Genomic DNA, 72089 nt, shown 5'->3' with positions numbered 1-72089 from the left:
TGGTGACAAAGTTGATATGTTATGGAGCACGGTACAAAATAATTTGATTACATTAAAGTCCATTCAAAGTTGGTCAAATCATAAAAGAGTTTTCTGGACTGGCCATAGTTGAGGTATACATATGGGCTATAGGGAAAATGATTTTGACAGTATTTAAAGAAAGAAAAAAATACTTTTATGGCTCATAACACACAAAAATAATATAAATTTTTAACTAGAGAAATAATAATCATCTTACATTTTTCCTCTCAGCAACTTTGCTTGTGACTATTATCATAATATCAAAACTTAGCTGCACACAGCGGTGTATGAATTCATGACAGTACCAGGTGATTGGAGGATATAGAGAGTATGTTGTTCTCAGTGTTCAAAAATAAATACTAATGGTCTTTATATTAGAGATCAGTAGACATTTTATTACTGGTAACTGGTAAAACTGTCTAACACCTTCTTTTGTCCTCTATAGACAAGAAGTATAATATGGAGGCAGGAAAAAATATATATATATATGAAGAAACAACCCTGCCAAGTTGTAATGTACTAGAATGTCTTGCTCTGTTTCTCATTTTTTATGCCCTTATTGGCCAGGCTACAACAGTACACTCAACTGCATTTAATGACTTTCATTACTACCTCTTATTTTCTAGGTTAATGACATATTTAAAGTGCTAATGGCATAAAATTTTCAAATAGCTCACACACTGTTCATGAAAGAAGCAGTATATTTTACTTTATATGCATATAATTTTTTTTCCTAGTGAATTAACTGCAACGTTTTACTGCTTTGTAATTTCTCAATTTAATTGAAAGGAAAAAAGTAAAATAAAAAAGCACAGAGTGTCAATGTGAGGTAGTGGTTATAAAAGGGCATTTTCATACTCTCCCCCAATGACTGCAAGAGGTGTTAGACAACCTGGGAAAAGGAGTGTGGAAAATCATGAGTTTCAGTTGGCTTCCGGTTTGTTCTTTTGAAATCTGTGATACATATCCTACATTATGAGAATCCACTTGTTATTATAAACAAAGAGCCAGAAAACATGTAAATTTTAATTCTTAATCAGCATCAAGTTTTCTACCTTGAGTTTCACAGTTCACCTAAGTACAAATTACTGAAAAAAATTTCAATTATATTATATTCTAAAAATCTTCCAAATGACACCTTTACTGTTTTAATTTACTGCATTCAAATTAACAATAAATGACATTATTTCTTTTTATGTCCTTTTGAATCATGTATTCTTCTCCTTATTCTCTATCATGGTGCAAAAAACATTGATATATTTTGAGTTTTTGAGACAAGTTTTTTGGATTTTTTTTTTTTTTGGTGTGTGTGTGTGTGTGTGTGTGTGTGCAAGTAAGTAAAGGAAAGAACAATAATAACTATACGATTGAGTCATAGCAAGAACAAGGCTTTCCCCTTAACTTTGCCTTCTGAGAAAATTAAGCATTTTCTGTCAGTAGATTTATAGTTCAAGATAGAGTTCAGTTTTAGAAGCTCATTAACTTCTTGTTTCCTTAGCAGCAGTTGAGTGTTAAACTGATGTTGTACATGAGTTTCCTTTGAAGTGCTTGGGCTGGTTCTTTCTATGTGCCTTCAATTAAAGAAGTGTTCTCAGAGAATGGGGACAGGGAGACACAGAACAGGACAGGAAGAAAGGTTTGCCAGGTTGTAGTTTGTGCTGGAAACTAGTTTCAGCCTGGTTTCTCTGGAGCATGATTTGTACCATAAAGATAGTGCAGTGTTAAAGCTGGGAAATAGATCCTTGTATCCCATCACCCTGCCAGTTATTAGACTTGAACCTCTGAATCTTTCTGTCATTCCTCACTAAGGAGGGCAGGAAAGGAATTTTTTCAAAGACAGGAACAAGAGTGAGAGCTTGACAGTCAAAATGTACGGCAGCTGGGGGATGAATGCACTGTCCTGGGAAAAGCAATGTAGTTGGTGTCAATAGTCTCCACTCCAGACTTGCTAGCTTGAGAAATGTTTCTATGTAGACTTTTTCATTCACCATGGCCAATCTCCTTTGGGTCAAAGGTTTACCTTTGATGTCATAGACATATGAACCATCCTATAAAGACAATTTTTATTTCAATCTTCCCAAATTGCCTGTTTTTCCTAGTTTTTGTTATCTTTGAAAATTACCTATTCTGATGTAGAGAACAAACACCTAAAATCATACTCTTCTCTCTAGAATCCCCTTATTCTATCAGTTAAACATATCTACATTTTTGTTGTTTTTACTGTCTCTTCCCCACCCCTGCCCTACTATATTTAACATCTTCGAAGGTGATGATTTTGTTGATGTGTATATTTCACAATAATTAGAGTCAAATGTTTGGAACTCAATTAACCTTGGTCTAATTAACAAACACATCTATAGAGATCTCACAAAAATAGTAACTGTATTTCATTCTTTTTTTATATATAACAATGTACCTATATGATCAATCTTAAGGAAATAACTGCAGAATTTTACTGTTGCTGTACATTCTCTTTACCTTCCTTTTATCAGATTACGTATTGTCACAAAATAATACAATTATTCCTTTGATGTTTAACTCTTGATCTGTGCATCTTAACTCAGCATCCTTCACTAATCAGGTCATAATTTTCAATTTAAGACATTTTAAAGAATTGGAAAAACTAAACAGAAGAATTTATTAATGGTCTATTATATTATGCTATGAAAACAGAGAGCATAATTTTATATCCCTATGGAAAGTACATTGACAATACGTTTTTTTTTTTTTTTTTTTTTTTTGTATTTTGTCTCTAAATAAGAAACAATTCACAGGAGGATGTTTTCTTCTTAAAAATGCATTCTAATATTTATGCCAGGAAGTTATCCTTCATCTTAATGGTAGCATGTTTGATGCATTAACACATAGAACTTGGAGTTTTGATTTCCTGCTGATCTGCTGTTATGTCACTTAGTCTTCTCAGGAGATACCTGTCTTGAAAATATAAGGAAAAAAAGACAAATGAGAACTCCAGAGACAGATGCATGTTTGCTGTATTTTCAACCATAGACATGCACTGGATATATTGACCCTAAGCAAAGAGCATCAGGTGTACTTCCTTCAAGGAGGAGCTCAAATAAAAACAGCATAAAAGGAACTTTAAACATGTATGCTGTAATTACAAATTACAAACATCAAATTTCCTTTTGAAATATTTAGTTTTCAAATCTAAATATTTCATAATGTTAAAATAAATAAATAAATAAGGAAACTAAGTATCATGAACTGCAGGAAATTGAATTTTAAACAGAAACTGTCAGGCAGCCCTCATCTGTCTTTCCAATGAGGATATCAATCAAAGTTTCTTATTTCCTGCAGTACTGTTTTCCTTACTTCCAGGTATTGCAGTGGAAGAGAGCTGAATTGAGTTTTGTCTGATTTACTAGTGTTTTATTATTTAACCCTTCAAAAGTTTCTGTAGAAACAGAAAGAAATCACAATGTGTTTCCCATAATAAACAGGTTTTTTTTAATAGTTAAACTAAAAATACTGTAACACAAAAACTAAATCTCACTTATTAAATGAAAGATAATTTAAAACAGGCAGTATATTTAGAGAGATATATCTATATACCTATATCTATTCATCTATCTATAGCTATCTCTCTCTCTCTCTCTCTCTCTCTCTCTATATATATATATATATATATATATATATATATATATATATATATATATATACACATCTTGCTTTTTCTGAGGTTGGCTTTGAACTCCAGATCTTCCTGCCTTAGCTTCCCAAGCCACTGGTATTACAAGCATTTGCCACCATGCCTGGCCCATTAATAATTTTAATTATTACACTTTCAGTCATTTATTTTTTGGTATTCTAAATAAAATAACTTTGTCCATGTAACCATACAACTCAAATGCCAAAACATAGTATTTTTAATAAAATTTTCATTATAATTTGTTTAATTTTGCTAAGTCTATGAGCACTGTAGTTATTATTGCAACTCTCTCTCTCCTCTCTCTCTCTCTCTCTTAAAAAAAAATCCAACATAATTTTACTATTCCTATATACTAGAAAATTTTCATAATATAAATATCACATAAATCCATTTAAAATTATTGTAAACAAAGAAATAAGTAAACAAATAATTACATTTATTCACAAGTCTACACTAGAATATGAAAGATAAATGAGTTTAATATTGCACCTATCAATAGACTTATATACTTTCATATGATTTGTTTGCCATTTATTTGATTTGTGTGTGTGTGTGTGTGTGTGTGTGTGTGTGTGTGTGTCTGTGTGTCTGTGTGTCTGTGTATTTAAGTACATGTGCTCATGTGCCTCAGAGTTTGGTCTGTACATTTGTATTCTAAATATCTGATCAATATTATCTTTGAACTTTTTCATAAAGATGAAGACATTTTGATTTGAAAGTACCAGACAAGCACATATCTTAACATTTCAATGTTCAATCATTGCACTTATACTCCCATTTATGGTACTCCTGATTTGCTAATTTTCTCATTTTCTCTTAACCAAGAGAGCCTTGTTTCTATATTTTCATACTGCTTCCTTATTCTTCAACTTTTCTTCAGAGAGACAGCTCAATTTTCACCTTGATGAGTTACCTGTGAACATTTATTTGTTTTACTTTAACAGAACTCTAACAGACAAGAGTGCTCTCCCTCTGTGTCCTCACATAAATTATCCAGATGATTGTGTGGATGACAGTACAGTGCTCTGTACCATAAGAAAAAAATAAATTACTTAAATAGAAAGGAGAACATTGAAAATGAATACACACAAAAAAAATCTACAAAACTTTTTTTACTTATTACTAAATTCAAGGAAAAAATCTTTACTTTTGATTATTAAATGTCTGACTTCCTGCAGATCAAAAAAAAGTATGATTCTCAATATATCTATTATTATTGTGGAAAAGAAAAAGCAATTTAAATTTGGTGCCTCTGTTCTATTTTTAATGCTAAAATAATTATAATCATATCAGGTAGCAAAGAAAATAATAAACAAGTATATTTATATTCACTGTATAAACTTGTACATATATAATACAATGCATTGATGATATTGATTTATTAATTGTATATTTATTCTCTTCTTTTGGTGATTTTCTTTTTAAGTTTACTCAAGGTTTAACAAAGTAGAGGGTTAAATTTTGTTGATATGTGTCTTTTCTTTAATTAGAAACTATGTTAACTAGATTGTGTCATGAAGACAAAAGATGGATTTGAGCAAAATAACTGAAGAAATGATGAAGTTTTCTATATTCATTTTCATTCAATATATATTATTTAATGCCTACATTAAACAAGTATTGTTTCAGTTGTGAGGGGATAAATCAGTGAATAAAGCATACCTCTGTCCTTAGGAGGTTTAAGCCTCTTGTAGAAGAGTTGGTTGTCCATTTGAATCTATGTAATGTACCATTCCTTGAAGAGTGATGGACCAATAAGAATCCACTGCAAATGATATGTGAAGGATAACAAGGCTCCAAGAGTCAAATGAAGATAAAGATACAAGTGGATTTGTAAATACCAGGAGGTAAATCAGGAATTCAAAGTTTTCTTATATGAGTAGAGAACATGATAGACAACTGCACTGAATTGATTAGAAATGCAAAGGATAATATTATGTCAGATAACTGAAAATGACATCTCAGAAATGTTGAAATGTTAAAAATATATGGGAAAAAGTTTTATAGATAAACTGCAATTTAAATTTAAAAAATGCAGATGATCCTTGACTTACAATGACGTTATATCCTTTTAAGCACAGTTAACACTGAAAATACCACAGGTCAAAATACATTTAATAAACCTTATCTACAAAAGCATCATAGCATTAAAATTGTCACCTGTTCTAATTGTAATCAATGGCACTGCTACCATCCAGCATCCTAAGAGAGTATTGAATGTCATATATCTAGTCCCAGAAAAGTTTAAAATTCAAAATTCATAGTATGGTTTCTTCAGAATGTTTATCACTGTGGCACCATCATAAAATTGAAAGGTTGTAAATAAATGCAACCTTAATTGGGAACTTTGTGTACCAAATTGAAGTTGAGTGACTTTTTCAAATGTCAACAAATGAAACATTTTGAGAGTGGTTAGCAATTTTTTGTCTTACTTTTGTAATTAATTTAAAGATTATTCATGTTTTCTCTGTGCCCCAGATGAATGTGGAGCTACAGAACTTGTTTACCCAACTGGAATTTGGTGTTGCTTTGATCCCATCCCTTCTTACTATCCCCCTGTTTCCTCCCTTGTGGAATAGAAATGTTTACTTTGTATGGTTATATATTTGATATATATGACTTGTTTTTGATTTTTACAGGAGCTCATGCTGAGAATTTACCTTGAGTCTCAGGGGACTTTGGACATTAACTTTTGGGCAGTCTTGCAATTGTTAAGCCTATGGGGACTATTGAAAATGGACCTTTCCTTTTAAGATGGGCATGGACTTTTGGAGGCCAGGGGTACAATGTTATGATTCAGATATCAATTGTCCAGCAAAAGCTCCTGTGTGAGAAAATACAAGAAAGTTTCCATAGGAAATGGTTGGGTTATGAGAGTCCTAACCTTATCCCTGAGTTTATCACTTGATAGGGATTAACCTGATGGTAACTATAGGCAGGTAGAGTATGGCCAGAGGAGGTGAGTCCCTGGGGGCATGCTTTTGTGGTAGCTCTCTCTGCATACTGATAACCACATCTTGAGTTGCTTTTCTCCACCATACTCCTTTGCTATGATGTTTTTCCTCACCTCAGGCACTGAGAAATAGAGCCAACTTGCTATGAACTGAGACCTTTGAAACTGTGAAACCCAAATAAACTTGTCTTTCTTAAAAAAAATGAGTGATATGATGGAAGTCCTTTTCTAAAAATATAAAATTTTATATTAAGTTGGTAAATATTATTACTAAAGGCTATATTCTTTTGTGAAAAGCAGCAGAATTTTATGAGTAGCCTACATAATTTTCTGTTTATAAACAGTGTTAAATTGCAAAAGTAGCCAAAATACACACATACACAGACACACACACACACACACATACACACACACAGAAATTGTGAAAGATAAAGATAAAAAAATTGTTACCTATAACACCATTATCCAAAGGGAGGTCCTTTTAGTTACTGATGTTCTTTTGAAATGAATTTATACTCACTTAATTACTTATATATGTCATAATTGTTCATTTTAAAATGTATTTTATATTTATTTTATATTTTATTATAAAATCTGGGAGTACTCTGTAATGGTTATGAGAATTGGTTCAAAAAGAAAAGATAAGCTGCGTTTAACTTAGATCATCCATAAATGTCCAATATTTATTTAGTGTGCTTCTGAATAATTTCTTGTTACATCAGCATGAATGTTCTTTTTTAAAGCTTAAACTGATTTTTTTTCAGTTTACTTAGTCATATAATTTTTTAGTCTTTCTCAGGAAATAAAATATATGTTTAATATGACTGACACTGAGAAGTGCTTAATAAAATTGCTTCTCAATATATTTTCGAAGTAAGAAACCTGCATAAGATATAAAATTTGAGATTGATGTTAATTGTCCATATTTCAGTAATTTTCAAATCATGATCCTATTGTCAGTATTTTAGAAGAATATAAAAATTCTATTCAACATCAAGGCAGATAGGGCTTTCTTTTGTACCCAAACTATGAAAATACTTGTAAGAAAGATTATAAATATCTGCACATATGTTGATACCAAAAATATATTTTAATGTGATTTGATTCTAACAAGTGTTATGCTGGAAAGAAACTATCTTTTTAAAGAATTAATATAAGGTAAAAATAACATTAATTATTATAACTTATGTGTATTTATATTTCATTTGTATTCAATTAATACTTAATATCTCTGATGAACTTTAATTTTAGTCATCTTTTATTTTTCTTTTTAGGGGAAAATCTCCTTGCAATTGGTTTTAGTGTTTTTTTTTTTTTTTTCAATTTTTATTGTTGGTTGTTCAAAACATTACATAGTTCTTGATATATCATATTTCACACTTTGATTCAAGTGGGTTATGAACTCCCATTTTTACCCCGTATACAGATTGCAGAATCACATCGGTTACACATCCATTGATTTACCTATTTCCATACTAGTGTCTGTTGTATTCTGCTGCCTTTCTTATCCTCTACTATCCCCCTCCCCTCCCCTCCCCTCTTCTCTCTCTACCCCATCTACTGTAATTCATTTCTCCCCCTTGTTTTTTTTCCCTTTCCCCTCATTTCCCCTTGTATGTAATTTTGTAAAACCCTGAGGGTTTCCTTCCATTGGTTTTAGTGACTTTTTAAAAAAGTTTTCTTCCAGCTTATTTTTATATAGTTGACAAAAGAAAATTAGATATACTGAAAATGTAGTCTGATGAATTGATTAAGTTATATACTCAAAACACTTCAAGTATAAATTACAGTATTATTAATAATACTATGTTTAACATGCTAATATTTGGTTCTTAAAACTTAATTTTTGTAATTGTATTTATTTATTAATAATTCCTGTTTTATTTATATACATGTATCAACTGCAATTTAATAATTAGATACATGTATACATTGTGTAATGACAAAATCAGTATAGCTAACATTTCTGTTGCAAATGTTTTTTAATTTTTGATTGACATTTAATAATATGCACATTTATGAATTATATTATGATACTTCAATACATGTATTCAGTAGGTAACAATCATGTCCTGATGATTAATGCTTCTAACACCCTATCAGTACTTTTTGTTTGGAGCCTTCAATCTTTTCTCTTCTAGTTATTCATAAAATTTGTAATAGGCTATTTTGAATTATAGTCCCAGAAGTTATTCAGCTTTTGATTAAAGTTGGTACATTTTTACCAGCATCTTCTCACTTCCCCACTTCCTTGCCTTAGCCTGTGGGAACCACCTTTCTACTCTCTGCTTCTAAGAGTTCAGCATTTTTGGATTCACGAGTGAGGTCCTACAGCATTTGTCTTTCTGTATATGCCTTATTTATCATAACATCCTCCAGATTTATTCAGTTACTAATAAATTCCAGGATTTCTTTCTCTTTAAAGCTGAATAATTATTAATAGAAATATATACATAACATTATATATGGGTGAAAAATATATGTATTAGGCCTGAAATTGTAAAACTCCTAGAATAATACACAGGGAAAAGCTTCTTGGCATTGATTTAGCGATCATATGAAACAAAGTTAAAATAAATGAGTGAAACAAACAAAAACTGAAAAGCTTCTGCATAGCAAAAGAAACAATCAACAAGATAAAATCACAACCCACAGGACGGGAGAAACTCCTTTTGGAAGCTGTATTTCTGATAAGGAGTTAATATCAAAAGTGTACAAAGACCCCACAACTCTACAACAAGGAATAACACAATTATAAAATGGGTAAGGACTTGAACAAACACTTTTTTAAAAAAGATTTTCTTTTTAAATACCATGTGCTAATTTCTTCATGCGCTTTCACGTATCTACATTTTATTTCCCTCTGTCTTTATCTCCAACAAGATATAATAAGTAAATAGCTGGTACAGAATGCATACACAACCTTCTGTTGCTTTTCATGAAGAAGGGAAATTACCACTGTGTCCTTCCCAAATCATGCTTTGTTCAAAGACTTGTGTATCTGACTTTTTTACTGGCTCTTTCAAAAGAGAACCTTTGGGAGAATAAGTCATCAGCTCAGCGGGGTAGAGCACTTGCCTAGCACGTGTGAGGTCTTGTGTTCAGTTCCTGGCAATATATGCACACACAGAAAAATGGCATCTTTGTACTATTCTTAATAATGCCACAAAAGTTTAGCCTATAACTACCCAAGCCATATGGTTATTTCTTTCACTTATACACAATTGTTTGTCCTTATTCCTACCTGTGTTTTTAAAACAAAAAAGTCTAAAAAATTTTTTTTGATGAATGAAGTGCTTTCTGCTGTTTTGTTGTTGTTGTTGTTATTGTTTGTTGTTTGCTTCTTTTTTTTAACTTAAGAAATGGTGGATGTCTGGCTGGGATTATGGCTCAGTGGTAGAGCACTCACCTAGCCTGGGTTTGATCCTCAGCACCATATAAAAATAAATAAATAAAATAAATGTATTGTGTCCAACTTAAAAAAAATATTTATTTATTTTTAATCATTTTAATTGATTTTTAAAAAAATAAACAACATGGAATACATTACAATTCTTATTATACATATACAGCACAATTTTTCATATCTCTGGTTTCATATAAAGTATATTGACACTAATTTGTGTCTTCATACATGTACTTTGGATAATGATGTCTATCACATTCTATCATTCTTGCTAATCCCCTGCCCCCTCCCATCTTCTCCAACCCCTCTGCCCTATTTAGATGTCATCTATTCCTCCCATGCTCCCCATGCTCCTCTTCTTACCTCACTATGAAACAGCCTCCTTATATTGGAGAAAACATTCAGTATTTTTTTTTTTGGTGGGGAGGATTGGCTAACTTCACTTAGCAGTATCTTCAATAACTCCATCCATTTACCTGAAAATGCCATGATTTTATTTTCTTTTATTGCTGAGTAATATTCGATTGTGTATATATGCCACATTTTTAATCCATTCATCTATTGATGGGCACCTAGATTGGTTCCACAGTTTACCTATTGTGGATTGTGCTGCTACAAACATTGATGTGGCTGTGTCCTTGTAGTATATAGACCGAGGAGAGAGATAGTTGGGTCAAATGCTGGTTCCATTCCCAGTTTTCCAAGAAATCTCCATACTGCTTACTATATTGGCCGCACCATTTTGCAGATCCACCAGCAGCAGTGTATGAGTATACCTTTTTCCCCACATCCTTGCCAACACTTATTGTTGCTTTCTTCATAATAGCTGCCATTCTGACTCTAGTGAGATGATATCTTAGAATAGTTTTGATTTGCATTTCTCTAATTGTTACAGATGATGAACATTTTTCATATATTTGTTGATTGATTGTATATTCTCTTCTGAGAAGTGTCTGTTCAGGACTTGGGCCATTAATTGATTGGGTTATTTAGTTTTGTTTTTTTTTTTGTTGTTGTTGTTGTTTTTTTTGGTCCTTAGCTTTTTGAGTTCTTTATATATCCTAGAAATTAGTGCTTTATCTGATGTGTGAGGGGTAAAAATTTTCTCCCAAGGTGTAGGCTCTCTATTCACCTCACAGATTCTTTCTTTTGCTGAGAAGAAACTTTTTAGTTTGAATCCATCCTATTTATTGATTCTTGGTTTTAATTCTTGTGCGATAGGTGGCTTATTAGAGAAGTTGGGGCATACCCACATGATGAAGATTAGGGCCTACTTTTCCTTCTATTAGACACAGAATCTCTGGTTTAATTCCTAGGTCCTTGATTCACTTTGAGTTGAGTTTTGAGCATGGTGAGAGACAGAGATTTAATTTCATTTTGTTGCATATGGATTTCCACTTATCCCAGCACCATTTGTTGAAAAGCCTATATTTTCTCCAATGCATGTTTTGGGCACCTTTGTCTAATATAAGATAATTGCAATTCTGTGGGTTAGTTTTTGTGTCCTCTATTCTGTACCATTGGTCTACAAGCCTGTTTTGGTGCCAATACCATGCTGTTTTTGTTACTATTGCTCTATAGTATAGTTTAAGGTCTGGTATAATGATGTAACCTGCTTCACTCTTCCTGCTAAGAATTGCTTTAGCTATTTGGGTCTCTTATTTATTCAGATAAATTTCATGATTGCTTTTTCTATTTCTATAAGGAATGCCATTGAGATTTTGATTGGAATTGCTTAAAATCTGTATAGTGCTTTTGGTAGTATGGTAATTTTGATAATATTAATTCTGCCTATCCAAGAGCAAGGTAGATCTTTCCATCTTCTAAGGTCTTCTTTGATTTCTTTCTTAATGGTTCTGCAGTTTTCACTTCTTTCATTAAGTTGATTCCCAAGTTTTTTGTTTGTTTGTTTGTTTTGTTTTTTTAAGGCTATTGTAAATGGAGTAGTTTTTCTCATTTCCCTCTCAGAGGATTTGTCACTGATATACCAAAATGCCTTTGATTTATGGATGCTGATTTTTGTATCCTGCTACTTTGCTGAATTAATTTACTAGTTCTAGAAGTAGTGGTGGAGCTTTTTGGGTCTTCAAGGTGTAAAATCATATCCTCAGCAAATAGTGCTAATTTAAGTTTTTCTTTTCCTCTGTGTATACCTTTAATTTCTTTTGTCTAATTGCTCTGGCTACTGTTTCAAGAACTATGTTAAATAGAAGTGGTGAAAGAGGGCATCCCTGTCTTGTTCTAATTTTTAGAGGGAATGAATTCAATTTTTCTCCATTTAGAATGATGTTGGCCTGGGGCTTAGTATTGATAGCCTTTGTGATGCTGAGATAGATTCCTGTTATCCCTAATTTTTTCTAGTGTTTTAAATATGAAGGGCCCAGTGGTAGAGTACTCGCCTAGCCCTGGGTTCGATCTTCAGCACCACATAAAAAATAAATAAATAAAATAAAGGTATTGTGTCCAACTACAACTAAAAAGTAAATATTTAAAAAAAATGGTGGATGTATTGTGAACAGGAATATCACTGAATGTGTTTTCCATTGGTAGAGAGATGTTGCCACATTAGAAATTGCCAACTATGTCCTTTAAAGTTGAATGAGGTGACTGTTTTCAATTCTCTTTTGGTCTTTCATCACATTCATGTACTACAAAAACAATCATTGCTCTTTGAAATGTCAGTGTTTTTTAAATTGAAAAGACTATTTGAAACATTTAATTATTCCAAAAAGAAATGAAAGTACATTTAAAGTAAATACAGCTGTGATTGGAAGAACATTAAAGAAACTTAAGTTTGCTTCCTACATAAATATTTATATAAAAATTTTATAATATAGCTAAGATATAATTCCACTTTCTGATTTGCTTTGTTCACATTCATTCATAGACTTATTTAAATAAAATATCTCTAGTCACTGTTCTTCAAAACCAAAACTATGTCCAGTTTCATCTTAGGTCACTTTTAGTAATGATACTGGCTTCTACCAGACCCAGTTCCTTCAAACTACCTTATAGAGACAATGAAGAAATGCTAATAATTAAAAAGACGTGACAATCTAAGGGAGAGGACAAGAGGCACACTGAAGGAGACAGACTGTGAAGAAAGGAGATACCACAGTGTTAGAAAGTGAGACTAGGTCCACGGGTGTCATAGAGATGAGGGATTCTTTTTGTTGCTTCTGGTTTTAAGCTAGGAGCTATGGATTAAGAATCTGGAAACCTAGTTTCTGGACTTAGTAGTTTAATTTAGTAACATTTTTATATTTTATAATTTATCAAGATATTTTTACTCTATTTTTTTCATGTGGATACAGAAGAAATCAATCAGTGTTAACCTAATCTAATCTTCAAATGGATAAAACTTGATCACATATGTGAAAAAAATCAAATAATAAGAAATTTTAACCTATAATTATATGAATATATAATTTTTCTTTCTACCTTCACTATTCAGAGAAGACATTTGTATAATTATTTATAACATGACAGACACATTTACATTGATTAATCAAGAAGATGTTTATTATGTGGCCCCATTCATGTCTTTGATCTTGATTAGTTCTTATTTGCTAAATATCACTCCTTAAAATCATGGAGTTTTTCTTCTCCACCTTCTGAGAATTCATTGAAAAAGAGATAATTTGTTGTTCAGTTTTGCACTTTACTGATTATTAAATTTCCTAGCACTGAATAGATTCTGGCTGCTTGTTTTTTTCTCTGTGTGAAGTGTGAACAGCTTTTCTCTCAATAAGAGATAAGCAGATTCCATACGTGTCCAGAAGATGAACAGGATGAAACGCTATAAGCTAGAAATCAGATTATTCAGTGGTCAAACCTATGCTAAGCAAAATCGTCTCAACAAAGGAATCTACTATTACCTAAATCCCAGCATTGCCCAAAAGAAAGACCAATTTCCAACAAAAGTGTTCTTAAATCAATCATGTAACAATATTTGTGGAATTTTATGTGGCAAAATACATTTTATGTTAGATGAAAGTGAAGAGAAGTTAAGAATGTAATGCTTTTAAACTTTTATCAGTAACAACAAGAACAAAATTAATGCCCACTGGATCAAAATATAGCAGAAGTGGAATTATCAGATTCAGAGATATGAAATTCATGTATATGAAAGTTATTATAAAATTTTTACACAGAAGAATTAAGTTTAGGTAGAAATAAGGACCCTCAAGCATAATCTGGGAAACAAAAATTCAAATCATAAGACACTTTTAGGTGGTGAGCAATTCTTAATGGAAATCAACAGTAAAGACAGGTAAAATGAGTATTTATTTGCAGGATGAAAGATAGTAGAGTATTAAGAATTATTTGAGGCTAACAGTGTAGCTCAGTGTTAAATTGCTTCACTGGAATGTATTAAGTTCCGGGTTTTATCGGTAGCACTGCAAAAATAAGTCAACAAATAGATACATAAATAAAATTATTTGGACTGGTAGAAAAGGCAAGATAGCATTGCCAAAAATATTGCAAATATTTCTAAAGTCAATTTAAACCTTATTCTATTAACTAAAAGGTATAGAGGTTGCGGGGAGCATCCCTATGCAAAACAGACAGGCAATTATAAACTTCTATCTATTTAGCAATGTATCAGTCCCTGATTTCATTTGTTATTAGATTAGTGGTAAGGGTGTCCACAGAATAATGTTCATGTAAGAAAATAGAGAGTAAAGTAGAACAGATTGGATATCACATGTAGGAATCAGACCAAAATAAAAAACAAATGGGCTGGGTATGTGGCTCTAGTGGTAGCGCTCTTGCCTGGCATGCACAGGGCCCTGGGTTCGATCCTCAGCACCACATAAAAATAAAATAAAGATGTTGTGCCCACCGAAAGCTAAGAAATAAATATTAAAAAAATTCTCTCTCTCTCTCTTCTCTCTCTCTCTTAAAAATAAATAAATAAATAAATCCATAGAAAAAGTACTAGCAAATTTATAGCAGTAAAAGACAAAGTATCCCAGAAATTTCCTGATTGATCCAGAAGTGAATTTTATTGAACTTCAACATGAAAAAGCACAGAATGTTGTTTATGTAAATAAACAAGAAAAATAGCAGTGGTTTATATGATGACATGCAGGATGAGGAAATATGGTGTTAGATGCAAACTTTTTTTTTTTTTGGTAAACTTAGGGGTTTGAAGCCATTTGAGTTTAAAACACAGTAGAAGAAAAAAAGAGTTTCAACACAAAACTGACTAAACACAATTGTATTCAAGGGAAATAAGTGAATGCAAAATGAATAATTGAAGAAATAACAGAAAGGTATGATCTAGAAATTGTATGATGAAATATTAACTGGTAATTACTAAACATACTAATCTGAATGGTATTGGAAAGAAGAGTAGGTCACAAATGAACTAGACCAGCAACAAATATTCCCAGAGTTATGCTTTAGTGCAAATTGTATTTGATTTGTGACCTTAGGCAAATTACTTAATGCCTTGGGATCTATTTCCTCATCTGCAAAATGTGGGTAATATACATACATGACTAATCTACATATTGTGAAAATATAAAAGAGAATAAAAGTGCTTCATTGGTTGAAAAATGTTATGAAGATGGTTGGTATTATTTCTCTGAAACAAAGACTTTTGGAAACAAAAAATTAAGGGAGTAGCAAAATGTTCTATAAATTTTACTTTGGAATGATTTACTGCTCCTGGGTTAGATAATAGGTAAAATTTGCATAGACTACTCACTTGCTTTTGCATTATTACTTGCTCAACTTACTGATGGTTAGCAAAGTACATAATATCCTATTAAAATAATTCTCAGTTGAGATATTTAATTTAAACTACATTTATAGATACACTCTTGCCAACTCTAAAACAAATTTCCCATGAATGTACCCAAAGTTATGAAATAAAGACGGTCTTAATTGGCCTTATACATTCATATAATCTGAACAGCATGCAAGTAGCAATAAAAGTTGCAATAGCCCTTAGGACACACACATGATAAGCAGCCTGTGGTGAGCAATAAAGATGCAAGGGTAACAATATGAATCAGTTTTCTAAGTATACTGCTCACAGTGAGAAAACAATAGAATAAAACATATTTTTATTTGTATATGCAAAAATAGTTTCTGATAATAAAAATGTCACCATATGATATTGCAAGGAATACTTCTACCTACTGTTCCTAGAGGAATTTATAACAGTCTAAGCAGCAGGTTTTTTTCTCTGTGAAATTCAAAATGCAAATTGATTTGTTAATTTTCCTGTTGCAGAGAAACATAATATGTCCCACCTACCTCATAAAATGTCCCCAGTGTCAGAATTAAAGCACAAAATTTTACTAGGATCCATTGAATAATTTTTAGAATTATCTAGAATTTCAGAAATTTACCTTTAAATCTCTTAAAATATATTTATTTTTAAATCAACCAAAGTACTACTATGTTTTAATTTCTACTTTTGTATGGTTAAAAAAAATAAAGTTGCTTCATAAACTATTTAAGTGTTAACAATTTAATTACAGCCATGGTTGAAGGTAATATTTAGAACATAGTATTTAAGATTCAGGTAGATCCATTTTTAGTTTCTTGAAGAGTTTCCATACTGATTTCCATAATTTATATGCACCCAAGAGTGTAAAAGTGTTCCTTTTCCCAAGCATCCTCCCCAATATATATTTTTGGTATTCTTGATGATTTCCATGTTTTCTGGAGTGAGATGTAATCTATGCAGTTTCTATTTGCCTTCCATTAATACATAAATATGTAAAATGTTTAATGTAATTGTTGTTCATTTGTATTTCTTCTGTTTAGTTCAATAATACATTTATTGAATGGGCTATTTGTTTTGTAGTGTTTAGTTCTTTGCATTCTCTATATATTCTTGACACTAATTCTTTGTTGAAAGTAGCTGGCAAATATTTTCCCCAGTTATGTAGACTCTCATTACTCCTGTTTCCTTTGCTGTGCAGAAGCTTTTTATTTGATGCCATCACATTTATGGATGTTTGGTATTATTTCTTGAGCTATAGGAATATTATTGAGGAAGTCATTGCCTGTGATTATATGTCAGATTGTTGATATGTGTTTTTTTTCTTGTTTTTTGGTTTTGTTTTCGAGTAACTACAGTTTCTAGTCCTGTTTCTAGGTATTTGATTAATTTATAATGACTTTTGTGCAGGATAAGTTATGGGAATAATGAAAAATTAGATTACTATGCCTTTGTGAGTTGGTCTCTATCATATATTCAATTCCATTTGTCTACATGTTTGTGTTTAGACCAGTAACATGTTTTTATTACTACATCTTAGTAATAAAATTATAAATCTCACATTCTGATTCTTTTCTTTAAAATAATTGCTTCTTTTCTTTAAAATCCATTTTGGTTCTTCTGGATGTTTTGTTCATGCTTATGAATTTCAGAATTATTTTCTCTAGAGGCTCTTCAAAAAGTGAAAAATAAAACTACCATGATAGGCATTGAAACCACTATCCCTAATTTACTGAAAAGAATTGAAAACAGCATGCAGCATGAATATGTGTTCCCATGTACATAGCAGCAACATTTATAATAGATAAATTATGAAACAAGCCTAGGTGTCCATCAGCAGAGGAATACATAAAGAAAAAATGGTATAATGGAGTTTTACTCAGTCAGAAAGAAGAACAAAATCATGTAATTTATATGAAAATGTCAGGGAACAGCAGAGCATAATGTGACACAAATAAAACAGATTCACAAAGACAGTGTTGTATGTTTTCTCTATATATAGAAGCTAGAAATAAAAAAAAAATAAAAGAGATCTCATGAGAAAAGATGGGAGATCATTATGGTTAAAAGAGAAGGAAAAGAAGATCAAAGAGAAGGAAGTAGGGAGAATCAGAATAGGTACTGGGAAGTGAAACCGGTCAAATAATGTTATACATATGGATAAGTATGCCACAATAAAACCCACTCTTATTTATAATTAATATGTACCTATAAAAATTCAAAAAATAATTAAACAATAATACAGGTAGAAATGTTTTATAGATCCAGGAAATCAATGATGACTATTTTTATTGTTGTTGTTCAAAATCAGACTGAAAAACCTTCAGCTGAAATGATACTATTTAATAAACATATTCTTTTTTAAATTATTTTTTTGTCATTGATGGACCTTTATTTAATTCATGTATTTTTATGTGGTGCTGAGTATTGAACCGTGCACCTCACATATGCTAGGCAAGTGCTCTACTAGTGAGTGACAACCCCAGCCCCACAAATATATTCTTTATGTAGACTTTGCATTACATATGAAACAAGAACACTGCAGAGAGTAAGATATAAAACATTTCCTTTATTCCTTTGAAAATAGAGTTTTGGAAGGGAGTGTTGCAATCAAATATGATACATTCTGCAATGTTTATTAAGTACAGAGTTGGTGTGGAAATACATGAAAATAGTTGAATATGAGTGGATTTGGATATGGGTAGATATCAAAATGATTTCTGTGCCAGAACTTCACCAAGGAACCTATGCAACAGAATATAGGCATGAGCTAAGAGCTTTGTGATAAAATTACAGGTAGTAAATTATGACTTGCCAAAAGCTGGACTAATAGGAATGACAAGTAAATTCAAAGTAAAATCCCTCCATAAATTGCTAAAATGTAAGAAGATTCTTTTTTATTTTATATTTTATCAGAAGATATTTTAATAGTTAATGTAATTTTAATACAATATCTTAAATCATTTTGACATTAATACTGCTACAACAGAAACAAGAAGGCCAATGTTGGGAGAAGATGAAAGCAAGAAACATCTAAATGAGTGGATTCTGACAGTAGTGTCTACAGTGGAAAAGTGACTTCTATGTGCATTTTACTGAAAAATAGGTGAAGAAAATTATTTGTGTTTTCTAATTTCAAACTTGGGTGACTGAGTGACTATTCTGAAAAATCACAAATACAGGAGTAAAGCAGTCACATATCCTCCTGAGAAGAGATGGACTATGTAATCAGTGACTTATGTAACATCCAGTCCCTAAATAGTTGTAAGTTCCAAGCAAATTAAGGATTTTCAGCATTATACAAACTTAGGAATTTAGGATGATTGTTATAGGGTAAAACTGGTCATCAGTGATTTTTACAATAATGTTGGTTGAATCTTAACACTTAATCCTGCCAATTCTGACAATACAGAAGCTGAGCATTTCTATGGGATCATCAGAGCTGTGCTATTACAAAATTGAATGTGGTACCTTTCCCCGGGGAGTCAGAAAAGAAGTCTGTGACAACAGAGTCAGCTAGCTGTCTATCCACAACATTTAGGTATAACAATAGATATTTTAGTTGTATATACTATGCTCTAGTCCAAAAGTATTTCTCAGGCTCCCATATCCATAGGTGGGCCTGCTCAATGGGATATGATCAAAAGAATATATGCATTTACCAGATCATGCTAATAAAATGTGAAATTAAAAATAGAAAAAAGGGAGTAATTTTAATCACAAGATGTAATCAAAATTTGATGATGGAAAAACAACCACATAAACAGAGGCTGTCTTCAATGTCAATCACAAACTATGGACACTTAGATTGGAATATATGTAAAACACACAACTAATTTAAGTTTTGCCTTATTATCTCAACAAATGCATAAAAAATGTTCTGAGGAAAGTTGAAATACATATAGTATACCTACTGCCTAATTATTGTTATCCATGTTGAAGAAGACTGTGGTGAATACATTTGACATTGGAATATAATTTTTAGCCAAGTAACACTTAATTTCCATAAACTAATTAAGATATTCAACAAAGCAGATTTTGTATGTGCATAAGCCATGTAAAATTTGTTACATGAACTAAGACTAGAAAAACACACATAAGGACAATACCATCACACTCATAATCCCAGAATATTTAATCCTATGTAATCCTGTATTTTATGCTTGCGCTGATAGTTTCTTGGTGAGAATTTGAACTAAGCCAAAGCTTTCCTCTAAAGATAAGAAAAAGCACTATAAATACTAAATATGAAACTGATAATGTATCAGTTTTGATTTTAAATACGAGGTTATTTTTACTTGTAAAAATAAAAATATGATTTTGCCATAATAAGTAAATATTTATAATTTAATTATGTAACTATATTTATAACATATAAAATGCCTATTCTAGTATAACAAATAAAATAGTTATATAAATATGAAAACTAAAATAGATGTACGCTACTTAAACCTTGAAAAGCCAAGGAGGTAAGAATATATCATTTTAAATAGGAGCACAATTAACTTAAAAAAGGTTAAATTACTCAGTTATACACAGTAAATGATGCCTGGTTTGTTTAACTCTAATATGTCATCCTATCATTACTGAGATATTTTCTCATTTACCGTATCTAATATGTATTAATTATTTACTCTAGCAGCAAGTAGAGTAAATATTTACATATTTTAATTTATCTAATATTCTCCTTTTTATAGCTAAAAAATTGAGGTTCATGAAGTCTATCATATATTATAACATCTTTACTGAAACTTATTTCTGTCCAAAATGGAACTTTGTGTTTTAACTACAATTCTGTATCATTTACATATATATTTGTGAATGAATTATACCAAATGAAAATAATGCACTTAAATGTGATCTGTTAGCAAGCATATTTTATATTGTCATATGTAGTTATTAGCTATTAAGTATTAATTAGCAAAATGATCAGGGGAGGTCTCATTCATTAAATAAAATCGAGACTGGATAATTAGAGAGTGCTCTGGGATATTCAATAATAAGATGGCTGTCTGAGTGCCTGCAAAAAGATTAGGTATTTATAGAGGTTGGGAAGGTCAAATTTATTCCCTTAACTTGCAAATAATCTCCCTCTATAGTCCTAGCTGGCTAAACCAAAGATCCAATTTAATCTGTTGACATGAGGTAATGTTAATTCCTGTTACTGAAATATTCTCTTCAGAATATGGTACAATATTATTATTTTAGATATTAAAACTTTTTTCAAATTAATTTACTTAAATATAATTTTTCTTTTTCTTTTTCTTTATTGCCTAAGAGAATTCTAAGTGGAGAGTTATGTCTAATGATATAGAGTAGGTTCTACACTAGTCTAACAATATTTTTTAAAATTTTTTGATAGTTGTAGATGGACAGAATGCCTTTATTTGTATTGATTTTTATGTGGTGCTAAAGATGGAACCCAGTGCCTCACACATGCTAGGCAAGAATTCTGCCACTGAGCTACAGCCCCAGCCCTAATAATATATTTTAAAAAAGTGCATTGCTCCTGTTTCTGATGTGTATGCTATGCCAAAGTAGTTCATAATGCAGATATGAGGCAGCAGAAATGATTTATTTTTATTTATCATATTCAACTCAGAGTATTTATAGTTTCAGTGCTATTTCTATAGGTTATATGTACTGATATATATGTGTATGAATGTAAACATTCATATTGATTTTTTCAATGAAAACAAATGTTTATTTAATCCTGCCATGTTTTGTGTGCACTTTCTGCTTTGTGGACATAGAAATTCATGTCTATATTCAGAAACAGTCCCTTCTTAATGCTTCTTCTTTTGTGGTGAGAGGGAGATTTCTTCAAACCTTCTTTTTTTTTCCCCCATCAGTTGTTTATGTTGCTCTGAATATTACCTGTGCACAATATATGCAATGACAAATGCATAGCCCACAACTTCATGGTATATTTTTCAATTTGAAATATCCCAAAAGTGCAAACATCTGAGTAAATTCCAAGGTAAATATTCTCATAAAGTGGCCAGAGTTTGACCTTTATACTGTGCACTGTTAAGAAGCTGTGTCATACCTTTAGTTAGAAAAAAAACTAAGAGTACTGAAATACCTTTACCACCCATTGAGCCAGGGTTTTGAAAAGCCTAGATTTTACTTATGCTTATTCCCAAAGCCAGTCCTGTGGCTCGTATTTTTTTTAAGATTAATTTATTTTTAAATTCCTGTTTTGCTTTTCTTGTAAACAATGATAATTAGCCATGTAATATTATCATCTGAAGATTGTGGCCAGCTTTGAATAGATCAGACAACAAAACCGTATATTCTATAAGTTTAATGTAGTGGTTTTAATGTTAACTATAGGGACAAGTACAATATTAGGAGTCAAAGGGTGGAAAACTAACCAACACTCATCTTCTTGGATCATTAATTTTGCAATGTAGTTGTATTCAAATTGTTCATAAAGATGCCTAAGAGCAGCAGACACTCTTTCAAAACCACAGGGGAGGGGTGGATCATCTTTCATCTTTTCTCTCTAGGAAAAGGGTGATTTGAATATAGGATTTTCCACCTCAAAAGAGCTATGGAATACAACAAAAAATAAGATCTCTGTTATACATATTGATCCTGAGTATTCTATCCAGAGAAATCCCATATTAAAATCCATCAGTCAATAAGAATTTCAATATTATAATTTTCTAAATGCTGTAGGAAAATATATGACAAAAAACTGGGAAAAAAAATATATATGCAATAAAATCTATTACAATAAAATAAATAGTTTTGATTTTGAAAATATTAAGATGTTAGACTATCTTTAATAACAAGAATGTACATTTAACTAATAATGTTTATCACATTCATGCATTGGGCCAATTATTCCAGTAAATTCACGTAGGAAAATATTTGATAAATTTCTTCAGAATTTTGATACAAAATTGCATGAAGGTACAGCATACCTGCTAAAATAGAAAAAAAGAAGAGTGTTTGGTAGAAACCAAAGAAAAGGAAAGTTTTACAAAAATAGTCTTTACTTTCAATTTATCCCAGTCTGAATTTTTAGCTTGCTACTTATGGATTGTATGCTGACCAAATCTCCATAAGAATGTCACATAACGCTGTTTGAATTCTCTGTTGTATAAGTTTAGTTGAATCACATTGTTTTTTTTTCTGAATTTTTTTTTTTTACTAATCAAAACTATGGTAACTGATGTGCTTGGTTAAGCCAACTTAGGGAAACTTGTGGATGTGCTTAAAAGTGATACTCTATGTTGCCCCCAAATTGATTAAACAATTATTGAGATTCCAGTTGATGTTTGGCCCCAGAAATATTGGACCAATTAAAAACAGACTAAACTATGTAAAATAAATATCAGACATTGCAGAGGACAGAGCTGTATTTTAGGCCAAATTCTTGATGTCATTCATCCTAGCCTGCCAAGTCATAGATAATGGAGGATTGTGTAAAATTAGTGTGATTTTGAGAAGCTCATATCATGGTTTAACCATAAAATCAGATAACAGAAATTTAAGTGAAGGAATCAGAACCAAGTTCATTAAGCTACATTCTCATATGGTATATGAGTACATTCTGGTCATGGACCAAGGGAGAGGACCACTAAAGTTAAGCAAGTGGTTAACATACCTGGGGAAGACTCAAGCTTTTGCTATATGGAGTTTTCCTAAAAGCCAGACCTTTCAATTATTTGCATCTTTTTCTTGTTTTGTCTCCTGAAAAATCTTACGTAGTGTTCCCCACAATTTATTTATAACAATTAAAGTGTTTCAGCCTTAATGTAAGACACTAGAACAATAATTTTTAAATAATTTCTATATTCAATTACCAGGTTGGACTATAGTATAAGTTTATGACTGTTACTTATTTAACATGATGCTCTATATAATTGACAATGATCTGACAAAGCATGGTGTAGTTGTCCCTCAGTATCAATGTTACATTAATCCTAGGCATCCATGTGGATATCAAAATGAGCAGACACATATCCCTTAAATAAAAAAGAAGTATAGTGTTTACAGATAACCTATGCACAGTCTATCTTTTACTTCAACTCATTTATAATATAATGTAAATGCTATATTAATAGTTGTTATACTATATTGTTGAGGGAATATTGATGAGAAAATCTGTACCTATTTAGTATAGACTTGACCATAATTGGTTGAGCCATGTAATATATAGATGAGACACAGAATAAAATACTCAAATAAGTATTGACAAGAAGAGAAGTACTTGTAAAAAGACAGAACTATGTCATGCATTCCCACAAATACTTTCCTACATATAGATTCAGCATAGTGTTTTAACTCAAGTGGGTTTTGCTTTTGGGACATTTCTGAAATTTTGTTTTTCAAATATTTTCTGTCTTTACTAGGTTGAATCTGCAGATGTAGAACCAGTGAATAGGGAGAACTAATAGGGAGAACTAAATGTGTATTTTAAAACAAACAAAAAACCTTTCAAACTTTTGGTTGTTAATCCAGAAATTTTGTTGTCTAATTGTCCTCTCTCAAATTGTCATTAATTCTTTAATTCACAGGACTATCAATATACATGTTCACAATGCTTTCTCTTGACTCCAACTTACATTTATTTAATGCCTCATTTTCCAGTCCAAATGTCAAGTAATCTCTGTTCCACTTTTCATTTAATACTGACTTGTCCTTCCCAACCAGAGTGCATAGTCCTTTGAGGGTGAAGGAGGTGGGCTTGCCTTCATTATATACTGTAATGAGCTTTTCACAGTGTCCAGCACAAGTAGACAGGCCACAGAAAAATTTTGACTAACATGAATGTTGACTTCAATTTATCAGAATCTCTCTGCAGGCATATAGGAGCTATGGCCTATTTGATCTTCCCATAAATGGCACTTCTCACATAGGGTTACACTCTGTTAGATTTCTATAGCTTCAGCTTTTGAACTTCATGTAGGTATCACTGTTTGAAAGTTATTGGTTATAATATACAAGCATGGTTTATTTTAAAGAATTATCTTTGTCTATTTAAATTATTATTTAATATTCCAATATCTAATACTTTGACACATAATAATCTCTATATAATGTAAATATTTAATATGCACAATGATTTAATTCTAGAATTCTTCACTTATTCATTTTATGTGAAAATATATAAAACTATGTTCTTTTTCTACAAGACTGCCTTGTAATATTAACCATATGACCTGACCAGAAATTTAAATACACACTAAAATAAACTGGCAATATTAATTCCAAATGCATGTGGCTTTTCTAATTAGTGGGAAACTTTACTTGAATAAGTTAGTGAAACATATTGCAGAAGAAAGGAAATAGTTCTTGGCAGGAAAGAGAGTTTATTACTTCTATTTATTCAAAAAACTCTAGTATAATATGTAAATCATGAGAGTAATATACAAAGAAAAAAATATATGATATTCTATGAGCCCTTGGCTGATGCTTGTCAGTACAAAAGTTAAAACTGAGAAGAATATAAAGTTTTACAGATTATTTATTTCAGTCCAAATATAATTGTTTATCTATAAATGGACTTCTCAAAATGTTTTTGGAAATATCTTCAGAAATAATAACTTAGTTGTGCTTTCTTTAATATAATAATGCATGAATTGGAAGACACTTTAATTGAATTTATTATAAAATATTAAATAAATATTCATCAATTTTTAGTGAACAAAGGCTGAAAAGCACAAAGTCTAAAGTAGTCTCTTATGATAACTCTAAATTCAAAAAAAAAATTTTAATGTTCCACAGGGAATGAAATTCTCCAATAAGCACACAACCACAACACTGATACATGGTAAAGATTATATGGGATGAGGATTATTTCTGAGGCTCTTTCAACAGGCCTTTGCTGGTGTGCATATATTATTTTCTTTTGAAAATAAACGAAGGAATGAATTCCTTGATGTTTTGGAATGCACCCTCAAGTTGCAGTCTGAGATGTCACTTGTAGTTAAATGTTTATTCATTTCCCTGACATGCAATCAAAACCTTTGGTTAAGACTCAATGAGTAAACACTCAAAGATCAGCCACCTCTGATCTCTCATTCTGCTTTCCCAATGATACTGTTTTTCCTTTCTCTCATCACTTGATGGAAGAAGTATAGTTGGACTGATTTTGGTCAATGAGATTTGAGCATAAGCAGTATGCTCAAATTCATATCCAGACCAGAGCACTGACTTTTTGTGTGCCTCAGACTTCATTACACTATCTCCAGTGTCCCAGTGATTTAGAAGGTCACACCACCTAAATAGTGACCCAAGTTATCAGTGTAATCAGAATCTCAGTCAACATATACTCCTGAAGTCTCTGAACCCAAGAATTTCCATCAAAGCACATTTAGCATGTACCATAAAGAGAAAAAAATATTTTGACTTACTCCCAGGTATTTTAAGGTGAATTTGCTGTTCTAATATTCCACCATAATCTATCATGACTTAATAGCCTTCCTTAAATCTATACAGAAATCACATGACTCTGTGGGTCTTTACAGCAGTGATCCTATTTTATAATTCAGACATGTTAGTCTGATTTCCCTCTGTGATTTTACATTTTCAACACACATTTCACTCACTCATGGAAAGCATCCCAAGTATTGGCTGTTTGCTTAGAAACTGAAGAGTGTTCATGGATTTTTCTCCATGCAAACTAGTTACTTACCAGTACTATTGTCATTTTCCCAGTTCTCAGCTTTTTATTTTAACCTCACTTTTTTAGTATATTCCTCAAATACCCAATGATAAATCCTTGATGAGGCTTGTTGCCTATCAATATCCCATCAGGTGTCATATTGTTTAATATCTATTTTGTTCCGTTTTATTTTAACAATGTCTATAGCTCATGCTGTTTCCCCATATTTTGATTCCACTGTGTGGTTCATGCAATTACACAATTATTAAGATACCAAAAGCACATACTTTCTCATTGTTTTCATCAAGTAAATCATGTGATTTGATTTAAATTTTTATTTATTTGACTTTTTTCTGTTTCTTTAATTTTTACATTAGTATATATATTAAAGCATTGACTTAACTGAGCTGCCACTTAAAAGTCACAATTTTGAAAGCCAGTTGAGGTAAAATCTGGCCTTTCAAAGGTAATTCTGGCTCACCTGAAAGAAATCAGTTTAGAATGTTCTGCTATGATACTTGCATTGTAAGTGTGGCTTTATTCCAAATCATACAATAATTTAGAAAACCAGCAAACACAATGTGAGTTTTGAGTTTGCTTATGTGCAATTTTGTCTGCAAGAAACATCAGATGAATACAGAAAATTGCCCTCACCTGAGCACAGCCACCAAAGAATACAGAAAACCCAAATTCGCACATACCTCAAATACCTACCAGTGACTCAGTTCGTTGCATGTGTTATGAGCTAACCCATTCACATCTGCTATTATACTTCCCAGTCATAATCAGATAACCTTCTTTCCAATACTTTAAGATAACTAACAAATTGCAATGCTTCTGATCCTTATTTCTCAAGCCAACTTCAGTTCTTTTCAAGGTCAGTCCACTCATTGTTATATATATGTTTTAGTCATTTAATATGTAAAAAGGTGCTATTATGTTTCAATCTGTTTTTCATGTATCATCAAGGAGATTTTGAATGCCATGTCCCAAAGCCCTGTTTTCCCCATTATCTTTATGGTTTTATAGTGTAATTTAAAAAAAATCTCCTACATTTTGCTATAGTGAAAAAGACAATGAGACGTGAGATTACCCATGAAACAGGCAGGATCTGAGTGGGAATAGACACTGGAAGCCCCTACATGAACTTATTCTAAGGGGAATGTGTAGTGGTGTAACTGTATAGAAGAAAGAAATCCTCAAAGAAATCAACATCGAGTGATGTGAGTGCAATGCGTAGGACTGCAGGCAATAGTCCCAGTGTGCAGCAATCAGAAAGCAATTGATTCAATTCAGAATCTCAAGGAAAAAGGTATTGAACAAGCTGCCACACAGACTGACAGAGTCCTCAGACCTTCCTTATAACCATCAATTGGAAAATAGCATTCACATTTATAACCCTAATGCTTCCAGAGGTGTGATGTTCCTTTCAGTGCAATGCAAACCCTGATAAAATTTGAAATAATTACATATGTATTCTGATTCAAACCAAAGAGAAAACCTGCCACTGTGCATTTTGAAAACTGTATGTTAAAACCATAAGAGCAGGTCATTTGCAAGCAAGGAATGTCATGTAGGTATATGTAAATACATATTTAGTCATGGGTAGCATAGTGGTAGATATTAGCATGTACACATTTTAAAATTACTGATTATTTAATACATATTAAATGAAAAGAGAACTGTAGCTTAGCAGAATATTGCTATGGCATGAACATTGCATTATTTTTTTTTGATTCTCCATGTTTTTGCTCTTCCTGGCCCTTATTTTGGTTTACCTATGTTAAATTCAATCCTGAGTATATTGCACAATCATATTTTCTACAAAGCAATAACTTTTAATTTTAACAACTAACAATTTTGTTTTCTTTCATTAAGAAAAAAAATGTTTTAGTGATATATCTCTCTTTCTGTGTACAGTTTACTACAGAAGGAAGCTTAAGAATTTCTGTAATAAATAAATCTACCAGTAGATATTAATATAGAAGTAGAACACAGATTATATATAACTATTTTTTAAATTGAGTTTTATCCAATACATTCAATCCAGATAGCATGAACTATTATGTTGCTTGTAAAGACCTGAATTCAAAGATTAAGAGGCAATGTATCAAGATAACATGTACTAAAATTAATATACATAATATTTTGAGGTGTTTTATTAAAAATAAGAATGTTAATTAGTATGAAATAATAATTTTAAGTAATTTTCATGTTTGACTATCATGTTTTGTTTTGCATTACTGATTGTAAAACCACTTTTTGTATAATTACCTATTAATATCCATTTATTTATCCATCATTCAACAGCAAATATTTATTAAATGCCTGAAATAAATCAGTAACTTTTCTGTGGAATAAAACAAACACAATACCATGACAGTGTATGTTTAAATGTATGTATGTATATGTATATTAAAAAATATATTCTATTTATATTTTATATGTTTTTCTTTTATTTCTGCCCAGAGTAGTAATATATATATATATATATATATACTGGGCAAAGCCAGATGCAGCCCTGCACACCTGTAATCCCAGTGGCTTGGGGAAGCTTGGGCAGGTAGATCACAAGTTAAGCAACTTAGGGAAGCCCTGTCTCAAAATAAAAATTACAAGGTGCTGAGGAAATTGCTGAGTGATCAACCACCCCTGGGTTCAATCCCTGGTTAAAAAAAATGAAAGAAAATAAATACATACATACATACATACATACATACATACATACCTTCATAAAAATACTGTACAAAATAATGGGATTGGTGTTAAAGATTAAGAAAATTCACTTGAGGGTTACCTTTGAGCTAAGATCTAAAAGGGATGGCATGGGAGTGATGAAGAACCTGGGACTCAAGTTCCCAGGCAAAGAAAGCAACAAAGTCAAAGGACCTCAGACTTCCCAGTGTCTGGAGACTTTGCATAAAGAAAGGACACCAGAGCAAACAAGACAGGTCTGCAGCTGACAACTGACAACAAAGTGTGAATGTGTTGCTGCAGAGTGTCTTAAAGTATCCTGACAACTGAATCTGTATTGCTTTATCACTGTATTTGTGAGAGTAAGATGGAAAACCATGGGGAAAATTTGAACATAACATTCAGAAAATCTGATTCAAAAATTAAAACAAAATTAGTCTATAAGCAGAGAATAACTCATGGGGCAAGATAATGAATTACATTTCTATTAAAATAATTCAGAAAATGATGGTGGTTTAGATTAGGATTGCAGTGGTATAGGTATTAAGGTACCAGAATTTGGATTATTTTTAAAGTAAATGTTAGATCAGATAGAGAAAAAAATACATGACTTTGTAAATAACCCCAGAGGTTTAGGACTTGAGACACTGTGATAATGGAATTACCAGTTAATGAGAGGGTGAATACTGAAGATTTAGCAATTTGGGGAAAGAAATGCCAGATCTTCCATTTAGGTCATTATGCCAGAGCAGCTATTATATGTTAAAATGACAAGGAGTGACTGAGTTTTCTCAGTCTCCAATAATAAAATACCATAGACTTGGTGACTTATAATCAACAGAAATAGAGTTTTCACAGTGGCAGGTGACGGGGAGTCCAAGCTAAAGGCACCAGCATGTTTAGTTGGTGCTCTTATAAAAGAGACAATCATCTCCCAAAGGCCAAATCCCCTAATATCATCACATGATGGGTTTGGGGTTTCATCACATAACTACTGACAGATACATATCCCTGAAAATATATACAGTTCATAGCACATCAGAGTGAGTTCCAGGATGAATGTGTCTTGTACTTCATTATCACCATTGTCATTTAAAGGGCATTTAGAGAATTACATGACAAAAATATAAAGGGTAGGAGTGAGTTTCAAGCCCCATAAGTTACAGGGAATTTAAACTTGATACTCTTGACAGATAATCAAAAAAATCTGGACTTGGAAGAGGCATTACTATAAACAAAAATAAAATTAGGAGATTGAATTATATAAAAACAATGCATGGGTCAGGGTTGTGGCTCAGTGTTAGAGCACTTGCCTAGCATGTGTGAGGCCCTGAGTTCAATCCCCAGCACCACATAAAAATAAAAACAAATAAAATAAAGCTATTGTGTCCATCTACAACTAAAAAGCAATATTAAAAGAATCCAAAGAGTAAGTGTTGCATGAAAAGAGTGATATCTACTCTTTCAAATATTGCTGATGATGAACTATGAAAAAAGAAAACAGCTGCTGTCTTTACCCAAGGACAATCTGCAAGCAAGGAATAACTGAAGAAAGCTAAGACTGAAAGACATAATAACTGGTAAAGCAGGCAGTCAAAGCAATGGGGATTTGCAAAGGCATTTCATGTTAAGCTCTGGTAAATATTTCCAAGATATGAACAGTGCTGGCAGGGTTCTGATTGAAGTTGATATTTTTACCTGTGCCTATGTCTTCTTGATCCATGAGCATTACCAAACATTCTTTGGTGGTAGAGACCACTTCAAGGAGAACACCTAGGAGAGTGTTTCCATGATGTCTCATAAGGGATTGGAAGTGTTTGGTGCATGAACTTTCAGGACTGAGTAGGATAACTCTAATGTCCTCACACTTTAGTGAAGTGTAAGATCATCAATTTATGTGTCATTGGGGATAATGGTAGTCTCCATGGGCCTGTGAAGTCCACCTACCTCAACACTCTAGGTTTAGTCAGCTTAATGGACAATGATTTTTATTTTTTTTTGCCACTGATATGACTGTATTGACTCTACCTTCAACAGATCATAGAAGATGTAAATACCATCACTAACACTGCTTACAGCTATAATAAGACATCTGCTATTGTGCATACTTAGACCTTATAACCTATCTCTTCTATGAAGCTGGCTGGATTTTTATTCCAGAACATCTTCCAAATGAGGACTGGTGAAACACCTTTGTCACCAGCTAAGTGAGAAAAGGATCTTCAGTTCTCATGTCATTATCATCATTTTAGCTGAAGTTAAAATTGACAAGAGCTACAAAATCAATCTCTTCAGAAAAGAACCAAAACCTGGTGGTAGAACATCAGGTATATTACAACTGAGTCACCATGTGGTGGAGCATGCAGTGAACTGGGACACTGTCAGCCTTTGACCAAATCCTGGGTAGCATAAGGGTGTGGTGTTTTTGGAGGGAATCCCAGACTTCTCTTACATGTGAGGGAAGCCTCTCTGGAAACCTGTCCATGTGCCAGCCCCTCAGTAGAGTATATCCAGATGATGAAAGGTTTAACTAAGGCAATAAATAAAAGGAGATTTAATTAAGCTATGTCACCAAGAAGATGTAGCTTCATGAACAAATGGAATGTAGAAAAGCTTCTAGCTCATGTTATACCCCAATCACTAAGATTGGTTTACATACAGTTGCCATGAAGAATATGAGAGCCCTGCTAAAGGTCTGTGTTGCTGTTACCACACATCCAAGAGAATTGGCCTGATCCAGGAAAAACCTGTTGGTTTTGCATGATGGCTTTGAAGGACTGGCCAAGGTCAAATTGAGGAAGTCAGAGTTATGTTGAGGGATAGGTTAATTGAAGTGATCAAAGTCTACAAACTTGAGATAAAAAGTATTCTACCCAAAATAACTATACTTAGCATTCAAATTATTCTAATTGGGGACTTTTAGACTTGCTAGAGATGTCTGTAATATATAAAGGGAATTAATGTGATGAGTGGATCTTTGCAATATTCCAGACGTGGGATGTGACATGTGATGGGTAAGTGTACCCTGGTATTTCAATCTGTGTCTAAGCTGAAGTTCCAGATCTAGATATAATCACACACAGCTGCTTATCCTATACAGCAAGTTATTTTTCTGTGTCATTCTCTATAGATTCCAAAAATTTTCAACTTACGTCATTTGATAACTAGCAAAAGTATATTTTAAAGGCAACATTAAGAATCATACAACTGACAGGTGCAGTGATGCACACCTGTAATTCCAGTGGTTCAGGAGGCTAAGACAAGAGAATTGAGAGTTCAAAGCAAGCCTCAGCAATGGTGAGGCACTGAGCAACTCAGTGAGACCCTGTCTCTAAATAAAACACAAAATAGAGCTAGGGATGTGGCTCAGTGGTTCAATGCCCTGAATTCAGTCTCCAGTTACCTCCCCTCAAAAAAAAAAAAAGATTCACACAACACATAATGAAATGTTCTATAATCTGAGGGGTATATTTTGTGACATTGGAATGGATAGTGATTCCTATTTTACTTTCCTAGCATTCAAATATCAATGAGACAAGGAGAACATTCTCACTCAGATAACCATGGTTTTAATGGAAATAAAATGGTGATAGATTATATGTGAAATTTATCCTAGAAACAGACTCTAAAATGTGATGGGCATGTTGTGGTAAAATTTTTAAATAATGGACTATTTTATGAGGAGATATTCTCTACTTTGCTTAAGTGATATACTTAGTTCTTACATATACTTACTTCTTAATTTGTGATGTAGCAGTAATTTGTGATGTAGCACTGTGACAGGTCAGGAAGCTGATGGATCTGAGAGAATTTCATTTCACTTTGAAGAGATACAAGATGCCTTCTTTGGGTTTCCATATTTTGAGAGGAGTCCCTGCCCTCCTCAAAAGCTGTTAAGAAAAAGTTCAGCCTCTGTTTCTGATTGTTACTGAAGGAAGTCACCTCGGAAATTCTTTCTTGGCCCATGAAGTGCCCTATCACAACATAAAACTCTTTTAAGGACAGGATGAGGTAAGGGAAGAGTGAGTTTTCACCTAAGGAAACATTTGATTGATATCTGTGGATAACTTGAGATTAAGGTAGAGGGAGGATTTTCACCCTTTTGCAGTTAGAAATCAGAAGCAATGTGGTCAAAAAAAGAAGGAAACAAAAACTTTTCTTTATTAAAATAAAACATGACACCATATAAAAATAATATCTGTGAATAAAAATGACCCAAAAGTTTTCAACAAAGTAAGTATCTAAATCTTTAATTGCAAGTATGACATTATATTGTTTTATTTAGATAATATAAAAAGTTTATTTCCATAATATGAGCATTTTTTTAATCAGACCTAAATTACATTGGTATTTAATGTTGGTGATAACTAGAAAGAATGCTGATATAGTAGATAAAATGTGAAAAAGTACACACTCTTAGATGCAACCTTTGCCCAGCTTCCAATTGAAAGAGCCAAAATTACTTTTTTTCTCAATAGTAGACATGTTTCTCCTTCTAGGCCTAAAATCAATTACTCTCAGCGTGGAGTAATTAAATGAACTAATTAGATGTTGATGCAAATTGAAACTACACTTCTTTGAAAACTTCTTGGACTCTACCTTGACTACCAACTCTCTATTATTGGTAAATTTTATGCCTGTCTCTGCTTGTTTTTAGGAAAATAACACTTGCTTGTATAGGAAAGTAAAATCATTCATACATTTTAATTGACTTTACTTCCCAATGTTGAGGGGTTTTCTGTATTTGAATTCACAAAGAGACATACCTGGCTCTGCTGTCAACTCTAGTACATAGGGTAATTTTATTTCAATCATTTAGAACATATCATGCTGTGAAATAATTTAAATTTGTTCCTGATGTAACTCTGAATTACTCTGTTCATCTCTGGCTTATTGTATTAAGATGCATTTTCACCTAACATTTTTGCATTAGTTTATGATTTTCTTTAATCCTTATCTGAATTGATAATGCAGTTGTGCTCCTTAAAGGTTTTGAAAAGTCTAATGCTGTTAGGTAGGAAGTCAAATCAAATCAAACCACAATAAAGAAAAAGGCTGAGGCCATTTCCCTAGAGTAAATATGTATTGTTGTATATGATAAGGAGATTACAGAGGTTTATTATGTTTTGAAATTTTATTATATTTAAATGCATGTGGATATATTTGTCTCTTACAGTAAATATATCCTTTTTTTTACAAACATAAATTGTTTTCATATGAAAGCAAACACAAAATAGATCAGTTCATACAGAATGGCACTTATCTCTCAGAAACATCTAATTAAATTATGATTTAAAACTAATTTAAAACTCTATGTTGACCTAAGAAAATACTGTCCTGTGCCTTGCCTTGATATGTGTGTGTGTGTGTGTGTGTGTGTGTGTGTGTGTGTGTTTTACTTAGTTTTTTGTCACTGTCACAATCTTACAAGAAAAATTAGAGATTAAAAAGTTTATTTGGGGGCTCACAATTTCAGAGGTCTAAGTCCATACATGGCAGATTCCATTCCTAGTGAGTGAAAAGTGAGGCAGCACATTAGGGTGCAAGAATGTGGCAGAGAAATTCAGCTCAGAATATCATAAGAGGAAGCAGAGAGAGAGTTGTGCTCTCAATGAATACAAAATACAAACCCCAAAGGCAAGTCCCCAGTGTCCCACCTTCTCCAGCCACAACCTACCTGCCTAGAGTTACCATCAAGTTAAATACTATCTGAGGTTAATCATCTGCATTGATTAGGTTAAGGCTCTCATAATCCGATCACTTCACCTCCACATTTTCTTGCATTGTCTCATACATGAGCTTTAGGGCAACACTTCATATCTAAACCCTAACAATATGTGTGTATTTGCATGTATTTCAGATATAGGATTTCATGATTACAATATTCAGAAAATATAATGTGAGGGCAAAATTACCCCACTGATCAGTTCTATACTCATTTAGTGCAAACTTAAAGTCCCTACCCATTCATTGGCAATCAAATGGTCTTGCAACAGATTCTGCATGTTGAATCAAATGAGAAATATGTTTACTCTTGTTTGCTTAAATTATAAAATATTACCTCTCACATCAATATTATACCCCTGTACAAATTTTCTCTGTAATTCTTTGTTTCCCTTCTTCAACTACAATTATTTCATCTTGACCGTGAAGCTCAGTGGTTCCTTGGTATCTGTGAGGGATGGACTCTATGACCTCCTTGGATACCAACACCCATAGATGCTCAAGCCCTGTGTTGTTTGCCCCATAATCTATACACACCTTCCATACAGCTTTAATCATGTTTGGATTCCTGCTCATATCTGTTACAAAGTAAAAGTAACAGCTTTTATAAAAAATTGTTGAAATAATAAAGACAAGAAAATAAGTGTATAGATATCCAGTACAGATAGTTCTTTCTCTAAATATTTTTCAACTGTAGTTTGGTTGAATTTCCTGGTTTTGGTCAGTGTTTTCACTGTGACTTGACATGAACAATTTTTAGGAGGAAAAGTTTATTTGCATGCTCAAGGTTTCTGAGATCTTAGTCCACAGATAGCTGATTCCATTCCTTGAGATTCCAAAGGAGGCAAAACATCATGTCAGAAAAGTGTGGCAGAGGAAAGGGGGACATGGCCACCAAGTAGCAGAGAAGGAGAGGCTCTCCACACCATGGATAAAGTATAAACCACAATGGCACAACCCCATGGGCCCAGATCTTTCAGCCATACCCCACTTCCTTACAGGTATCACCCAGTGAATCCCTAGCAGGGGATTAATGCACTGATTAGATCAGGCTCTCATAAACCAATCACTTCACCTCTAAGTCTTCTTGCGTTGTTTCATTCATGAACTTTTGGAGGACACTGCACATCTAAACCATAATACTCTAATCCTTTTTCCCATCACACAATGAAAAACATGTTTAGCCCATTTCCCAGGGTTCTCATAGTCTCAACAGTTCCAGGATTGAACAAAAGTCCAGGTCCAACATTGCCTGAGAATCAAGGCGAACTCCCAGCATTAGCCCCTGTAAAAATCAAAAGCAAGTTACATCTATCCAATATATAAAGGCACAGAGTAAACATTTGATTCCAAAAGTAAGAAATAGGGGCATTAAAAGAAAGGATAAGACCAAAGCAAGATTAAAATCCAGCTGAGCAAACAAGTCTTATATTTCTATGACCAGCATCTGGGGAACTTGGCTCAGTGATGTTTTCTCTAAAGGTCTTGTGTAGCTTTAACTCTATGACTTCGCTTGTTGCAGCCCACCTGGTTTCTCTGTTGTCTTGTCTTTGATTCATTCCTGCAGATTTCCTCTGCAGACATTCCATTGAACAGGCAATTCTTAACGTGGGGGTCACCACTGCAGCTTCTACTTCCTCCTCCTCACATCTCCACACTCCACCTTGGGAGACACTCACATTTAAACCATAACACTCCAGGTGTGGAATCCACAGAGTCAGAGGACAGAGTTTTTGTAGAAACACAATCAATATTCACTATCAAACTGCATTCATGTTCTTAAATAAATCAGAGAAATCGAAGCTTAGAAAAATGGAAGTCAATGAAAAGGTTGGAATACCAAGAATCAAGAAGGGCCCAGATGATACAGTAAATATTTATAATTTATATTGATCAAATAAAGGTCATTAAGATTTCCATCACATCATTACTTTGAAATACATTACACTATGCTGCAAGAATGTACATAATTATTATGTGTTAATCAAAGAGTTTTGTAAAACATAAAGGGAGATTAAAATACTAACTACTGGGACGAGGTTGTGGCTCATTAGTAGAGTGCTTGCCTAGCATGAGTGAGGCACTGGGTTTGATTCTCAACACCACATATAAATCAATAAAATTAAGGTTTATTGACAATGAAAAATAGTCTAAAAATTTTAACTACCTTGATTTGATTAATACACACTGTATACATGTATTGAATTATCACACAATACTCCATAAGTATGAAAATTAAGATAATAATTAATAAAAATGCATTTTTTTTCTAAAAATGCCTGCAATGAAGTAGTATCAGAGTTTTCAGCAGTAGGGATTTTGTAATCCTTTTTCAGGGCACAAAAGTTAGCAGTATTCAGCTTCAGGATATCTCCATCCTAGGATGTCACTGCTATAAGTTTCAAACACTGAGACAAAAGAAACTTCTCAGTGTCAATCACAGGTTTACACCTGGACAAATCAGGGCAGGCCAGGAGTACTTGTGTTGTCCACAATATCAGCACATATGTGACCACAATTCTGCTGCAAGAGACTCTGAGACTCATGTGATTCAGACTACCAATGAGGTGTTTTCCTCTAATAACAGAGCAAAATCATAATAGGTTGAAAACAGCTTTTTTTTTAGGAGACTGGTAATATTCTAACAGCACACCTAAAGTAAACACTTTGAGGCTAGCTAAGATGACTATACAGAGAAAAATAAATGGCCTATTGTAACTTGAAATAAGGACTTCTAAAGTTTATTTCTCCAAATTATTCTTTTCTAAAGTTGTTCTTTTTAGTTATACATGACAGTAGAGTATATTTTGATATATTTATACAAAATGAGCTATATTTTACTCTAATTAGGATCCCTGTCTTGTGTCTTGTGGTTGTACATGATGTGGAGATTCACTGTGTTGTATGTATTTAAGAAATAAAAGCAATTAAAAAAAGTTAAGTCAGCTTTATTCTGCTTGCTTTCCTATTCTTGTATCTCCTCCCTTCCCTTCATTCCCCTTTGTCTAATCTACTGAACTTCTACTCTTCCCTTTACCCCCGTACCCTTGTTGTATGTTAGCATCTGCATATCAGAGAGAACATTTGTCCTTTGGATTGGGGGGATTGGCTTATTTCTTTTAGCACAATAGTCTCCAGATCCATCCAATCATATAATTATTTGGGAATATTTGTAATGGTATCAGAACTTTGGATTTGTCTTGTATGCTTTCCCATCCTATTCTGACATAATACTAAGATGAAGTCTCAACTTAGTTGACATTGATTTGTTGTGACATTTACCATAATCTCTAATAAACTAACATTCATTAGCTGGTCAGAATCATATATCCAATGCAGACAAGGACTACAAGCAACAAGTATAACTTGCGAATATTGAGGAGACTGGTATTTGAGGAAATAGGAAAATTGAAGTTTTCCAGGAAAGGCAGAAATTACTTTGTGGAATATGTCTAGTATTACTAGGTAAAATTAAACTCAGAAGAATTGAAGTATTTTCAATAACTGGAGCAGGAAATTCAAAGGTAGAGCAGAATGTATAATATAAGAGAAGCCCACCAAAGAAAAGGGAAGGAGAACCTGGAAATCTCTTTCCACAATGACCACCAGCAAGACCAAGCTATACAGTGAGCCTATATCCATGAACAATTGTGGATTTGGAATAGCATCCTCATTCTTAACAAAAGACCTGGGAATGCAATTCCTTGTAAAGGAAAAATATACCACCACTATGGAGAAAGTTCATTTTTAACCATGTAGAATTTATTGCTAGTAGCCAATTAGATATGTAGCTGGCTGTCACATGCCTCGGATTCTTCATTGACTTCAAAATTTTTTTTCTAGTAGCCTGTCCTACTCTGCAGTGAGGCTCATCAAATGGCCAAAGAATAGGTATTATTGTAATTAAAATATTCAGATACTTAAATGCTCACATTGTGGCATAATTTGAATGCAAGTGATACACTAATTTTATTTTATATGTCTGCCATACATTGGCATCTATCATTTAGTTTCTGTAATATATCATCCTTTTATGGTTAGCTGTTGGATTTCAAATATATCTCATCACTATGCAGAAAAGCAAATCTCAATTATATTCTAATAGATCAACTAATTTCTACTGGAATTAAGATTCTTATGATGCCATATTGTGTCTATATAAGTTATTATAAAAAACTTGAAATATTTAATTAGTATACTCAGTCAATCTAGATAATTCAAGTAAGAATGATTTTTCTCAATAGATTAACTTTAAACATTACAAAGTTTATTAGCAAAGCTTCTTCATTTAACTATCTCCTGTACAAGTCAATGATCCCCATTGCCTGTGTAAAGTATATGAATTTGATGCCTAGGGCACATCAAATGCCAGTGGAAGCTCATCTCTCCTCTAGATGGACAATAACTTCTTCTAGCACATGATATTAACATTTGCAAAATATGGATGACTTTTCCTCAAAGCCAATTATGTAACTTATGCTTAAAATTGCTTAAAATTAAAGCAATGACACATAAATATTATGAAGAAAAATTTGAATATATTTGAAACAGCAGAATTTCTTATTTTTACAATCTATTTTATATCAAATTGTAAGGTAACCAATGGAACATAAGGGAATATAGGTATGAGTTAGAGATCTGAAAAACTGAGAATGTAAAAATAAGAAAGGTCTTCACTCTTAGACTGCCATGCTCTGACCCATTCTCTCTTCCCAGTGAACAAATTAAACTAATAATAATAACTAAAATATCATATGTTTTATGCAATGGTGATGATGTCAAATGTCATTCAGCCAACATGCACCTGTAAACATGCATTTTCACTTCATGGAAAATATGTTTTATAATAAATTATATAAAAACTTGCTTGTAGATGTATGTATGCATACATGCACACCATTAACACATATGTCTGGACACCACTACCACTCACCTCACACACATGCACACCAATTTATTGTAATTTTCTATTATTCACTTTAGAACTCATAAAGCCCAACAAAGAAGTAAAGGTTTTACTATGACCCAACTATTATTTCTATTTGATTTTATCCTAGCAGACAAAGAAAGAAAACCAAAATAAAAATCCTTGACTTTACTCACCACTTACTTTTATAGGATGACAGGTTTGGAGTTCTCAAACTGATACCTCAGGTGAAAGATTTACTGTTGTTTGTAATGATAGAAAAGTGAATTGGGTTATCTCTATATGTGCTCAATAATATTGTATTGAAAACTGAACTGTAAAACTGTACCTTAAAGAATAATTGTTCTTGTTGTTCTTAAGGCAATATACCATGAGATCTCTTACATTTTGAGACAAATGCTTCCATTTTTTTTGCACTGAGCACAAGTGCTCTATCACAAAGAACAAAAAAGCATAACTGAAGAGGGAATGACATTTTTTCTTGATAGTTCAGAATTGTCTGTGTTTTAACCTTAGCCAATTTTTATCAGAATATTCTCTTTAATTCAGTCTTAGTATAGATTACTGCTATGTACTATAATTTTCTACTTTGATGACATCAAAGAAAACTTTTCATGAGAATATTGTTTAATTCTTAAGGAAAACATTTTTCAAGAGTCCAAAATGCAGTCTGAACATAACTCCACTGATTAAAAGGGCAGAAGGACTTTGAAGGCTGTGGTAGAGGGAGCTAGTTGACTGTGTGTGCTACTTGGCCTTTCCCACACACAAGTAACTTCCCCTTATTCCCAAGAGTGAGCTGCCCAATGCAGTTAGGTTTCTGCCTTACCACAAACTGAGAGATGAGAGTACTTACCTTTCTTTATATTTAGGTTCTAAAAGAGGGCTCTAAGGTCCTTATGAAAGACATTCACAGATTGTAAACATGGGGAGAGGTTTTTAAATACACTTACCTATATCTAAAAGGGGCAGAGACAGTATTTACAATTGTAAGTTTTCTAAAAAATGCTGCAATAAAAGCAAAATCAGAGGCTACATGAAGGGAAAAGCCATCGATAAAATTGAGTCAATTTTGAGAGGAACATTAAGGCTGCTCTGAGTGTTAAAGACATTGTCACTACTGTGGGCAAAATAGTAGCCACTAGACACAAGAGGCTACAAAGTTCTAGAAGTGTGGCTATCAGGACTTAATTATTGAAAATTTAATTAATTTAAATTTAGCTAAGATAAATTTAATTTAATCAACTGCTAGTAGACAGTGGTTACAATATATGATTGCATAGATAAGATTAACGCATAACAAATAGTTATTAATTTGAACAAAGGTAAATCTTAGTTAAAAAAGGAAAAAAAGATAGTTGATATATAAACCTTTTGTATTTATGTAGGGTGCTTTATGCACTCATTTTTGCTGCTATTCTTTATTTTCTGTTTGTTTATATGTTGTCTTGTTCTTTTACTTATGACCAATAATCAAAATGTCACTAGTAAACACACAATAACATTGTTTCAAATATGTGTGTGCTCTGTTATTACTCATTTTCCAAATAAAACATGGATACCACAGTACCATAGACTTTCTTGAGAGAGAAAAGTAAGCTCCCCCAAATTGCAATTTGCTTTGGATACAACTTCGTTGTATAGTGCTTGAGATGCATAGCATAATATTTCAGAACAGAGAAAATTTTAACCTTTCCCTAAAAACTTCTCTGCCTCTGGTTTATATCAACATTTTTTTTCTGAATAAACAACTTGGGTAATTACCCAAGTCTATATTTATTTTCATTGTGCTTATTGCAATTTTTTTGCAGGAGACATATTTTCAATAGAAACTCGTCTCCATGTTCATTGTGTAGTTTAGCTTTTCTTGATTGTTTGTTTTCTGAAAGATATACACGACCATTTCAAGGCCAAGCTGTGTCCTGTTGACATCTTTTCCATAGAGCTCTCTCTAGTACCTTAAGGTGTCATCAAGTCTCCTCCTCCCTGTAATGTCAACCTCTGCCCTGATTGTTTCCCCTATCTCAGTCTAAAATCAAATGTAAACCATCCCTAGCTAGAATCAAAGAGAAACACAGCAACAACAGTAATGACTATAATCTCACACATGTGTGGTTAAGTTATGATCATTTGTTCCAATTACTAAGGTGCAGAAATACAAAGACCATCTACATTCCCAGTACCTCTTTTTAGCAAATTAATCTAAAAAAGAAAAACAAGAAAAATGAATGAAACCTAACTAATAGAGAGAAAAAGAACAAAAAATAATGGAAGAAACAATAAATAATGAAGCAAAGATAATATTGTATCAAAAGCAGGAACAAAATGATATAATGCTTTGAAATTTTGTTGCTTATTAATAAAACCAATCATTTCATTGGATATAAGAAGGAAAACACATGAGCAGTTATACAGAACTCTGGCTTATAGTACAAGACAACTTGGGAAGAAAAGTTCAAAATTCAGAGTCATCTGACCCAACCTTAGAACCTGGCACTGTCAAATCATTGCTGTGTTACTGGAGAAGTTTTGCAATATCTATGTGCCTATTTTTTTAACATAAAATTGGCATAAAATTAATACCTATATCATGGAGTTGTTCAGAGGGTGAGAAAGCTAGTTAATTAAAGCATCTAATTTGAGTACCCGGCACATGATAAATCTTCCATACACATTTGATATTATTAATATACTATTACTGTTAGCACACATGCTTGTAAGGATGTCTGTATTTGCTTTCTACTTCAATATCAATTTTCTTCAGATGCTTCTTTCTTCGTTTAATAAAAGTTGCTCTTCAGATTTGACTGTTAAATCTTTGTTATATTCCTGATGTCTGTGAAGTTTCAGTTTCATTCATATTCCCCGCTACCTATTCAATAGAATGATTAGGTTGTCCTTCAAAAGAACACTATGTCCAATCTAAAATAACTACCACTTTTCCCCTTTATCCACTTATAACAATCATCGCCTCTTACCCATGCCTTTTCCACACCTACTACAAGGACGTGGATCTTCCCATGGATCTTCCCAAAAGTTTCAAAAACACTTGCCTTTTCTCCCTCACTTGGTTGTTGTCCATTTTAAATAGGTGAAAGGGATAAAGGATCACCATAGATAATGTCTGAGCATGGCAGGGAGTCATTCCATGTTACTGACTGAGGCAGTGCATCAACCTCACCTGTGAGATGAGCATTTACTCTTGAGAGCTCTTGTCTCTTTCACCTTCCTTTCATTCACTTGGCCTCCCATGGTGTGATCGAGGCTCTTTTCCAGGCTAAATAATTTGTCCCCACCTGTGCAACTTCCTAATTAATCTTCCATTGCTTTCAAGTTTTCAGTGTGCTTTTCTTACGGAAGCTCACACTACATAAAATTGAGTATATTTTCAAGGCTCTCAGAATCATTCCCTACTATTTTTCCACTCTTCTCTCTCTTCACTTTGCAGTTCTCCTTTTAGTTTCAGGTCACTCCTAAACTGACAGCTTTTGCAAACAACTTGTGATTTTCCTTATGTACTTGATTTTATGTATATTGGCCTCCCTTTCTTAAATCTATTTCACAGATGGAAAAATGCCAATTTTACCTTCCTTAACATTTGACTATACCAGTATATTCTCTGTGAAAATCTTCTCTCTGCTTTCAAATAATTGTTGCACTAAAATTAATTTTCCCCTGTAACTCAAAAAGCTTGATCATAGTGCATTATCAAACTATAGTATAAACATGGTGTTTTTTATACTACAGTGTGAGCTTTTTGCAAAAAAGATGCAATTTTTAAATATTTATTCATTCACATACTTTCCTCCACTGACCTTTACATACATGATTAATATTTTAAATGTGCAGATCATTCAGGATAACATAGTAGTGAAACTTGTTATTTATTTCTGAAAATAACATGTGATCTTTAATTAAAATATTTTTAAAACTTCTCATCTCTCACTGTGAAATATAAGCAAGATTAAAATACCTAAATGTTAATATAGTGATCTACTTACCTATCTATAAAACATAATTCAAAGTATTATAAGAGATGAAATAAGTTGAAATTGATTATTTCAATATTTTTAGAAACATTCTTATTAAATTTTCACATTTATTTTAAGTTCGCTTTCTAGTAAGCTCTTTATTTTAGGGGATGGACTGCCATCTGGTGGAAATTTTAAGTCTTAACAAAATAATCTAAAATAATTGTATGCAGTTTGCCCATTTCTGTTGTTGTTATGAGCCCGTTAAGCATTTTTGTTACACAGCAGAAAATGTATTAAATTAAATTAATGAGCTGAAGTTTATTATAAAATAAAAGCCAATGGTTTTATTTTTAAATTAAACAAGTATGCATTTCTTTTTGCCTTAACCATCCATTTGTATAAAAATGAATTTAACATTATGAACATTACAACCATAAAAAACTGACAGAATAGACAAATAACCAATTGATGATTGTTTGGTATCATTTAGCATTTTTTTAGCGTAAGTGAGATTTGTATTTATTTATATCTGGCAATGAAAAAAAGCTATGTTCTAGTTAGTTTTCAGTAAAGCTATTTAGAAATATCATTAATCCTAATCTCCAAAGAGATGTAAATCATCAAAACTAACTCTGCTGATAGGCAGAGTTTACTTAAGATTTGTGAGTGCTGATCATGTCCTCAACATAAACGTTGACATCAACTCATTGAGAAATCATTTTCACTTAATGAGAGTTTTATTCTTGTTTGATATTATTTATTTCCAAAAAATTAAAATTTAATCTCACCATAATGGAGTGTTTGCCTAGGCATGTAAGACTTGATGGAAATAATTTATAATTTTGAAAATATAACTAATTTACACTGATCCCTAGAGGAACCTGAAAGCAGAATATGTTAAGGGAATGAAGGGTTTTATTGACAAACAGGAAAGCTCAAGAGTAATCAATTCAATTATTAACTATGTGATCTTTGTAACAATAATAGCCACATAATAATATTAATAAGCCACAGTGTGAAGCAATTTTCATATCACATATCAGTTCCTCACAACAATCAAATGATATAAGTTCCCTTATTATTTATGTTGCTGGAATTAAAAACAAGCTCAGCAGTGCAAATTATTTTTACCAATTTCAAACAGCTAATACATACTGCAGCTAGAAAATTCTTCTAGAATACCAGAATGTTCATTGAAATATTGTATTCTTACTTTTCCCCCAAGATTTTAGTTTCGCATGCAGTTGAATTATTGGATTATTTAATTGCATGACCAAAGAATGTGCTTTATATTATATTATCTATACTTATTAGGATTGTAACTTACCCAAAGAAGCATTCATGATGATATATATGCTGGTTCAACTAGTTAAAATAAAAAGACCTAGTTATTACTATACTTAGGACTAAAGAAACGCTTAGCTACATTCCATCTGTATGAAAATGTACAACTGACCTTTATGTCACCCTACCTGTGCCAATGCATGTGATAATTATCACCTTAATTTTCTTTAAAATTCTCTCACCTAATTAACCATCCCTACTCTTATCAAAGTGTTGTTTTATTTTGTATATATTGTGTGTTTTATTTTGTATATTTTTATATATAACACAGTGTGTGTTTTATTTTGTATATATTTTTCTTTGGTTACTTGTTTCAATCAACTGATTTGTGAATGTTATTTGTTATTGTATAAAGATTTATTTTATTTTTATTGTTTTGTAGCAGTTAATTATGTAAGTATGTAATAACTACATTATTTATCTTGTTATTGATGAATTTATTTTTTTTTTCCAATTTGGGTCTATTATGATACAAGGTAGAGGGATTTTTGTGCTCATGTTTTGCACATTTTCAATGTTACTATAAAATTCCAATCTAATTTGCAAAGTAACTGTTCTAATTGACTCTCCTATCCCAATTGAAGTTGTGTGTGTGTGTGTGTGTGTGTTTTGTTTTTTATTGTGAGGATAATTTTATTGTTTGCCATGTTAAGCACTTTTTTATAGATTCAAAAACTATTTATATACCCATTTCTGGGTTCATTTTTCTATTATTTATTTTCCTATACATTTGGCAAAGTTATGACTACATATAAAATGTAAATGATTTCCAGGTAAGACAAGGTGTTCAAGGAAAATTAAGAACAAATAGAAGGACAATGAGAAAATGGTAATGAAAATTGAATTGATACCAATTCATTACAAGGTGATCACTGTGGTAATGACAAAATACTAGGTAAAATTCTCCCATAGTGTGTGTCTGTGTATATGCATAGTTTCAAGTTTATAATGCATAAATAGCAACAAGTAGGTTGGAAAACAGATTATATGCTATGTATTATCTGATTACTGAATAATATAATAAGTCCCTGGTTTTTTTTTTTTGAGATACCTGGCTGAATGTAGTAGTATTTCTTTCATTTTCTATGCTTAGCAAAATATTTTCAGAGTTGTTGACTTCAGAAACAAATATACCATTGGCTAATCTGAAACTAAACAGAATAGTCAAAGTATTCAGAGAACTAAAGGGTTTTTCAACTATTAAATAATTTAAAAAATTGACATATACTTTGATTGTTGATAAAAGACATTAAATGCAGACATTGACCCTCAAATCATTTAGTCACAAGTTTTCTACATGTGAGAGGAGGAAAAAAAGAGACTTATGAAAACAAAACAAAATACAAAACAGGGGGCCTGATTCTTCCAATTTTAATTTGTGTGTGTGAAAAGGATTTTTTTTCCTTTCCATTTATAGGTCTTTGGGTCTAAGGTGGTATTCCATCTCTAGATGTTATATTTGGAGAGCATTTCACCTGAATGAAGGAAGAGTGATCTGAGTACCTAGTGAGCAGACAGGTTGATTAAGACATGCATCAGTTGTTGTTAGTACAATCTTTCCAGATTTTTTTCTTTGTGGATTTTTTTTTTAACATGGAAATATACCGAAGATACTTTCTGAAAAATTGTTTAAGATTTCTATGGTCATCTGGACAATGGCATAAGACCAGAAGAAATGTGATTCACTTTGGGAAATAATCCCCAAGTAAAAGTGAACTTACCATGTTTACTTTCCACAACTTGGGAGATCACATGTACCTGCTCACATCAATCAAATCCATTTGCCTGTGTCCCTAGGGAACTCCATGAGCAGTTCCATTCCTTGATTTATGTTGCTCACATAGTATCTATTGAAAGTAAACTTTTTGTTTGTCAAGCAAGTAAAATTATAGAATTGCTTTTTACCATAGAATCACTGACCTCATTATGTTTTTTTTATGATATTATGTGATTTTTCAGTTGTGTCACCCTATCTAATAACCTCTAAATAAAGGACCTCTAAACTCCTGAGATTCTTTATCTTTTTTCTCATCACTTGGTACTGCTCTTTTCTTTGAAGTACCTCTTCGTGGTGGTAGGTTTTTAATGGTCAACTTTCATTAATATTCTATAAATACAATTTTTATTCTAATTTATTCCATTAACAACTCAGAGCATTATCTAAAGTTACTTTCCTCCTGCCTAAACTACAGGCTTACTGAATAATAATTTTTGATGTGGTGGGAGTTGTGGCTTAACTAGATTTCCTCCCCTTAATATAAATTTAAGGCTACACTTGTCTTTTGTAATATCTTTAGGCTTATTCTATTAAGCTTCAAAAATATTACTTTAATTGTTTTGTTAAAGAGGAAAGAAAATGTTTCAAAACATACTGTTTTGCTTTCCAGAAACCAAAATTTTGTTAGTTTAACTATTCTTACTAACTATGGTCTTAAAAAAAGTGGACAAAGTTTGTGAAACAAGTTTTGGAAAGATTTTAGAATGATTCTCACTTGTTCCTTTCAGACCACTTTGAATTAAGTGGGAAAATCCAAAGTGTATGCTGAAGATTAGGTAATTATGGTGAGATGGATATCTTGATTTATGAACAAAACTGATTTTTAATGAAAATTAAAAGGAAATGTCTGAGTTGCTCCTTTTACCTCACAGTCAGAATAAATGGCCTGGAAGAAATTCTCCTGGGTTAATTAATTACCACGTATTCTGAGGGAGTAAATGAGGCTGCAACTCATGGTCTTTTCTCCAGTAAAAGCATCAGTCCTATAGATTACCATTATACTTGGAATGACACCCACCTGCTGATGGTTGCAAATGAATGCGTACTTTTATTTTAACTGAAAGGAATATGATCCAATGAGCAGGTACACACACAGTTTAAATACTTAAACTGATTTACATTGGCTTTTGCTTTTTTACATTTAGTCATTTGCATTTAGAATGTAAATTAACGAGATTTACATTTTTTTCTGAGGGATTTACTAAAAGTAATATAATAAATTCTAAGATTTGAGGGCAAGGGTTAGTGTATAAATTAGTTTGGTACTGCTCTTTTTTTCTCTTGAAATAAAACTTATCTTTTTTTTTCAAATTTCTCTGGTTTTTATTCTCTGTGTGTGTGTTTGTGTTAGTGTGTGCCTGTATGCACATGTGAGAGTGTATGTGTGTCTGTGTGTGTGCACATGCTGGAGATGGAACCACATACATGCACTATCCTACTCAGCTAAAGGCCCAGTGCTCTGGTTTATATACTCAGAATAAATTTAGAGACTTTTCTTCTATTGTTAACCAAAAAGTTTTTATTTTATTTTATTTTATGTTTTATGGAATATCACTTTTTCACCACATTTTAAAAAATTTTCTTGCTTTCCTAACTGATTCAAATGTAAGGTGGTATAACTAGTAGGAAACATTGGACTGTAATCCTAATGGAACACTTAATGTAGAGAAATACTATAACAATTTTTTTTATTTTAAACTGCCAGTGGTTGACTCTTTTTTTTTAATGGAGAAATTATTGTCTATTTATGGGAATGATTTTTGCTTTCTTTTTTCATGTATTTTACTAGTATTATAAAAAGTGGTGGGGTTCATTGTGACATATTTGTGCATACATGAAAAACATACTTTTTTCACCTTTGTACAATTTCACCTTTTTTAAAATAAGGAGTGAGACCTATTAAGCCAAAAATTTATCAAGTGGGTCCTGTGGTTATATGAATCCGATATTTAAATCATAAACTGAAATGTCAATGGAGAACTTCAGCACCTGAAAGACAAAGCTGCTCAGCATAATAATGTGGGAGTTTGTGAGGTTAGTTATATTTTCACATATGACCTTATGTTTGATAAATCTTGAGCCTTCAAGTGGAGATCAAAAACTAGAACTCTTGCTTTATATTTTTCTCTTTGGTTCAATGTCTGTCATTGGAAAGGCTGAATTACATATTACAGAAAACATTCAATAAAATTATCAGTGGTACAAGAGGTTGGCTGTTGCAGCAGGTTGCAGGTGAAGAAGTAAAACACAGGTGGCCAACTAAAGAACACCAATGACTGGAAGGCAATTAAGGGATATCATCTAATATTCATTATAAAGGTTTTAGTTTCTGAATTGCGGTATGCCTCTGTTGACAGGAAATCCTCATTAAAATTTGGAATAACACTAAAATTTTAACTTATGAGTATTTAAAGATACTTATATCCATACTTGGTTCAAAATGGCATCATTTATCATAGAAGAGGGGAAGATTAATTAACAGAAGGCCCAGTCACATTAACAGAAGCTAAAAAATTATTTGAGGATTGTCAGAAATACTGGAAGTGTCAAAATACATATTATTGCATCTCAGATCATTGTCTGACTTTCAGAGTCAAATCTATATATACACAGTCATCACAATAACAAATCCACATAGATACAGTCATCTGATCCTTGAAAAAATTGCCAAAAATGTATACTGGAGAAAAGGTAGCTTTTCTAAAAAAATGGTGCTGGGAAAACTGAAAATCTATATGTAGAAGAATGAAACTTGACTTCTATCTCTAACCCTGCACAAAACTCAACTCCAAGTGGATCAAAGACCTACAAATTAGAAACACTGCAACTGCTAGAATAAATCATACTGCCATATTCCTAAATTTCTTAATAAGACTTTTAAAGCTCAAAAAATCTAAGAATCAATAAGTAGATTACTTCCAATTAAGAACCTTCTACACAGCAAATAAAACAATAAGACTGTGAGTAAAGAACTTAGAAAAATGGGAGAAAATCTTTGCCAGCTACTCTCCCAATAGGGGATTAATATTCAGAATATATTAAAACTTTAAACACTTAACATACACATTCACAAAAAGCAAATGACTTAGTCAATAAATAAGGAAACAAACTAAATAGATATTTATCAAAAGAAGAAGTGCAAATGCTCAAAAAGTATTCAAAAAAATTGTTAAACATCCTTGGTAATCAAGAGAATACAAATCAAAACTACACTGAGATTTTATCTCACTCTAGTCAGAATGGTAATGATCAAGAATAGAAATAAATGTTGGTGAGGATGAGGTGAACAACTTACATCCATGCATTGTTGGTGTGACTGCAACAACTACTAGTAGAACCACCATATGATTCAGCTATCCCACCCTTTGGTATTTATCCAAAAGAACTAAAATTAGCATACTAACATGGCACAAGCATACCAATGTTGATAGCAATAATCACAATAACCAACTTATGGAATCAGCCTAGGGGTTCCTCAATAGAAGAATGAATAAAGAAAACATGGTATATATACACAATGGAGTTTGACTCATCCAAAAAGAAGAATGAAATTTGATCATTTGCTGGCAAATGGATGAAATTGGAGAACATCATGCTGATTGAAATGCACCGGACTTAGAAAGTCAAGAGTAAAATGCTTTCTATCACATGTGGAAACTAGAAAAATGAAAGTCATTAAGAAGGATCTGATGAATATATAAGGGCAAACAATTGAGTAAAGAGTGGGTTAAAGGGGGAGAGGTATGCAAAAGAGGAGGAACTGTGAAATGAATTGATCAAACTATGCTATGTGTATGCATAAATATATCACAATGAATCCCACCTTTATGTATAACTGTAGTACACTAATTTAAAAAGTAAACTAATAGGAGGAAGAACAAGAAAGGTAGATCAAGGGGAGGGAGGATAGAAGGGAAAGGGATCATGGTGGGATTGAAATAGAGGAAATTATGTTGTATGTATTCGTGAATATTCACTTATTTAAAAAGTAAACTACATAGTTATGTATATGATTCCCCAATACAAGAGGAAAAAAAATTTGAGATTGCAGAAATATTGAGAAGGTCAGTAAGATAGAATTGAAAGTAGTATGGCAGTATGTTTAAACGTGGATGTGTAACCAATGTGATTCTGCAGTCTGTACACGTGGTAAAAATGGGAGTTCATAGCCTACTTGAATCAAATGTATGAAATATGATATGTCGAGAGCATTGTAATGTTTTGAATAATAATAATAATAATAATAATAATAATAATAATAATAATAATAATAAGTTGAAACCCAACACTAGGAGATCAATAAATCATCATACTTTATTTTTTCATGCAAAAAAAAGGAAAGAAAGAAAGAAAAAGAAAGTGATACTACTGTCATGTAACATGGCAGAGTGCCTTCTGCTGGTTAGAAAATTCGGAAACACTTTATTGTATAATTAACGTAGTCCCAAACACTAATACCTGATCAAATGGAAACATCTAAGCCAAAATCTTCTTTTGTGTGCCATTCCTATTGATTTATCTATCTTCATTCTTCAAATGCAAACTTCTAAAGGTAATTATTTTATGTTAACATCCTCATTGCTCAATTAATCATGGCCCACTTCAATCTGATATGTATTAATTCACAGCACCTCTTTAAAATTTCTCCTAAACCTATTAACAAATTACATAAGCATAATTTATTGGATACCTTTTGGCTAACCCTACTTGAATACTCTTAATTTTAACTGAGCTGATGCTCCTCTCTTCACCATATTTTTTTCCATGTCCTTATCTAATTTCAATTCTATTTGTTTTTTACCAATTCACTGTAAGTCTTAGTTCACTATGGAAATATTTCCAATACCTCATTTAAAAAAAAAAGAGTACCATACAACATTTTTTATTCCTTTATCCCATTTTATACTGTCTCCTTATTTAATTTGATCTATTCTAATGACTTTGCATACAGTCTCTCCATAACTCACAATTGAATTAATTTCTAGTATTTCAAATACATTTTAACAAGATATTGACCAAATTTGAATTTATACTTTACGTTGTACAAATTAATGGTCCTTTAGTTTTCCTCAACTCAGAACTCAGTAAATGGTAACATCATCCACCAAATTTATTATGCCTCTGTAAGTGCAGTAGCTCCTGGAGACTGTCCAAACAGTTATTCCTATTCCTAAACAATTGAATTTGTATAAAGATCTGAAGTTTTCATCTTAAGGACCTCACAAATCATGTCACTTCCAGGCTTAAAACCTTACAACAATTTTCTGTGCTCAGCCTCATGTCTAAAACCATCACCCTGCTGTGTAAGGCTCATGTCTTTATTGTCTCCTGTCTCCTTCTTAATTTGCTTTACTCCATTCTTGGGATTCTGAAAAAAACTGCTCTTTCTCTGGCATGTCTCTACCCCCACAGTGTACTAGGTATCTTTCTCTTTTGTGCAGGTCCTTCGTGTATGTTTTTCCTTTTGCAAAGTATACATTTAATTGAGTCCAGTTTTAATGCTATTTTCTCTATTTCTCATACAATATGTTCTTAGTCTATTTCCATAGTCCACTTAACACTAAGAGAAACTGTCAGATTTGTATCCTAATTTATCTAAGTAGTTTTATTTTGTCAGTTTCTCTGATTATTTTCTAGATTCTTGAAAGCAGGAACCATCTGTGGTTAGTTTACTGTACTACCCAGTAGAGTACTTCGTAGGTAGTGAACTTAAATGTCATACTTCACTGAGTGAATGAATCCATGAATATTTAAACAAATTCACAACTGCAACACAGATGGGGAAGTAAGTGTTTAATTCTTCTAACAGAAAATTTTCATGATAAATAATATCAATAATTTAATAACAATAATAACTGGTGATTTTTGTTTTGTAGTCACAGTCAAGTAATTTTCTGATCATATGATTTTTAAATCATTCAATGTATTGCCAACTTCCTAAAATGATTCTCTATATTTCAGCATACTTTTCCTCTTTTTATTTTCTCTAGCTAGATCTTCATTCTCATCTTAAAGCCTGCATAATGCAACTTAGTTTTTTTTTCTTAGGAGGCATTAACCAATACCAATCCACAAATGCATTTTGTTGAGGTGCTGTTTTCTCTGAGCACACAAGTTGCTCTCTGTAAGAGCTTGTTATAGTACTCTGAGTTCATTGATGCTTAAGAAACAGTAGGTCAATAAAAATAATCACAAGATATAACTTATTAAAATGACTGGAATTCAATCAGCATTGAATTACATCAGTACAAAATGAAATGGAAATTTATTTTAGTCATAGACACCATTTGTGAAATTTTTAAAGATTTATTTAGTTAGTTAGTTAGAATAAGATATACTCCATGCTTTCATCAATTTGTCAATAGTTTTAATATCAGAAATAAAAAAGAAGGCTGTTGAACATAAGAAGTGACTCTATCAAAAACTCTACCAAGGTCTTTCACTAAGAGAGCTCTGTTTTGAAGCTAAGGACAAAGCTTTCACCAATACTGAAAGTAAGATTGAAGCCTTTACAAAAGGTTTAAGAACAGATTGGAAACTCCATATTCTAAGAAGTTTCAATGATGGAATAAATGAAAGCTAGAAAGAGGACTTGAAAACATTTCTCAGTTCCAGGTCTCATATCAATCAGTGAAAAACTCAAAGACCAAAGTCTGATTATGCAGCAAGTGGGCAGTTGGTATGATTGAATAATGGCTTCTACAAAGCAGCACTAACACTGGACTAGTGTGTAAAGTGTGGTGAGGCTCAGTACTTCAGCTGTCTTTGGTGTAATAAAATGTATAACACACTTTAAAAATGCATTGTTCCCAGAATTAATTATATAATAATACTAAGAGGAAAAAAATATGTTGCCTTGTTGGAAATATGAACTAGGTTATTATTCAGTAAATAATTTGTATGATTGTGCTCTGCATTGCATGAATGCAGTGATAAAATTTCAACTTTAAATGTAGTTATGATAAACATCATTTTGTTAATGTACTCTAGTTGATGACCTAATGAATTACATTCATTTTTAGACCAAGAAACATGCTAAGCATAATAATGACTCTAGCTGATGAATGGCTTTTTTTTTTCTTTACAAATGTAACCCAGAAATGAGCAGCTGAAAGGCTTCATTTTCAATATATAAATACTGTATGATTTACAGTACATCATTCATTACATGTATATTTTGGAGCTTTTAGGAGAATTTTCAAAATTGATTATTTTTTTATGTTTCCTTAATTAATCTATACCAGATTATCCTAACATATTTCAAGTATTCTTAAAAATATTTCCTTTTTAAATGAAAGTTAAGAGACAGACATTTGCCAATTTTAAGCCATGTCAATAACTAATCTTACCAGCATGCATGTCTAACAATATGGGAAAGCTTTAAAATACATGTGATGTTTTATTTTTTAATATAATCTATTTTATTGTTGATCTTTATTATGCTTATTATATGTTTATTGCATATAGTGATCAATAAACTGACTTGTATGTACAAGTTATCTTAAAAAGTTGATCAAAATTTAAGACCTTTTTTTTAACATTGAAGTACCTGAATTATGTAAAAATAAAATCTAAACAATCCTCAGTTGTGCCATTTAATGTAGCTACAAACAGACCAAATTATTTAAATTGCATTCCAAAAGTCTTCAATCTTTATTTCATTCTGCATATTTAAGCTGGGAAATTTAAATTATCTGTGATTCAAATGAAATGTATTCATTTTCTATTGCTTAATAGCAAATTCCCAGAAATTCAGTGGCTTTAATAAGTTTTGTAGGTTGGATGCCCAGGTGTGTGTTTAATTGTTCTCACCAGGCCAAATCAAGGTTAGCTCTTAGCAGAAGACTCTGATGAAGAATCTACTTTCAGCCTCTTTGGGAATGTTGGTGTAGTGTATTTCTTGAGGCTAAAAAATTGAGCTCACTTTTTAACTGTTACTGCCTTCATTCATTCTTATCAGCTCCTAGATGTCATTGTCTAGTTCTTGTATTGTATAAAAGAAAAGTTGCATCAGATCAGGTAAACATTAAAGGAAGAATTCATTCAAGACTATTGGGATAGGGGAAAGCCATTATTGCCATACAGGTGAGAAACTAAATTTAATTCTCCTGAAAAAAAAAATTAGGAAGATTTTCAATGGTGGCTTGAGCTAATGGAATAGTGGTAGATGTCAGGAGAAGGGTTGGCCAGTAGGATCTGGCCATCAAGTGTGCTGATTGTTGTTCCTTGAAGTTGGGCTTCTATCCTGCCTTCCAAGACTTGGGGGAAAAGATGCTTTCTCATCTCTTTGGATAATTACATCTCAATGTGATGATTTTGATGATTACATCTCAACGTTTGTAGTTTCACAAAGGATTCACATCTAAATGAGGCAAAGGCAGATTTTATAATTAAAAATTCTAAAATATATGCTCAAATAAAGGGTAAATCAGAGGCCCACAGTCAAGAAGAAATCTTCTAAAGGTTAGTTAAGTTGGTGGAAATGTTAAGGTCAATGTAATGCCTCATGCATTTTCAAAGTCAGCAGTGGCACTGTGAATCATTCTTAGCCTTTAAATCTCCTTGACTCCTCCTCTATCATCATCTAGAGGTCACTGTCTGCAAAGGGCTCATGCGATCACATTGAACCCACCCCCAAAAGCTCTTTGTCACACAATGTGCCACAGTCACAAGAATGACATCTGTCATATTCAGAGGTTCTACTCAATTTCAAAGGGGTTTAAGACGTGATCAAAAGTGGCAGTCATTCTCAGAATGAGATATACAAATTTTTCTTACATTATAATTTTTAAAGTTCAATTGCTATGCAGAGCCACATATTTTGAAGAATGTAAAATAAAGGCTTCATTGTTTCACACATTATTTTCTTTATAAGGAAAGAAATACAGTGGACTCAGCATGTGCCACAGTATTGTGTAAAGGTAAAGATGCCCCAACTAATTTTCTTTTCATTTTTCTATTCCATTTCCCTGTTTTCTGGACCCTATATTATTTATGCAAGTACTCAAAGGAATGCTTTATTTTTCAATCTTGGGTTTTTATTTCTGCTAAACCAAGAGTAGCTTCTCCAGGAAGCACAAGTAATGTAAGACTTCTCTTCCACACCAAAGGTTATCAAAGTTATCCCATCTGCACAAATTCATAAAGATCCTTCTCCTGGCTGGGTTGGGTGGTGCATGCCTGTAATCATAGTGGCCCAGGACTCTGGGGCAGGAGGATCAAATGCTCAAAGCTAGCAACTTTGTGAGGTCCTAAACAACTTAGTGAGACCCTGTCTCAAAATATATGGGCTAGGGATGGTGCTCAGTGGTTAGTACAACTGGGTTTAATCCTTGGTACAAAAAAAATCCTTTTGCTGGTAATTACAACATTAAAATTATGATTATAAAAGAAGTATAATGAATATTATAACAGGATGTACATATGTGAATAGGTTTGTCGATTATAAAATAGAACATTAAAAAATACATGTGCAGAATACATTATTTATTTAAACAATTTATTAATATTTTCAGAATTTGCTGCTTTGAAAGTATCATTTGTTTTAAAGTCAAAGTTTCTAATATGCACTATGCACATTTATGAGTAATATTAAGAGGGGCTTTTTTATTATTGGTTGTTCAATATATTACAAAGCTCTTGACATCAAATTTCATAAATTTGATTCAAGTGAGTTATGAACGATTCTGCAATCTGTATACGGGGTAAAAATGGGAGTTTATAAGAGGGGCATTTTATCAGTGTTTTTAGGAATAAGTGAAAGCAGAGACCATTTGGGCAGGATTGGTACTGCAATGAGACTCTTTGGGCAGAAGGCTGCAGCATTGGATCACGTTGAGCATCCCCAGAGACTGCACTTATCTTCAGTGAATTTCCAAACAACAAAACATTTTGCTATTTGTACCTAGTTGAACATCTCTGTTGTTACTGTTTTTTAATCAGGAATTGTTTTGAGACTGATGTGATCCAAAATGGAAAACTGTGAAATCAATAGTTTAGGCAGTTAATAGCACAGAAAAATAAATATGAACAAGTTTATTCTAATCGTAAGGTATGTCCATATTAATAATTTTTTACGTCTTCAATGCTTAATGGACAATTAAAATGACTTTTCACATGTATTGTTGTGAAATATATTTTATAAAAGGATCAATTTCCTGGAAATTTATATTCCTATAGGAAGAGATAATGAATAAGCCCATAAATATTTCACATAATGGGATTTAGAATATAATATTTTAAAGGAAGTAGATCCCAATAATCATTTGTTTAGGAATTTCAGAGACTGGTCTTGAAATAATTATATTATGTTACATGAAAGTTTTCAAAAAGATGTATAAAATGTTATTATCAGTTTTATACAGCATTTTCTGAACTTTAAAAAAGAAAACTTTGCTTTTTAACCCCACAATCAATATACGACTTTAGAGAAGTTGTGAACTTCAAAGAAAACTCAGGCTTTCTCTCTCTCTCTCTCTCTCTCTCTCTCTCTCTCTCTTATTATTTCTCATTAAAATGTAAACTGACAATTTTCTTTTTAACTCCAGAAAAAATATTTAATATACATGCAATATTTTTGTTATTTTTTTTTTTTTTGGTAATAAGTGTAGCTGAAATAATGGTTTATAAACTGGTGAAAATAGATGGTAAACACTGGACAGAAGGTGTCATGATATAAATTCTAAAAACATAGTTACAGAAATCTAGGGTCACTTATCTTCTTATATCAGATACCAGTAGAGGTACCCTTGATTAAAGAAATTAAAAGAAGGAAGAAATAACAGCAAGTGCATATGTGGGTATGAAGGTGAATCCAGATGGTAAATTAAATATATTTTGTAGTACTTAGGAGTGTTGTGGCCAAAGAAGGACAAAGTTGCACCAAACCCAGATTGCCTGCATCCCACCACTCTAAGCATCACCTCTGATTCTTGATTCCAAAACAATTCTGTTTGCACATTCAGTTTTCTGCTTATATTGGGTAAGGTTGATGACATAGTTCCTGATAGTGCTTCTGTATGGACCGGAGCTTAACCACACTGCTGTACTCTCCTTCTTTAGTCAAAAGACAAAACAAAACTACAATAGACAATCAAGTGAAGTTTCAGATTTTCATAGAAAATCAGACTACAATATTAACCTCAAACTGACTTAAACAAAAGACACAAATGCATTGATTCTAACACACACACACACACACACACACACACAAACACACACCACCAATGAATCAACAGAAAACTAAAACTTTACTAGAACTGGGTTCAGATGTTTGAGTACCATCATTAGGAATATTATTTTTTCTAGCTCTATATCATTTCCACCCGAATTTGCTTCATTTAAAGGCATTCTCAAAGTGAAAACTAAGTTGTTCACCAATATGTCTAGATTTGTGTCTTATGATTGCCAGTTGACTTATATGCCTCTTTCTATTTTTTTTTTATCTTTACACAAGATAAAAAAAGACTATGTCTTACGGATCATCCAGGGACTTGGACTTACATTGAATGAATGATTTGGGGAACAAGGGGGTAATCCTGTGAGACGCTCAATCTGGACTATGATATCCAATAAAAAGAATGTTTATTTCAAACATGTGGACCTAGGGTTGATATAAATACTCTTCTACCCAAGAAAATGGTTCTATTCTTATTGAGGGCAAGAAATTCAGCTGATGGAAAGAAAATTAGGCAGTGAGTATAATACACCCTAGTTTTGGCAATGAAAATCTGTTTCCAAAAATTGAGGTGGCCCATCCCCACTGAGAGAGTGGCTGCCTATCCTAGCATGCTTTCCTTGTGTGAGCTGAAACATCTGTGCTTAAGGAGCAGCTCTTCCTCAAAACTAAACATACCAATTTCCTGTGTGCAGTCTTCAAGGGTGTATCACCCCATTTGTCATAACATATTGGTTATAGTCGCTTCTAAAATTTGTTCGTTTTCTTTTGTTTTTGAAAACTAGAATGTAGTGGGTTAAAGGGTCAGTGTCTCTTAAGAAAGAAACTCAGGACATGTCAATGAACATGTCAAAATATAAAATAGTTTCTGAACATTAATTCAAATATAAAAAATTAAATTTAGCAAGGAATCCTAATGTATTTGAGCCATTGTTCTATAGAAATTCAATTACACACCTCCTTCTTTTTCTGTCTTAATACCTTTGTGATGCACTACATAAATTGAAACTAAACATGTAATATAAAATATCAGATTCTTCACAGATCTTGTTAGAAGTTCCACCTCTCACATGGCTTATGGCATCTGAAATAAGGAATTGTTTCTCAGGTTTCCTCTAAATTAGTTTACAAAAATTGTGAATCTAATACTTATTGTTTCAAGTTGTTTCCTCTTAGTAAATCATGGTTTGCTTATAGAGCAAATTTAACATTCTTGAGGACAGCAGTTGCCACAAAGCACAAAGAAGCATTATCATAAGTCATAGGGAGTCACCAAACTTGTGGGTAGACAGTAGCTATAAAAATATCCATATGAAAAATGCATTGGATTTAATTTCTGATGTTGTAGGGTGGCATGGGACAGCGCCCCCACCCCCACTGAATTGGAGAATATAAATTATTACATAGTCAACACTTTCTGAGGTGCTTCCAAATCAGCTATTTCTCCTCTTATACTTCCCAGTTTCTTCTTCTGGCAATTTGTCATTATATTAGGCATGCTGAAACAAATAGTGCAAATATGTTGTTAAGGTATAATAATGACTAATTTTCCACAACCAGAGTTCATTTCAAGCTGTTAGAATTATACTTTTCTGCTTATATGGCTTTCCCATGATTGAAGTTACTTTTTTTGGTGGTGCCTTCAAATTTGTGATGTAATAGGAAGAAGAGGATAATATATTGGAAAGCTAAAGAGTCAAACCTAGAAACTGAAGTATATTCCTTTTTTCTATACTTCAATAGCTAGACTTCAGTTACTTGGCCCCAAATAAACTTTTCAAGACTTTTGTATAGCTATGTCTCTTTAATAAATATATAAATAAATGGTGGTCCTTTGCTGTACTAGAATACTTGTGAGTGACTTAAGTATAAAGAGAAGATACTTATTAAGCTCACTTTTCTAGAATTTCAGGGGCATGGCACTCACACCTTAGTGTATAGTGGATAATCTTAGCATCACCACCATGGCCCAAAAGTGTGTGAGAGGGACAGGTTACAGAAAGACAGAGAAAGACAGAGAGAAAGAGAGGGGGGGGGCAGGCTTATTTTTCTACAATAATCATCTCATAAGAATTAACCAGGATCCAAGTAGTACAGTATCTATATCTTGTAAATGAAGCACTTTCAATGGCCTAGTGACTTTGAACTAAATCCCACCTCTTAAAGAAACCACCAACTCTATATCTTCAGACTGAGTGCAAGGTCTAGTAAACAAGCCTTTGGGTGACATATAAAAACCATATATAAACCATAGTAGGAGGTTTCTAAAATTATTCTACTCATATTCAAGCTTACAATGAATTTATTTTTATCTTCACACTGTATATTCACCATATAATCATTTTATGGTACAGACAATATTATCCATAAATAAAACAAAATAATGCATGAATTTTAATAGCTTCACATAGGTATGCTATAATAGCATTCAAATTCAGAGAGGATGCAAAATTTTTTTAGAAAATCTTCTTTACAGACTATTAATGTTCACACTCCTATTGCAATATTATAACAAATAAAGAGAAATATGAAAAAAATAAATGATTTTAAGCCTCAAAATATGTAGCACAATAAAAGAACACATGCCAAAATTTCAAGTAAGAAAAGGAGAAATTACATACCTCAGTTTATATCCAAAGAACTTAAAATCAGCATATTACAGTAATGCAGCCAAGTCAATGTTTATAGCAACTCAATTCACAATAGCTAAACTATGGGACCAACCTAGGTGTCCTTCATAGATGAATGGATAAAGAACATGTGGTATATATACTCAATGGAATATTACTCCACTTCAAAGAACAATGAAATTATGGCATTTGCCAGTAAATGTATGGAGTTGCAAAATATTATGCTAAGCAAAATAAGCCAATCCCAGTAAACCAAAGGCCAAATATTTTCTCTAATATGCAGATGCTAATTCACGATAAGGTGGGAAGCACTAGAGAATAATAGTGTTACCTTAGATTAGGTAGAGAGAAGTTATGGGAGAAGAAAGAAGGGGATGTGGGGATTGGAAGGATAATTGAATGAAACAGACATTATTACTTTATGTATATATGGGACTACAAGACCAATATGATTCTGCAACATGTACAGTCAGAAAAATGAGATATTATATCCCATCTATGTATGATATATCAAAGCGCATAAATGCATTCTACAGTCATGTATAACTAATTAAAATAAAAATCAATAAAAAAATTGTCAAAAAAAAAAAGAAAAGGAAAAATTATAACTGGAAATATCTGCCAAGTGTGTTTTTCTAAGAGCAATGGTATTCATTTTAGTGGGTGCAAACAGTGTTTTTCTCCCAAAGATTTCAAGCTCTCTGGTGATACTGTGATGCTACAAATAGAAATAAAATAAATGCAGAGGTATTTCCCCTGTGCAAAAAATAAGTGCTTAAATAAAACCTGATTGATAGAAATGTAGGTTCTGTCAAAATTTTAATTGGGATAGAATCCTTGCATCTTTTGACAGTCTCCAAGGAAGAGGCAAAAAGCCCTGCATTGTCTGCATCTGATGAACTGGCTGATCCTGGGCTGAAATGCCAGTGGACGTTTAATATGCTTGTGTGATTATTAGAATAGTTAGAAGCTTAGCTGAAGCCCAGATTACAAAGCTGCCAAAGTTTTAATTACTCTGTCATATCTTTTATCCTCCATAAATTCTGTTATTTTTAGTGCATGAATTTGCAGAATTAATGACTTTAAAATCAATACATGGATGTATCAGATCTCAGCAAAAATGCTAAATAGTACTTTAGAACTTTCAAGAAGATAATGCATCCGGTTAAAGAAGATGTATTGGCAGTGGAATTGAGCATAATATCTATACCAACAGGGTCAGTAAAAGACAAAATGATGTTTGAAGATGAGTTGTTCAAAGATATAAATTTTTAAAAAATAAAATTAAAAATTAAACCTAACAGACAGTTTCAAAATAAGTATTTTTTTCTTGTTAAAATGTGTTATCAAGTTTTTGAAATAAAAAATAATAATTATTATTTTAAAGACACAATTTATTCAGAAACAAAGCAAGACAAACTATCATACTAAAAAGTCAAGCCCATTCAAACAAACAAAGTGTCATAAAGAAAATAATAGTACAGGAAATTTATTTCAACAGAAATAAGGCTAAAGAGACAAATTTTAATAGTTGAGGAATATCAGTAAACAATAGAAAGTTATTCATTGTAATGTTTTCTAGGGTTTTGTAGACTTTTATTTGGGGGAATTATTTTAATGAAATAATTTGTTAAAAAGATCATATTAGAAGTGGTTGAGAAGTGAAGAAGTAGAAAATGCTACTACACTCAACTTTTCCATAGATAATAATCAATGTGCCCACTAAATGCATGAGGTATTTCAGTAACATCAAGGGAAGAAGTGAGAAACTTTCATGTAATGGGCATTATTTAGAAATATATATCTACAAACAAAAATATGTCAATCTGCTTAACATTCTTGTTCCACCCTCAGTCAGATAAAAAATTAAAAGATTTTTCATGTAAAAAAATACATGCACACTAAATAAACTTAATTAGGAACTTCTTTGAGGAAACTGAAGCTGGGGAAACTATGTATAATGTTTGGCATTTTATCATTTGCCTGGAAACCAGCTTTCTGTAAATGTTATTCATACAGGGTTTTCTGGAAGAATTCTTACCCAGAGAATTTCTGAAACTAATACTCTTGTGTGAAAGTCTTTGAAACCATAAAAACAATCCTTACTTCACAGATAACCAAATCTATACATGAATTAAGCAAATAAGCATTGTGATATGCTATTAAACAAATGTCTAGAAAGTTCTGAGTCCTAGAAACAGACCAACAGTGCAACACTGAGTCAAATTCCCTTGCAGAACTGCAAATTGGTACAACCAATCTGGAAAATTGTATGGAGATTCCTTGGAAAACTTGGAATGGAATCACCAATTGCCCCAGCTATCCAACTCCTTGGGTTATACCCAAAGGACTTAACACCAGCATACTACAGTGACACAGCCACATTAATATTTATAGCAGTACAATTCACAATAGCTAAATTGTGGAACCAACCTAGATGCACTTCAATAGATGAATTAATAAAGAAACTGTGGGATATATATACACACAATGGAATGTTACTCAGCATTAGAAGAGAATAAAATCCTGACATTTGCAGGTAAATGAATGAAGTTGGAGAATAAGTGAAGTAAGCCAATACCAAAAAAATACTAAAGGCTAAATATTTTCTCTGATATAAAGATACTAATTCATAATGGGGATGGGAGGTGGACCATGAGAAAATTAGACAAACTCTAGATAGAGCAAAGGGGAGGGGAGGAGAGGGAATATGGGGGTAGGAAAGATGGTGGAATGAGATGGAAGTCATTACCCTAAGTACATGGAAGACACAAAAGGTGTGGCTCTACTTTGTGAAGAACAGGATACATAAAAATTGTGCTCTATATGTATCCTATGAATTGAAATATATTATGCTGTCATGTTTAACAAATTTGAATAAATAAATTAATCAAAAAAGAATATATTAAGAAATATTAAGCATTTAAGAAATTCAGACTCAAGTGTTTTCACCTGGGGAAGGGGACTACTAGAAAACAAAGCACAATAACCAAAATTATAAATCAGAATAAGAAAACATTTGAATCAATGAAATTATTTGATATGCTTCTATAATGGTGGGTATATACATGTCATTATATACTTGTTAAAACTCATCACAGATACAAGACTGAGTAAAAAGCTCACATAGACTTTCATTAATAACAATGTTTCAATATAAAGAAGGCACCTCAATAATGCAAGATGTCAATATTAGGAGAAACCAAGATGGTTTGGTGGTTGCATGTCTCAGAACATATGGTAACTTTACTTTCCATTCAACTTCTGAGTAAACCTTAAATTTCTAAAAAAACATAGTAACTTACATAAATAAACAGCATAAAGCACTGCTATACACTATAAAAAGTACATAAAATATTTTTCTTACCAAGTACTGATGAGAATGCTTGAAGACAGAGACTTTCATGCATTGCTGTAGGAATGAAAACTGGTACAGCTGCTTTAAAATATAAAAGATTCTTGGCAGGGTTTTTTGGTTTGTTTTTATTTATGTTTTTTGTTTAGTTTTGTTTATTGATGGTACTAGGGGTATCTAAATCCTCAGCCATTTTTATTTTGAGAGAAGGTCCAGAAAAATTGCCAAGGCTGGTCTCAAAATTGTGATCCTCCAGAGTAGGTGGGATCCCAGGTGTGCTTGGCCACAGCCAGCTTCCACTTTGGTCATTTCTGTCACAGTTAAATACTGTATCATATGATGCAGTAATTGTAAAACTAGGCATGCCTCATTAAAATTGAAAACTTTTTCCCACATAAAATTTGTTGAAATAATTTTAGTCATGTAATAATCTACATGAAAAATTTTAGAGAGATCATAAAAAGAAGATTGGAAAAATTGTGTAAATTTGTTTGCTTTGGCATTTGAGCCTAAACCAATTTGAACACGACCTCCTTAGTTTTTAATTCATTCACTCATTTATTTATATTAGAGATCTGATTGTTCAACATTGTTTCATTATCTATAAATTCATTGTTTTCTTAATAGATAAAACATAGATACACAGTAAAACATGATGCTTTGAAATATGTATACAGTGTATAATGGCTAAACTGAAATATTTGACATACATATTATCTCACCTACTTACCTCTTTTTGTTGGTGAGAGCACTTAAAAATCTACTATTTAGAAGCTGGTTGTGTAACTCAATGGTAAGTCTGTGTGCTTTGCCTGTCTGAGACGCTGGTTATAATGTCTCACACCACACACACATTCTAGTCTTTAGAGATTTTCAAGAATAATATGTTGATATTAATTACAGTTGTCATGTTATATAATATATCTCTGTAAATTATTTCTCTGTATATAAAAAAGTTTTGTAGTATTTAACCAAAATCTTCAATCTTCCCCAATTCTGTCAGACCCTTGCAGCTACAATCCTACTCTGTACTTCTATGATGTTTAATTTTTTGAGATTGTACATGTAAATAAGATTCTGTGGTGCTTCTCTTTCTGTGCCTGGCTATTTCATGTAACATGATGATCTTTAGGTTCATCCATGTTATTGTAAATGCCAGGATTTCTTTGTTTTTTAAATACTGAGTACTATTTCATTGTGTATCCCTGTGTATTCTCTGTTTCTGGATTCATTCATCTGTTCATAGATATTTTGAATCTATCACTTGGATATTGTGAATAATGGTGAAACATTCATGGCAGAGGTGATACTTATTTTATCTATCTATTTCAATTTTTGTATATGAACTTTAGTGATATTGCTGGATCCACATTGCTATTTTAAAATTCTTTATAAATCATATGAAGAATATACAGAGAAATTTTTTCTTAACTTCATTGACTTCTTAAAAATAAGACTTTTTTCCTATGTATTCATTAGGGAAGTACAATATGGTGAAACTCTGAAATGCTTTGTTAGCCACATTATTGTGCACCAGTGTACTTGTGTTTCTTTTGTAGTTTTTCACTTTTATATCTTTTCTCTCAGAAATCAGCAGGGTAACTGTGATATGATGAACCATAGATAAAGTCACATCTGGTTTAAAATACAACCTTTTCACTTACAAGATGGTGTGAGCTATTTAAATCAATGATTCTTGGTGCCTCCTATTTATTAAATAAGTGAAAGAGCACATACACTGACATATGGCTTTGAGGATTAAATGAGATGGCAATTGTTTAATAAATATCTCCATGACTTGACATTTGAATAAAGCCAGGACTTTGTACCTATGGCTATGGTTTTGTGTACTGTATTTATGTGTGTGTGCAAAACACCTGCATTTCCCTGTAAAAGTTTTATTTACTACTCCTCAGTTATTGAGGTACCTATTGTCTAAAAGCTTATAAGAAAGTTATATTATTCTGTAGTGTATGCCATGAGGTATATCTATTGGGACCTACATTTATATATGCTAATTTTCTTTCCTCTTTTACCCTTGCTTTTGGTAATGTACTGAGGTAATATTACACTCAAATAGAAATATTGAAAAATTTACTAATTATTTTATATTTTTGTAATAATGAAATAATCATGGATTTGTTTCACCATGATAATTTAGTTGAGAATAAAACACTTTTTATCTCATCTCTCTCTTAAGTGCTAACTATTTGATGCCAATAATTGCTTTAATGGCATAAAATTAATTGTTTTATTCACATTGATTTATAATGTTTTTAATTAATTAATGGATCTTTATTGATGACTAAGAATGTTAAAGCATCCCAAGTCTAAATATCCATTCTAAATTGTGAAGAATCATTTCACCTTGACTTTTTCTAACCTAGTATTTAGTAGTACAAAGTAAATATTTGAGAAGTCAGTGAAGCAGGTCTGTTTCCCAAGAGATGGTGCATCACACAGCAGTGGAGCAGACAGAGTGCAAAAGTGGCAGGCTATTTATATCTGCCTCAGGGGACCCGGTACTTCTGAGTTTTGTGACAAAGAATAATACTTGAGGAAAATTTGATCTTTCTGACAGTCCTGCTAAGTTTCATCCAAAAACCAGGATGATTTTTTCCCCTTTAGAAAGTCAACAAAACTTATTATGAGAAGGTGAGGAAAAATGATGACATTTTGTATGAAGTTCAACACAATGCCTCTCTGGCTCTACCATTTTAAAGACATTCCATTTTGGCTCTATCTTCCATTTTACATAGTCAAAATTTTCCAGTTGTGCCATTTTGTTTTTAATACCTGTCTTTCTTTCATTTTGCAATGAAGGGCAGAAAAAGTAAGAGAGAGAGATCATTCATGAATTAAAATGCAAGATTTTTTTTAACTTGCCATCTAAAAATTACAGCAGCATATTTTATTTCCTTGTTAAATTGTAAAATTTATCCTGAAATAATTTATGTTTTCCTGTAATTTGGATAGCCTTTCATCAAATACCAAAACAATAAGTCATTTCTGAAATGTAGTATTTCTAATACACACATACACCACATAGACACATACATGAAGAATTTATTATATACCAATAACTTTCATTGGAAGTTCTCTGTTTATGTATATTCAACAAATTATAAGCTTTGGTGGGTGGATCTTTCATAGAATAAAAGTATTTTAATGACAGGACACAGAATCCCTAAATCCTAGATATGTGGAGGTGGAAACAGTGACTAAAGCCATGTTTCAGGCAATTAAGAAAGGAATAGAAAGTTCTGTGGTGCTTGAAGGTGTAACAAGACAAGATAAAATGGATAGCCCCAAATAAAACTAAAATTGAATTCTAGAATCATGTATATAAAGTGTCAAAATAAGACAATCTGTCTGTGGCCCCTGACTGGAATGAATCTTCTGATCTGTTACTTAATAGAACAGAGTTTCAATAATGGAAAGGATTACTTTCCTGTTAGTGCCTTGAAGAATTATATCTTTCTTGGACATACCATAATGGTTATAATTTCATGTCCTGGCATTTGACAAAGAATGAAATATAAAATAATGCAAATATTTTACCTTAGAAATAACTGAATAGATTGGTTATGTTTGCATCACTATAATGAAATAATTGAAATACTTAACTTCATAAAGAGAAAACACTTATTCAACCCACAATTCAGAGGCTCAAAGTACTAACCTACCAATAGTCAGTGATTAATGAAATTACCTCATGATGCTGATGCTAAAGGTCATTAGTAAAGATCAGAGAAAAACACACATTTTTTTAAAGAGCGAGAGAGAGGAGAGAGAGAGAGAGAGAGAGAGAGAGAGAGAGAGAGAGAGAGAGAGAGAGAATTTTTTAATATTTATTTTTCAGTTTTCGGCAGACACATCTTTATTTTATTTGTATGTGGTGCTGAGGATTGAACCCAGCGCCGTGCACATGCCAGGTGACCGCATTACCGCTTGAGCCACATCCCCAGCCCCCAAAACTCACATTTTTAACCAAAGCAGGATGAGAAAGAGGATCAGCAGGGTCCCATAATTATTTTAAATGTGTACTTAAAATGTACTTAGAACCCACCCAAAGGTCTCACTTCATAAAGGTCCACAGTACCTACCAATACTACCACCTGAGGACCAAGGCTTCTTATATGAATCTTTGAGGTGCAACTTATACCCAAACTATAGCAATGGCCTTAATTAGGTGGCTTGCCTCCTTATTTATTTTAATTTACGTCTTACTAAAGTATCATTTTAATGTAAACAGTTTCTAACTTATAATTTGATGATATCTTAAAAGTTTGCAATTATTTAATTACAGCCACAGTGATTATACAGGACATTTCCATCACCAGCAAAGTCCTTTGTGCACTTCTATAAGCAGGCTTCTCCTCATATTCTCTGTACACCAGCAATGAATAAACTAATTCCTGACACCATATTAAATAAAGTTATATAAGGTGTAGTGTTCAGGTTTTGGCTTTTTAAATATATCTTTTAAATTTACAAAAACTATTTCATGAATCAGAAATGAGTTTAAATTGTTGGTTTGTATTATATAGATATACAAAAATTTATTTGCCCAGTTTTTATATAATATTTAAAAAAAAAAAAACTACTATTGTAAGTATCTGGGTCTTGTCTTTGGGTACATATATGCCGCAGTCCCACTGCAGCAAAAAAACCGGGGGGTGACGGGCAACTTGTATAGATTGATACAGCAGGAGTGGGAGCCGTTTATTGTAGGACAGGAGGGGTATATATACATTCCACACAGTTTATCTTAATTAACATAAACTAGATACAGCAGTCAACCAATAAGGAATCTCCACACTTAATGGCTCACTGGTGCTACCTCACAAACCACTCCCTCTGGCAAAATGCGAGGCACCATCCTGACTTGTTTACAGACCCTAACACATATACTTTAATTTACTTTTATAATTACTTCAGAGTTAAACTGCTGATGCCATAAGAAAGGTAGTTTTAATTTTATAGAAAACTGTCAAAATGTTTTATAAGTGGCTATCCCATTTTGTATGGCAATGCAAGGGAATGCTCCATCAAAATTTGTTAATTATTTAGTCTTTTTAAATTTGTTTATTCAAGTAGAGGTGTAGAGATATCTCATTGTGATTTTAGTTTGCATTTTCTAATAAATAATAACACTAATGGTCAATCAAATATCTATTATTGTTGAACTGTAGCAATACTGTTGGCAAATTTTATGAAATTAAAGAGAGAAAAGTAGACATGAAAATATGCTCATCATATGATATATAATTAGGAAAATATATATTAAAACAACAAATTTCCTTCATTTCCAGTTTTTTTGTATTTATTCTTTACTGTTACATAACATAAACATTATATATTTTCTTGTTGTTCTTTGTGATATATGGATATATATATAGTGTAATTTTTAATCAAGTTAAACATATCTAGCTTCTCAAACATTTATCATTTCTTTATGGTTTAAGAATATTCAAACTCCTTTCTCCTACCTCCATGAAATATACAGTACATTTTTATTATGTGTAATCAATCAGTCTTCTATGCAATAGAACACCAGGACCTCCTACTCATGAGTATCCACTGATCAACCTCTACTCAAGGTCCCTCCTTCTATTTTACCCTTGACTTTAGCATTATTATTTTTTGATAACCATCATTTTCTTCAAAAATTATACAAAATCCACTTTTTCATATTCCACATGAGTAATACTGTGAGGTAATTGTTTTACTATGCTGGCTTACTTCACTTAGCATAATGACCTATAGTTCCACCCATGTTGCCATGAATAACAGGCTTCCATTTTATTTACAGCACAATAGTACTGCATTGTGTATATGGGCCATATTTACCTTATCCATCGATAATTGCTGAACGCTTAAGTTGTTCTCATTTCTTATCTATTGTGAATAGTGCTGCAAAGAACATAGCAGTGTAAATGTCTCTCTAACATGATTGATTTCATTTCCTTTGGATGTTTACCTAGTAGTGGCATTGCTGTATCTTATAGTATCTCTGTTTTCATTTTTTTTTGAAAAACTTCTGTATTCTTTTCCATGATAGAGAAATTTACTTTCCCACCATTTATAAGGGTTCCCTTTTTTTCCACATCTTCTCCAGCACTTTTTATCTTTAGACTTTTTGATAATAGCCATTCTGCTGGGTTGAGACAATAAACCAGTGTGGCTTTGATTTGCATTTCTCTGTCAGTGAAGTCAAGTCTTTTTTATACACTTTAGCTATTTGTATGTCTTCTATTTTAGAAATATCTTTTTAGGTCCATCGTTTGTTTCTTCATTGGTGTGCTTATTTCTGTTTTGCTTTGGTCTGAGGTGTTTTCAAGTTTCTTGTATATTTTTGGAATCCAACCCTTGTGAGGTGTAGAGTTTGGAATGCTTTCTCCCATAGTGTGCATTGTCTCTTTGTTCTGTTGATCATTTCATTTGCTGAGCAAAATGGTGTTATTTTGATGTAGTTTGATTTCTCTATGTTTTTTGCTTTTGTTTTCTTTGATTTGGGTGTTTTATTCAAAAAATTCTTGCCAGTTTTAGTCTCCTGAAAGATTTCCCCTACATTTTCATCTTTAAGTTTCACAGATTTACATCTCATGTGTAAATACTTAGTCCATTTTTAATTGATTTTTGTCACCGGTAGGAGACAGGTATTTAGTTTATTTCTCTGAATGTGGATATCTAATCTTTGTTCTATGTCTGTCTGCCTTCATTCCCAGGTTTCAAGGCTGCAGTTTGGTTACCCCAATGATCTCATGGAACTAAGGATTTTGGATTTTTGGATTGCTCATCTTTATTCTTATTGTGAGGATAGTAGTAATTTTTGATGCCACATATAAAAAGATCCAAGCTTTTTATATGTGGCATCAAAAAATGGAAATATGGAAAATATGAATAGTACACGAAATCTAAGACTTATCAAGTTAATGAAGAAGGAAATATAGATGACCTTGAATTTGGCTGTTAGTTTATACATGCATCAAATCAGGACTAATGAAAAAAAAATGATGGCAGACACGATTGAAATAAAAATAAATAAATAAATAAATAGCTCTGTGAAAAATCCTATTAAGAGAAAAAGAAAGTATAATCCATGAACTGGACGTGTGTCCAAAAGCCATGTTTGAAAATGGACTTGTGACTAAAATGTTCAAGTAACTCTTTAAAATCATCTATAAGGAAAGGGAGTGCCAGATGCGGGAAAAAAAAAAAAGAAAGAAAGAAAACTGAATAGATGCCTTACTCAAGAAGACATGAAGAGAGAAATGTAGACATGTGAAAATATGCTCATCATATGTTATATAATTAGGAAATTATCTACACAAACAACAAAATCTCATGACAATTCAATTAGAATGGACCAAATCCCAAACCATGACAATATAAATAGAGAGAATGGAGAAAAAGTACTTTAAATCACTGTAGATCAGAATTAAAAATGATATAATCACTTTGAAAGAAAGATGTGGAACTTTTAAACAGATTTAAACATACTTTAACCATATGATCTAACAGTTGCACTCTGGATATTTTTCCAAAGAGATGAAAACTGAAAATTTATATCTATAAAAAAACCATGCACTATTTTTTAAAGTAGGTTTTTTATGATTACCAAAGCCGAAAACCATTGAGATATTATTTAATCTATCTATCTTATATTTACCTATCTATCTACATACCAACATATGTTTACATTTAAAATATCTATGTAATGTATATTATATATAGTATATAAATACTATACATACATAAATACTATACATACAAGTATACAGGCACATGCCTGCTCATGATTCTATTGATCAAAGAAAAGATGCCAAAAATAAGTTTCAGAATATTGACATCTATGTGAAAACTTTATCCTTGGCATTTAAAATTTCTGTGAGATTCTCACTATACACCTTGACTTTAAAGGTTTCATACCTAAAGTGTGATTATTATTGTTAATGTTGAAGTCAATTCTTACTTTCTTAAATGTTCACAACCATTTTTTTGTCACTTCACTCACATGTAAACAATTTATTCATCTATAATTCAAATTTGAATTAGTGATACTATAATT

Source organism: Callospermophilus lateralis, unplaced genomic scaffold, assembly GCF_048772815.1.
Source record: "Callospermophilus lateralis isolate mCalLat2 unplaced genomic scaffold, mCalLat2.hap1 Scaffold_83, whole genome shotgun sequence".
Classification (NCBI taxonomy): Eukaryota; Metazoa; Chordata; class Mammalia; order Rodentia; family Sciuridae; genus Callospermophilus; species Callospermophilus lateralis.
The sequence above is the reverse complement of the archived record's forward strand: the minus strand, read 5'-3'. Positions refer to the sequence as shown.